At 49.2% G+C, this 71,098-nt stretch overlaps 1 protein-coding gene across 6 annotated transcripts; it reads left to right on the top strand.

Annotated features, from left to right (window-relative positions):
- The first annotated feature begins 14,222 nt into the window (after nt 1-14,222).
- On the top strand, nt 14,223-53,857 carry Wscd1 (WSC domain containing 1). 6 transcript variants are annotated; one of them, XM_050162814.1, is made up of 11 exons: nt 14,223-14,359; nt 15,901-16,025; nt 17,023-17,101; nt 24,159-24,842; nt 31,290-31,404; nt 32,280-32,464; nt 35,772-35,893; nt 47,528-47,687; nt 48,713-48,877; nt 51,277-51,477; nt 52,853-53,857. In XM_050162814.1, the coding sequence occupies exons 4-11, from the start codon at nt 24,425-24,427 to the stop codon at nt 53,203-53,205; spliced, it is 1,719 nt and encodes a 572-aa protein (XP_050018771.1). In that variant the 5' UTR covers nt 14,223-14,359; nt 15,901-16,025; nt 17,023-17,101; nt 24,159-24,424; the 3' UTR covers nt 53,206-53,857. The 6 variants fall into 6 exon arrangements, with proteins under 6 accessions (XP_050018771.1, XP_050018773.1, XP_050018767.1 ...); XM_050162810.1 differs by lacking the exon at nt 14,223-14,359 and adding an exon at nt 15,324-15,557; XM_050162813.1 differs by lacking the exon at nt 14,223-14,359 and adding an exon at nt 15,324-15,557 and having other exon boundaries at nt 17,020-17,101.
- Nucleotides 53,858-71,098: the final 17,241 nt, after the last annotated feature.

Genomic DNA, 71,098 nt, shown 5'->3' with positions numbered 1-71,098 from the left:
GAGTGTCTTAGAAAACCAGGAGAGGGTAGAGGAATTTTCCTTCTAGTCCATTCTTGATGTCATTGATAATGGGACTTAGTAAGTGTGTTTCAAATTCACATCTGAATGGATTAGTCCAAGGAGTCACATCCAGGCATGCCATTTTCTCCTCTTCGCACCTGCTCCTGTCCTGTTCAATCAGGGAAGAGCAGATTGTCCTGGAGCCACCAGTGCTATGAGCTCAGGGATCATACCAGTGGAGCGGGGTCCCTGGTGCTGGCTTTGGTCTAAGAGCACACAGTTCAGCTGCATTTCTGGCCTCCCAATGTGTTCCAGGGTGCCAATTAACTACAGATCTGCTGGGATTGCGTTTCTAGTGTTTCTGGCCCTCTGACCCCAGTGAATGTAATTCTGCTCTTTTAATAATTTCTGAGAGTATAGATTCTGTTGAGTGAGCAGGTTCCCTCCTGTGGAAATCAACTTAAATCCTCAAGCAGCACGCTGCATATTCAGGGAGACCAGGCCTAGATTTGATTTTAGTGGTGGGCAGGAAAGGTCAGCAGGATTCTCTTTGAGGGGAGCTGAGGAACCAGGCAAAATCCTCTAGCGACCCTTGGGTGACCTGCTGCCTCAGAGGCTTTTATTCTGGCACAGCCTCATCCACTGGGTTTCTATAGGGAGCACAATAGCTAGGAGCTCGCATTATTTCCAGGTTGGAAGGTAAACCCTCCTCCATAGTTCATGCCTTCATCTGTATGTGGCGTAATAACCAGGCTAGCTTAATATGAAACAGCAAATTTTAATGAAGGGATAGTTTACAACACCAGGGATCCAGCGATGGGCAGGAAATACAGAAAGGACCTGCAGGGCTCACGCCCACCAGATTTATAAGTAAACATTAGCCCGAAGCAAACACGCCCCCCATTGGGCTGGGCTTCCTCTACATTCCTCCCGTATTCAAAAACAATTTATAGTCTAAGCATGGACTGGAGACTGTAAAGGGCAAAGATGAGGCTTTGTGGCCCTGTAAACCAAGGTAGATGGGTGGAGTGAGCAGCAGGTATAAAGGAATTGGCAGGCTGGTGTACTATTGTTGATGAGACGGAAGCCAAGGGGACCCTTTAGGCCTTTGCAGGAGGCTGGATCAGGAAGTATCCATCTTTGCAGTACATAGAATAAGGAGGTGAAATCAGAAGGCCATGAGGAAGAAACCAATGAATGAGAGGGACAAGGACAAGGGGAAGAGGTCGAGGAGGGAAAGGATAGAAGAGAAGAAGAGGGAGGAGAAGACTGAGTGCAAGAACCAACGCTTAAATACTATTAGAAGTAAGAAGGATCATCCTGCTTCCAGATTTTCATTTCGGGGCTCAGATAAAATTCTTGCCCTATGTTCTAGCTGCCTCTCTCTTTGCCCAAGCCTGAGCGGGCTCTTGGCACCAGCAAAGGAAAGTGATCCTAAGCTCTCCTGACAGACAGTTGTGACACACCAGTGTAATTGCAGTACTGACAGGAAAGGAAACTGGAGAGCACAGACAGGCGCCAGCTACCTGGAAGGGAAGGAGTCCAGACAGTTAGGAAAGGCCTCATAAAGGGTCGGTATGAAATCGGTCCTGAAGGGATGGCAATGGTGCCAGACAGTGTCAACCAGTCCTCCGGCACCAGACACGTCCCCGTGCTCCCACATTGTCCCTCGGAGTTCACAACAACTTAGGAAGCAGGGACAGGATGTCTGCATTTTTCAGATGGATATTTTGGTTGCCCATATTTAAGTTAATGTTCTAGCCTTTGATGTCTGTCATTCAGGCCCTGGGCCTGTCTACTATACCCTTCCCAAAATCTCTTGTGTGAACTAGGAGTAGTAGGGCTGGGCTTTGCATATACAAATAGTAGAAGATGGGGGCAGGGTGTGTGTGTGTGTGTGTGTGTGTGTGTTTGTGTGTGTGTGTACAGCCCTGAACCTAGCCATGAGCAGATGTGTAATACACAGAACCCAGTGCAGATTGAAAATGTGGTGCAGCATTCACCAACAAGTGAAAATTTCAAGATGGAAACAACAAGTCAAAAATTAGCCGTGGGCCTCTTGGTGCCAGGTCCCATGACACCACAAAGGTCCCACACCCATGAAGACAGGCATGGGTTTGGATGGAGCATTTCAACGTCATATATTCCCTGGGACTCGAGAGGGCCTACAGTGAGGAGAGAAATCTAAGGTAAAGGGTGCTGGGACTTTCTCCAAGAGGCTCAACGACTTGGATTTAATCCTGTAGGGATGGGCAGCCTAGGGATCCTGTCTCAACTTACACTTCTAGGTATCAAATCATCACTTCTGTAAGTGCTAAGAAGAGGGGAAAGTGGCCATCACTTGATCTCCAGGGTCTTCCCTAGGCGCACTTGGCACCTCCTTATCCCTGGAGAATATCTGGCCAAGAAAGTTCAAAGGCCACAGTGGGGAAAATCCTCATTTAGGGAATGCTGAGTCCATTAACACCATATTTTTTAAAGAGTCTCAGCGGGAGGAAAATATTTAAATAGAAGTCATTAGCGGGCACATTTTGAAGCCAACGGTGCCTAATAAGTCAAAATTGCTTTTCCTAAAAATGAAACCTACTGAAGACTTTCAGCCCCCCTTTCTGAAGTGCTCAATTAGGGTGGAAGAAAAGATAATCCATAGTGCTGCCCGGATTGAAGTTGTTGAGCAGCCAGAGTGCTTTCTGGTTAGGCGCCATCCAACCACAGCGATACAAATCGGGCCTTTAAGGTAATTTATGTCAGGGGCAGGAGTTTGGAAGTGGGTCTGCTTGGAGTTAAAAGCATCGTAAATAAGCTGGGTTGGGAGACAGAGATACGCTGGCTGTGGAGGGAATTAGAGTGGTCTGTGGCTGCCTCCACGGACGCACAGAGCCTACTCCCCCCCAAGGATCTTAGGGGCTGAGAGATGACAGCATCTGTCTTTGCTTGTTCACACCCACCGAGGAGCAGAAGGCTGGACATGTCCTGTGGTACTGCAGCAGCAGAGCCAGCATTAGGTCTTGCTTCCTCCCTGATTACAGTGCCCACTAGTGTCTCAACTAGGTGTTGTGACTGCCTCCACTTGCAATGAGGAGGGTCAGGACTTGCAATGAGGAGGAAAAGGCCAAAACCAGGGGACCAAGACACTGGAACTATATATATACATACATATACACACATACATATATACACACACACAAATATATATACACACACAAATTTCTTACAATAATATCAGGATGAAAATGAGCACATAAAGGAAGGAGCATGCACATGCATGTGTGCAAGCCTGTGGGGGTACATGTGCCCTTGTACTCTTATATACGATGCCCTTTGTGTGTGTGTGTGTGTGTTTGTGTATGCATGATGCAGCATTCATGTGTACCCATGTCTCTATACGCTTAAATCTGTATATGATAGATTGGGAATCATCTCAATCCAATCTAAGGTTTCAACAAATTTAATATAGGGCTGTGAGTCATGCCTTGAGTAAAGGTGGTAAAAACATCGGGGCGGGAGGTGAGGTGGCCTGTACCGGGAAGGAAATATTGTAAATGCCTGCTTATGAGATGAAATTCTTTTTCTGCAATGTCTCCCTCTGGAACATTTCCTTCCCAGGTCTGTCATGTAACAAGCAGGGCTCTGTCTAGACGGTTTCCGAAAGCGACACGGTGCTGTTCGGGGATAGACGCTGCAGCCCGAAAACCTCTCAATCTGTCGGTGGAAATAAAAGGCAGCAAAGACATGGAACACAGATGGAGTAATTCATTATTCCCAGGAGTCTGACCCCATAATTGATGGATGTTATTATAAGCGAGCTCTGTAAAGGTTGTCTTTAAAAAACAATGAAGAGTTATTTATTCCTAGGAGACTGGTCCTCAAGATGGGTAAAGGGGTACGTGGGGTTTGCCACAGAGAAGCTAGATGTCTTTATGGACAATAAAAGATGGTTCTGATGAGGCTTAAAAGAGGAGTTCTGAAGATAGGAGGCTGTGGATATCCAGGGGGTTGGGGGTCCAGGAAACAGCTGAGCCTGGAGAGAAGAGTGTGCCAGGGACAGGAGAGCAGAGACTTGCACCAAGGGCTTGCTTGTCTCGGGCGGACCGCTCAGTGATACAGTGTCTCTGAAGTGCCCTATTCACTAGGAGCAGTTCTGTATGCCTGCAAATCGGGGTGACACCGTCTTAGTGATTCCTGGCACTTCCTGTCACGTCTTATTTCCCTGCTCCTTGCTGGGCAGATGGAACTGGGCGGAGGCTGGCCAGAGAGCCTGACCCACACCTGAGTCCTGTCGTTCCTCGGGTATGAGGGATCATTTGGAGCCCTGTGCTTTGTTCCTGGGATGTTGAAACTGCTTCTAACCCAGGGGACCCTCAAGGGGGAAAGCGGGTGCCTCAGATATTGGTCCCAAACTCAGTCTGAGACTGTGAAAATCACCCTCATATAAGAACCAGAGAATATTTCTCCAGGTGACCCACCACTGGTTGCCATAGCAACAGTCAGGCAGGCCCAGAAATGATGGTCAGGACCTACCATCCTTCCTTTCTCCAGATCATGGCTACCGAAAGTCTCACTGAGGCTCTGGACAACAGGAGAAAGGCTAATCCCCTTGCAATTTCTAGTCTGTCTTGAGACTGCCCTGTGGTCCCCTGAGAACAGGAATCTGTTCCTCTTTAGACTTCCCTCAACCATATCTTCCTCTCATCATTATATAGTGCTGTTCATGGACCAGGGCGATGGCTCAGCAGTAAGGACCCTTACCACCAAGCTTGATGAATAGACTTCAATGCCCAAGACCCATGTGGTAGATTGACTCCTACAAATTGTCTTCTGACTTAAACACTTACACACACAAACACACATATACACACAGAGATACATGCCTACATACACATCCAATAGAAATACAAAAAAAAGTAATTGTTTTCCATACAGTTTTTATTTTGAATGCTCTCAAAGTCTGTTTTTCCTTTTAAAATGTGCTTCTTTCTCTTCTGAACTGCCCAGGTCAATGAAAGCAAGGACAGTAGGCTCTTTTGAATTACAGGCACCTTCTGTGTCCCCAGGTCCTTTGCCTGCCACCAGCTCTTGCCCACTACCCCTCAGTGTTCTGTACCCAGGAGGTGCCTCACACATAACCCTGTATGGGCATGAATAGAGAGAGAGATGATCTATGCAGCACCAGCCAAGGGCAGACATGCCTTCCCTGTGTTCCACCTGTGCAGATGCAGCCCTAGTTTCTGAAGGAGCAGTGTAGTGAACCCCGGCATCTGGGAAGGCTTGCCTAAAGTCAGAACTAGACGTTAACCAGTAGATTTATAAATGAAATTAGAGCTATGGAGTATGACAAGGTGCTCACGAGAAAAAAAATAAAGAAAGTCACTTATGTATGGCAGGAGTACAGTGAGTGTTGAGGATCCACCCAACCTCCTCTCCCTTAATCATTTTGCTCCTCATCTTTCAGGTGAGGAGACAAGAGCCTCGGTTCTCAGCCTTCCTAGTGCTGCAGCCCCTTAGTACAGTTTCTCATGTTGTGGTGACTCCTCCAAACCAAAAAGAAATTGCTTTCCTTGCTACTTTGTAACTGTAATTTTGCTGCTGCTCTGAATTGGAATGTAAATCTGTGTTTTCCAATGGTCTTAGGTGATCTCCGTGAGCCCCAGAAGGGGGGCGTGACCCACAGATTGAGAACCACTGCTCTAGGAGAAGGGACTTGCAGAAGACACACAGTCATGTGGTCTTAGAGTAGCAGTCACCTTGTCTGCTGTACCGCATAGGCTGCTCTTTGAGCAGGCTCCTCTCTGTTCATTCTTAGTGCCTTTCCCCTTTGTTCTCCTGGGCACAGAGGAGACAGAGGGACAATGAAGGAGGGGTCAGGCTCTTCCCTTAGGCGAGCATCTTTAAGTTCAGCTGTGAGGTAGCTTTCCCTTGCCTGGGGTCAGACACCCAGTGGAGATGAAGAAGGAACTGTGTGCAAGTCTTCCTTCTGCAGATCCTCTCTCCTTCTCTCCAGTGGGCATCTCCTTCTGCCTCAGTGACCTCTATGTGGTCAGGAGCTCCCTGTTTCAGGTCTCCTGTGATTTGACAGTGGCATTGCTGTGTTCCTGGTTAGTAACAACTCAGAAGCCCCTTTTTCTTAAAGTTCTTTCCCACTTTAGGAAATTGGTTGTGAGGGGAGGGGTGGGTATGTTTGTGCTGCCAGGAAGTTAACTATACAGTGAGTGCACCTGAGGCTTCTCTGGAATTTCCATTACTATCCCTGTGTGCGCCCTGGAGGTGGTTGGCTTAGGAGTAAGCAGGTGGGTAAACATGGCAGCTAAGGTTGAGCACATGGGGAAGGGATCCTCTGGATCCAAAATCTCTAGTCCTAGCATTTGTACTTTCTAGGTGTGTGGCTTTGGCTTAATCACTTAACCCTCCATGAGCTACAGTTTTCTCATCTGCAAAAAGGAGTTCCAACCACATGCATTGTGTAAAGCTTTGGGAAGGGTTAAATAAAATGACATGAACACAACTTTCATAGGGCCCAGGAACCCACAGAGTCTTCCCAAGTGTGAATACATCTCCTGCCTTCTTGGCTGAGGAAAAATCAGTACTTTCTGAACAATAACTTGCACCAGCTGCAATATGTGCACACATATGCACACACACATGCACACGCATCATCGCATATACACATACGCACATACACACATACATGCACATGAAAGCACACACCACACATATGTACATACACACATGTACACACCACACACCCACACTTGAATGCATGCACACCACACGCACATGAATACACATAAAAGAACACACACACATGCATACCACACACATATACACATGCTGAATATATACAATACACAGATACACACATATACCCTGTTTCTCCTTGCTTTGATGGGTCTCCCCATCTTGGTTTTTAATCTGAACATAAAACTATGGGAACCCCAACAGAAAGGCAGAGATTTAATTGCAGGTATAGAATCTTGGTGGTATTATATATTGGATGGAGATAGAAATGTATCCCAGAATCCTGGAAGATGAAAAGTCTCAAAGATCAAGACAGAACAGAGATGAGACTCCAGGCCGAAATAACAGGGGTTAAAGTGTGAAAAATGGATAGCATGTGTCATGAGCTGACTGGAGAAAGAACGGAAACGAACGCAGGATGCCAAGTGTGGTATGGGCTTAAGATGGGCTGGGGACTGAAAGGCCTTAGATGCCCAACCCCAGAGCCTGGGTTTACTCTGTACACAATGAGAACAACACAAAAGGACATGAGAATTGTCAAGTCTCAATCCATGCTCGACAAGAAGCACTGTGGAGAAAGTCTGAGAAGTTGAGAGCCACCAAAACAAGATTTAGGCACGTGGGATGAATGACAGTTTTCAATGAGATGGGCAAAAGGGAAGGAAATATGGAAGCTCAGCTCAGTGGAGGATGCTAGAGCCATGAATCAGGAGAAGGTGTTCAGGGGACAGAAGAGGCTCAGGGACAGGAACAGGAGGATCACTGCCAGGTTAGGGATGAGGGGTGTTAGGAGCCAGTCAGCCTCTAAAAAGAGACCCTGGGTAGATAGCTGTGGCTGAGGGTAAGACAGCTGTGGCTGAGGGCAGAGGTTAAAGTGGAGGAGAGAGCAGGTCTAGTGGAGAGGAGAAAACAGAGAAGAGCACTAGGGGCAGCAGAAATGTCAGGTTCATCTTTACAAATGAGAAAGAGAAGAGAAACCTATGGATGAGACAGGGAAGAAGGTGGGAGTGGAGGATACTGGAGCCCCATGTGGCTGTAGAGTGGGGAGTCAGCCCACTGAAGAGTATGGGGAGGGATGGGGAAAACATCCCTAGGCCAGCATCAGGAAGGAGTGGTTATCCTCTGGGGGAAGAAGGGAGCAATTTCTTTTATATCTGATTAGATGGTTGAGAAGAGGAGGAAGTGGAGAGGGCTCCTCACTGGTCTGCTGGGGGGTGTCTTCCGTAGGAAGTAGGGAGGAGATTAAGGAAGGAGTATCTGGGGAGGGAGGGCTGGAGACACAGGTGTGTGAACAGAGGAAGAGCCCCAATCACTGAGGAAATGGATAGATCTGTCCATGGGGTGTGAAGGTCAGAGCTGGACATGGAAGCTGGAAAGAGCTTCTTTTTCTCTTAGAAGGCCCCATCAGCACCCTTGGGTTCTGATGACACCAGGAATGAATGAGTATCCCCTCCTGTGCCCTGGAGATGCCTGGAATGCAGGAGGCACGGGAAAGGAAGAAGTGATCCCTGTGTCGTGGGTGTATTCCTGGATATCTGCCAGTGGCATACTCAGAACTTACCTCCAAAATATTATTCCATCCTCCAGCCATCTGCCAGGCCTGCTTCTGTTAGCACCTCTTCCATGGAAGCATCTCTCCCCTGCCTTTCCTCAAGTCTCTGCCCTTCCTGGCCAGTGGGCCGCATGTCCGGGAGACAGTGTTTATAGTCATGTGGTATCAGGAGCTTCAACAGCCACTCAAGGTAGAGATGCCCGGGAATTTGAGATGAGATTGAAGGATATTGAAGTTCTGAGGGACAGTACTCTTGAGACTGTCAAGGTCACCTAAAGCTCAGGCACCATGAGAAACCATCACAGCCCAGAGGACACTGGGCAGACAAGACAACTCAATGAACTCTGCAACCCTGCATGGCACCTTGGGGCAAAGAAAGGATGTTAATGGGGAAACTGGTGAGATCCAAATTAAGTCTGGAGTTTAGCTACCAGCCATGTGCCAATGTTAGTCAAGGTCTTAATTTTGACAAAATTATTGTAGGAATATAAGATGCAGACCACGGGGAAAATGAATGGGGGCATATTGGAACCCCCATTCTCTTTGACACTTGACTTGTGAGCTTTAACTTATTCTAAAATGAAAGTGATCTTTTATGTTGATGCTATATGCATGAAGTATGCCAGTAGCTTAATTTAGATCTTTTGCAAGTTCATGACCTTTGGTGGCAGACTTACAGGGAGATTTATAAAAGTGGGGAGAAGCTGAGCAGCTGCTTCTTTAGGCATCAGTGTCTGGTGGGCACAGACCAGATAGGCAGAGAGAGTAAAGCAAGGTGGAGGAGCCTTCACTGAAGCACAATTAATAAAAACTCAGAGAGAGAAATTGGGCTTCAACCTGAAGATCTGAAAAGCAAAACAGCCAGCCACTGGCTCTTACCTCAACCTCAGTCTGAAACGGCGATCCTGCCTCCCAGAATCTCAGAATGAGACTGTGTGTTGAAAGTTGTTTTATAATCCTCCCTAGGGCTGTGATTAAAGGTGTGTACCACCATGATTAAAAACATGCATCACTAGGTTTCTATGGTAACTAATATGGCTACTGTGATTAAAGGTCTGTGTCATTGTGGCTACTGGGATTAAAAGTGTGCATTACCATAACCTGGTCTGTAAGGCTGACGGGGGGTGGTGGGACTGTTTTACTCTCAGATCTTCAGGCAGTCTTTATTTGTTAAAATACATGTGAAATGCCACTACACTCCGCCATCCTTTTGTACCATGGCTTGCTTGCTAGTCGTATACCTTCCAGCTGACAGCCAACACCATGGCCTTCATGACTACTGCAGCCCACACAGGTATGTTGAGGTTCTTCATGGTTTTCTCTTCCTCTGAATAACCCAGTTGCTGCCTTTGTACCTATGGGAGATGGAACCAGACAACTATAATCCCCCCATCCCAGGACCCTCATTCCAGGACATGCCATGCCGTTAGGCTCAGTGCCAGGACTGGGTGTCAGAGACGGATCATCAGAGATATGGCTTTTTTACTTTTGCACTCTTCTAGATGCACAATCTGAGCATCAAACGTTCTCCCATTTTGCAGGCTGAACCATGATACTGCAGTGTTTTCCCCCATGGTAGAATTCCTTCCAAATCAGCGAGTCCTCTCTAACGCCACCTCTGCTCGTCTGCCAAGGTGATGTGACTTCTAGACCCTCGGCCATTTCAGCAGTGTTCAGAGCATCTTCACCAGAGCAAATTCCATCTCCAAAACTGCTTTGTTCATCATGAGTCTGAAGCAATTCTCCCCCATCCTCCAGGTCCGTGTCAAGCTCTTGTGGCCTGGCTCTGGCTTTTCCCACCACAGTGATAGCTACTGATGTCTTGAATCAGCTCCTTCCAAACACCAGCTCATGTTACTATTCTGACCTCTTCTGCGGATCATTAACATTGTCAATGGGGTCTAGAGTGGCTAATCCTTTCCAGAAGGTTCCCAGCTGACTTTTCCCAGATCCATCAGAGGCAAGAGTAGCTAGAGAGGTCATAGCCTCCTAAAAAGTATCCTTAAATAGTCAGACAAAGTTGAAATTTCTCCTAGATCTATGAGCGGCAGATATTGTGTTAGTAAGTGTGAAATTAAAATTAAACTGAACTAAGTCATTACCTCTGAGGGAAGTACTATGCCTTCCTCAGTTAGACACGGGGATTCGGAGGCATAGATTTGTATCAGGCAGCACAGCCTTCTCAGGTCTTGCCACTGAAACAAGTCTTTTGCACTGTGCCCTTTTGCTATCTCTGAATTCTAGCAACTTTCTGGGTGTTTCTGGCCCATGTCTGGGGAGTGCAGATTCTCCTATCCAGACCAACACTCAGGGAGGCTACCCAGTCTCAGGCAGTCCCAAGCTTGCTGCCCTGTTCCACACCCCCACAGTCTTGTGCTCTGCAGACCTGGAACAGCAGGGGGTGCAATTACCATCTGTGTACCTGGCATTTCACAGAGGCACATTTAAGTCACTGCAGCACTGACAGGAAAAAGCGAATAAATATGTCCAGCACAACTAAGGGCCTAACCCAGCCTCGGGTCTCACTGTGCACACAGACATGAAGTATCCATAGCATCAGGTGAAAGAGAAAGGAAACTGTGTGTTCTCTTTGGAGATGCTGTTGAAGGTTCTCTCTCTCCTTAAAGGTCACTAGGGAAAGGGACAGGAGTGGAAGGCAGCCTTCACAGGCTACTTGGGGACTGTCAAGTCCCTGTGACCCTGAAGTCCAGGACAGTGGAGCAACGGCTGCGTGGGTAAAGAAGGAACTTTCAAACACAGTCAGTCAAAATGTTATTGGCTTCCTCATTTTGGCACAGCCTCCTCCCCGACCATAGATACCAAAGAGTGAGCCATTCTCTTTCATCCAGGATCTTCCTGATGGCTGGTTGACTTTGGTAGCCAGTCATGAGATGACTGGGAACCAACAGGGATGTCTGCAACCAGAACATTAGTAAGCAGTGTCTTGCGTTTCTCAGAGGGAGCACAGCATCCGTTAGGGACTGACACTGACCTACCTGAGTTCATGGGAAATGTCATGTTAGACACATTGCACCTTAGAAATTGATTATGCTTAAGCCAGTTGTGGTGGCTTATCTTGCTGCTAAGACAAAATATCGAACTAAAGCAACTCAAGGAAGAAGGGGTTTGTTTTGGCTCACAGTATGAGGGCACAATTCTTCATGATGGAGAAGCCCTGGCAGCAGGAACCAAGGCAGGTGGATCCATTGTATCTAATTTAGGTAGCAGAGAACACTGAACACCGTGCTTAGATCACTACTCCTTTCTGCATGCCTGTTCTAACTGGTAGATGATATTACCCGTATTCAGTATGTGTCTTCTTATCCCAGTCTTAATAATTCTTCATAGCCAGCTCCAAAGACTAAGCTAATCTAGATAATTCCTCACAGATATTCCCAGACACTTCTCTTCTAGGTGACTTTGAAACTCATCAAATTTACAGTGTTAACCATCAAACTGGCTCACACCTATAACCTTGGCACAGTGGTTCTTGATCTTTCTAATGCTGCAACCCTTTAACACACTTCCTTATCTTTTGGTGACCCTCAACACTAAAATTATGTTCGTAACTGTAATTTTGTTACTGTTGTGACTGTTATGAACGGCACTGTAAATAACTGATATGCAGGATAACAGATGTGTAACTCCTGTAAAAGGGTTGTTTGACCCCCACAAGTGGAGAACCACCACCTTAGCACCTGGGAATCTGAGCGAAGAGGATTGCTAATGAGTTCAAGTCTCCCTTGGATTATAGAGTGAGTTCCTATCTAGCCTGGCATATGAAGTAAAGCTGTTTCAAAAGCCAAATGAATGAATGAGTGAATGAATAAATAAAAATTAATGAATATTGAGTGAGCATGTGTATATACCAAGGATTATGCACTGAATGGCTCTTTAGGAACAAAATCCCCCTAGTTATCCAGGGCCCAAATTCTTGCTGTGTAGCCCGTGAAGGTTAAAAAAAGGACGAAGAACCAGCGGAGATGCAAGGTGGAGGTTGTGATCAATCTTATGAGGAAGTGGACAGTGGGCAGGTGCTCTAGCTGGACTCCCATGCAGGACAGGCCTCCTGGGCAACAGGCCAGTTGGAGAAGGAGCAAACACTAAAAACCTGGTGGGCCTGGAGAACACTCAACAGTGTGTGTTTTTTTTAACCAGGAAAAAAAAACCGCATGGGATATTTACAACAATAGATTACACGCTGTGTCCGGTGCTGTTTTATTTACAGACATAATGGCCCAGGTTTGAGGTTTGTTTTCTTGTCCAGCTGTCCATGCCGGATTCTTCTTTAGGGAGCTGGCTCAACAGTCTCCAGTAACCAACAGGAATCTAACACAGGATGGGCGTCTTTCCCCGTGAGGAAAAGAAAGCAGAACATGAAAGGAAGAAGGAAAAGGAAGGGGGAGGGACAGAAGGAGAGAGGAGAGGGATGAGGAGGAGGGAGGAGATGAGGGGGAGACAAAAAGTCCAGGAGACAGCATTAAGTTAGGAGGCAATGCATATACTTGGGATCCAGTGATTAAGTCCATAAAGTGGAGCAGATGGAGTAAAGAAGCAAACACAGAGACAGGCTAGGGTGAGCCGAGACTATCTTAATTCTTAGTCTTAGACTTACAAGAGGAGAAGGGGCAATTGCATTACTCAGGAGTAGCTGTACCCGAGGCAACACCATGGTAGGACCACCGTAGAAGTCCCTGCGACACTAGGATGCTGTTGTCACACGGGTGATATGGAGATGATTAGCAGTGAATCTAGGCACAGGGAAGGGGCTGGCATGGTTTGAAGGCGACTATGCAAGGTAGCTTCTCAAAGCCTTGTCTGCAACCAACACTAGAGAGGAGGGCTCCATCCCAGCACAGAAACACCCAACCTGCCTTTTCCCAGCCCTCTTCAACTACATGTTCGATGGGTTCCTTCTCACACCTCTTTTCTCATCACCTCTTGCTAGAGTCAGCGAGCATCTCCTTTCTCATCTCCCCTTTCTAGAGTCAGCGAGCATGCCTACACAAGTGTCTCTACACACAGAGACCGGGAAGCCCTTCCTGGAGTGCTGAGCATCGCAGGTGCAGTCAGGCACGGAACTCTTCCCTTAATTTCCACCCCATCCTTCACATAGACAACTCAGCTCCGTTGTTTCAGGTTGCTGCTGCTTGAGCTGGCATCTTCTCCCAAGTAGCAACTGCAGGGGAGTGTCTGGAATCCTGAGCAGCTGGTTTGGATATCCCCTGGGCTGTCCTTGCCTCAACCCCTGAATAATCAACTCCCTTTGTGTCCCCAAAAACACCATTTGAAGTGGATGCATATGAAGTTAGTCTGTCATAAGTATTAAGTGGGACAAGGCTATAAGAAGGTCATGGGCTTGAGGCCTGTGAAAGACGCAAGACTCTGTGCTTCCCAGTGGCCCCTGAATTGTATTTTTAAATCATACCTGCATGTCTTGAAATTCTAATAAGTTTTTAGCACAGAGCCCACATTTTCCTTATGTGCTGGACTCTATAAATTATGTAGCCAGTCCTGGAGAGGGTTTAAACACAAAACAGCATTGTGAAAGGGCACGGCAAGTTACTGCTGACAACGATTATTAAAGGCTGTGAAGAGGTGACTTCCCCCCCCCCCACCTGGACTGCTGAGATAGCACAGAATTCCTCCCTCCCTGTGTTCTCATTCAAGACTCCCTGGGGCTCCAGAGAGCTCAGTCGTCATCTCCAGACAGCAAGATTCCTCTGCGCAAACTTCAGCGAGTCCTTCTGCTCTTCATCAGGGTGCCTTGACCTTCCAGAAGCATTCTACTGGTCCCCTTCGAAGCCCCATTTCTGCCCCGCACCTGTTGAAATCGCACTTCTCTGAGTGGCCGAGCAGCTCTGCCCCTAGCGGAATTTGGAAGCATAAAACTTCCATTCAGGAAGTCGGTGAAAGCCACTTCCACCTGCTCCTGCTGCCTTCTCTCATCCTGTCCTCTGCCTCCAGCAGTCAGTCCTGGGTGAGACCTGGGCCCACGGCTGTTCCTGGCAGAGCAGTGTGGATACTGTGACTTGGGGGCTTGGAGAGGAGGAGTGGGACTTCTCAGTGGGGGTAAGCCTTTGAGACTGGGTCCAGCCTTCATTTAAAGAAGAGGTGGTGTATAAACCTGTGTGTCCATTCTCTCTCTCTCTCTCTCTCTCTCTCTCTCTCTCTCTCTCTCTCTCTCTCTCTCTCTCTCTCNNNNCTCTCTCTCTCTCTCTCTCTCTCTCTCTCTCTCTCTCTCTGTGCCTGTGAGGCAATGTCCCTCTGAAGGTCTGTCACTGTGGGGTGGGCAGAGTGATAAGCTGCTGGAAGAACCCCAGGTGTGTATGGGAATAGTGTGAGCACTTTTGTCATTGGGTGTGAGATTCAAATTTGTGTATCAAATATGTGTGTGTGTGTGCGCGCGCGCGTGTTTCTAAGTAGATGTGTGACACAGTGGATGAGGTAAATGTGCCTACCTCTGCGTGGGACAGTGATCCAGTGTGTGTCTGTGTGTTTGTATTAGAGTGGTACAAACCGCGTGCTTTTATGTGTGTGTGCACCTGCCGGTGTTCTACCCTGTTTCTGAGTGAGTGGAGCAGAACCCACAGAGTGTGTGAGTGTGGGTGTCTGGTGATTCAGTGTGTATTTGTATCAGCCACTGTGCGTCTGCCACCACGTCTGCATGTGAGTGTGGTGGCGTACTGCTGTGAGTGGCAATGCCCAGTGTGTTCATGTGTGCGTCTGGTGTGAGCACCATGGTGCGTTCCAGAGCCAGTAAGGCTGCAGTGCTAGGCTGGGCGGGTGCATCAGACTGCTGTCAGTGTCTTGGCTTGGCAGTAGCGAGTAACGCGTGTGACCCGCGGTGTGAACGTTGTCTAGCAGGCCAGGACAGATCACACCCCCCGCCCCTGACCCCGGCTTCATAGCCTAGACCCTTCTTGGAAGCCTAACAGCGGGCTTACGCCGGAGCCTTTAGGACCCGGCGGAGGCCGGCCGCTGTCCCCGGGCCGCGCGAGTGAGCATGTGCAGACTGGGCGCCCGTTCGCCCGCTCCGCGCCCGCCGCTCGCTCCACTCCGCGCCCGCGGCTCAGCTCGGAGCCCGCCGGCTCCGCCACTGCTCAGCGCGGAAGTCCGCAACCTGGGGGAACTGTGCGGCGTGGGCCTGGGCGCTTTGGTGTGCTCGCTACGGGCGCCGGGGGCGTGCGGGCGTCTGGGCTCCGGGCACTGCGGGGCTGCGGGCTTGGCGCCCCGGAAGGCGGGCGCCCCAGCCGGCCACGATCGTGGGGTGAGTCCAGTATCCGGGGTCCCCCACCCAGGACCCTGGCGCAGGCTGCGAGCTGGATCTACCCAGTCTCAGGCAAACAAGTTTGTGTAGACACGACTGGGAGCGCGCGGGGCTGCACCTGCTGGGGCGCGGGGCGCACTGGCGGGGCTCCTTCCCCGGGCCGGCGCTCGGCGCGCCAGGACTGTGGCGGATGCGTGGGGAGCGCCTTGCCACGTCTGGTCCTGGCTGGGGGTGCACAGGCAGTTGCACCAGCCGCGTCTCCGCCAGGAGCCGGTGTACACCGGGTCTGAGTCCCCGGCGGGGCTGAGAACAGGATTTGAGGTGCGCACTGCTTCCCTCGTAGGTGGAGATATTCGCCAGAATCTGCTCCCCCTCTCTCGTTCCGTTCCCAAGCCAGGCTTCCGGTCAGCGCAGGGTTTTCTCCAGTCTCTCGGTGAACTTGAACACAGGCAGAGACAAAACCGAAACGTATGTATTTTGTTGGGAAAATACCCAGTCTCGCTCTTTACATCTTCCTAAGGTATGGATGGGGACTCATAGCTTGATGCTGTGTGTGGCATTTTTCGTTGCTAGTCAAAAGCGGCCCTGGCTGGGTCAGCTGCTTCAGGGTAGCCCGTCTAACAGCTTTCCTGGTGCCTGTGCTCCGCGGGTGGCACTTAGTCCTGCCAGCTAGCCGATGGGAGGTCAGAGTGGGAAGAGGCCCTATGCCTCATCTCCTTACTGGCAAATGGGCAGCTTTCAGCCCTATAGTCCTACCCTGGGATGCGGCCCTCACTCTCCATCGCAGGCTACTTTCCAGACAGAATGGACACACTCGGGACACTACTGTACTTTTGTCACCTCATCTCTCCTGTTAACCGGTACAGCATACTTCTGTTTAGGGAGACCCTCGTCAGCCTGTGTGGGGACACATAGTTGGGATCAGGATCCCATCAGGCACAGGAAGTGAGGGCGGTAGGGGGTGAAAGTAGAGGAGTCTTGAGCTGGGTGACCCTGTTCTGTCTACAGTCTCTTGATCGCTAGCCCACTTATTGGATACAAGGGCTGGGGAGAGCTCCCTGGTGTAGGAGCAGCTTTCGATTCTCCCAAGCATGCTCTCCCTCCACACACATAGTCTTAGCTGAAATCCCGTAAAATCTCTGTAAGGAGAGGCTGCCAAGTACACAGGTTAAGTTACTAGTGGTTGAAGGCGACCTGGTCAGTTGATGAACTGGGAGAAGTAGGGTGACTGTCCCTTTATCTCCTTGTCTCCCTGACTTCGTGTTCCCCTCCATCCCGAAACCGTTGTTCCCATAGAGCTTTGGAAGAAACTTATCTTGGGGTGAAGGAATCCCTCTTTTCAGTGGGCACTGAAGTCCTGGTATAGACAGTTCTGCACTGTGTCCTGACCAGAAGTGGAGAACAACTTGGATTTAGACCTAAGAGAGGACCCCTGTCCCTTTCTCCTTTGTGCCTCCCCCAGCAGAGGGCACCTTCTGGACCAGTGGCCTGTTGCTAAATGTGGGTCTCAGTTCAACCAGTTCAGCCTGGAAATTGCAGCATAAGTAAGTATCATGGGTAGTTCTTGTAAAGTCACTGACTAGAACCTCGGAACCCACAGCCTCCAGGCCCAGATTGAGACATATGTGTGCAGGGCCTAGTGGGACAGATCCACTTCTCTTTGCAGACATTCCCAGCTTGTACTCCCATCTGCCTCCATCCTGGCCAGTCTTCCTGAGACCCTCTCTCTGGGAAGTCAAGACCAAGGACTTGGAAGCAGCTCAGCATTTAAACCTTGGGTTTACACGGCATGAATGGTAGCCATACTCACAGAATGGGGTCCCGCTATCTGATCCCAAGTTGATCTGGAGGTCAGCCCTGCTTATTTGGGGAACATGACCTAATCTGCCTCTGGACTTACTTATCTTGCTGTCTCCCTCTCATCCCTAATTTCTGCGCATCTTAACTTTAATAACCGCTATGTTGAGCTGTATCTGAAACACTATTTGTGTATCTCTGTATCTGTGTGCCTCTTTGTGGGCATTAAGACCCCTCCTCTCTGCTTGGATGTGAGCTCCCTCCCAAAAGATCATCATCACCTTGGTATGAAGGAACCATGCGTAAGGACAGGAATGCAGAAGGTGTCTTGGGCCATCTCCCATAGCTTGAGTCCCTGTCCTTTGGCAGAAATGGGAGTCAGAGAAAGACAGGGCTGACTGACTCTCCTGGCCAGATTTATCCAAGTCCCTCAAAGGTGTTGTAACACCCATCTAATCTGTCACAGTCTATGTGAGGCCCAAGACCACCCCCAGGGACTCACCATCAGGGGAGACACAGGAACATATGAACGAATTAGGGTGAGGGTGCTAACTTAGGAGGGGTTGTGATTGGCTGTGCCATGTGGGCATGGGTCCTGGGTCAACCAAATAGAAAGGGGAACCCCCAGCCGCATGTGGCACTCCAGCACAGTGCATAGAAGGGTCCCCATCTGATACTAGGTAGATGAAGGCTATGGGACAGGGCAAGGGATGCCACACTCTTGGAATCAGAAAGCTGAGGTTCTGCCTAGTGTTAGCTGTTTATCTCTCTTTGAATTAATTGGCCCCCAATTTTTCACATTCTGCCTCTATGTTAACAGGGATAATGACTTGTAAAATAATGTCATGAGCCTGTGAGACGATCACTCATTCATTTTTTTATCTGTGTATTCATGTCACACACTTGTAACTCTAATGTGACATCTAAAACTTTACTGTTCGTATGAACTCCAGTCCTACGTTCACTGAAGGTAATACACCTCATTTGCATGGAGTGGAGTTTGACCTTAGTAAGACTAGTTTTAACTATTTGTGACTGACAAATTGTAATTGTCTATTTTAACGGGATACCATGCGACATTGGACCTATGTGTATACTATGAACTAATTAAGCTAATTAGCTATTATATTTTATACTTGTAAAGAAACCGTGTATGTGGGTGTAGAGTCTGTGTGTGTGCACATCTGTGTGTGCAAGCACTTGCAGAGGCTAGAATGTCCAGTGGTTTTCTCTGCTTTATTCTCTGAATTATTGTTTGGGTTTTGTTTTGTTTGGTCGTTTTTGTTTGAGACAGGGTCTTGCTATCTAACTCCAGCTAGCTGGAACTCATTTTGCAGACCAGGCTAACCTCTGCCTCTCAAACGCTGAGATTAAAGGCGTGTACCACCACGTCTGCCCTCCACATTATTTTACAAGCCAAAGTGTCTCACTGAACCTAGAGCTTGCTGCTTCCGCCCTTCTGTCTGGTCAGCAAGTCCCTGGAATCTGCATATCTCCACCTCACCAACACTAGGGTTAAGAAGCACAGCCATGCCTAGCTTCTGGCTTCTGCCTGGATATTGGGGATCTCACTGAGCTATCTCCCCAAGCCCCTAGAAACATTCTTATTTGAATTCTTTCTCTGGAGTGCTGAAGTTCAAAGAGTTTTGCCTCTTCAAAGATGCAGTCTTTACCCCATTCCTGCAAGGGCCCAGCAGGTTTGTGTTTTGTGGGTACCTTACCTCTCTTTGCAGCCTCAGACCAGGAGTTCAGGACCCTGGAATGAGGGAGGTATTCCCAGAAGTGAGCAGACTGTACCTGGGAGTGACTTGCAGGCTGGGAGGGGATGTAGGGATATTGACAAGTGGCCGCACTCCATGTAGACCCAGATTGCAGCCACAGCTCACTGTATGTCCAGCCTCTCTGTCGGTGCTGCAGAGCCCCTCTGCTCCGGGGGTGAGGAGGTTTTATGGAGAAAGTGTTATTGGGCTGAGCTTAAGGGCAGGAAAGTATTTCAGGCCTGTGAGTTGGGCAGAGCATCCCTGGCTGTCTGAAGAACGTGCACCATAAGGAGGCTTGAAACAGCTGATGCTGGCCAGGAACACTGTTTGGGACACTGGGTTCTGTAAGGAATAGTCGGAGGGAGGGGGTTGGGAGTGAACCAAGACAGGACACTGAGTGGCAGTGGAGGAGTTTGGATCAGTTCCTCCAAGCTCCTTCTGAAAGCTCTAGTATCACGGATGCTGTACACCGGTATAACTGCTTTCTTAGGATGCTGGGAGGACAGAATCTCTGGGAGAAGGATGGAGTTCGGTTGACAGGCATTGAATAGGGCAGCGGAGGATGGAGAACGGAAAATTAGAGGTTGGGAGGACACTGGAACCCAGCTCCATTTACAGCTTCACTGAGGCTCCCAAAGCACAGCACCACTAGCTTCTGGCTGATAAGTGACCCGAGGCTCTGAGCAGCTGGGGTCCTCATCTTGACTTGGAACGGCCTGTCGAACCCTGTGCTTTGTCTTTACGATGGTGCCCCTATGTGCAAACATCTCAGAATCGCCCTTTCTTGGTGGCCACAGTGGCTAAGAGCCATGTGGGGGCATTTGTTCTCCACTAATGCTTCTCCTCTCTAGCCAGAAGATAGACGGGAGGTGGAGTCACATGACTGAATCCCAGGGGCCAGCACTGGCTAGCCTTGGTGATTTTCTCCTCTCTGGTTTATTGCCTTCCTGTTTCTGCTGCCACTCCTAGGACTCCAACCCCAACTTGGCCCACAAGTAGGTGCCATCTTCCCTCTTCCAGGAGCCCAGTTTTCTGAGTACCCCTTGCTCTAGGAGTATGTTTTTCTTCCCTAAGACTCCTTTAAGCCTCTGGGTTCAATTATTCTCCTCTCATTTCTGGGGAACCTCAGCTGCTCCTTCACTAAGCCCTAAAATAATTCCATAATTCCAAGGATTATAGAGCACTGCTCAAGGTGGTGGATGAGTATTTGTCTGGTCTGAATGAGCCTCAAGTGGGGGTCCCTCACCCCAAGTACTCTGTGGTCTCTAAATAAGGAAAAGCAGCAGTAAAGTCAGCCTCAGGGGAGATGTAGGAGACTTCCAGAAAAGGGGGAAAGGTTCAAAGGCAGCCTTCCAGCTTGCTCATGGCAGTGACTGTTAGGTTTAGCTCTAGAAAGTCCAGAGCAGAAGGAGTTTCTGCCTGGCATAGTTTTAGCCCTGTGAAGGAGACACACTCCATATTAAAGAATATATCTTGCCACATGAACCAGAACTGAAGTGAGGAAAGGGGCAGGGAGCTTATTGGCCACATGATCCAGAAGCAGATGTCTGCATGTGAATACTGACTCAGATCTAGGCAGGTACGGGGACAGTTCTCAACTGACGGGAAGCAGGCCTTCTGCCTCCCATGAGGATCTCGGGGCCCATGAGATACATAGGTCATCTAATCTATTTATTCACACTGCAGGAGCTTAATAAATGGTGTCACTGAAAATTAAGCAGTTGCCAACAGCAGTTAGATCAACTTCAAGCACGAGGAAGTTGTTGGGCCCTTCCTGGGAGGAGGAGGCCAGGACAGAAGGAGCCAGTTTCCCAGGAGCATTTGCTGTGGGCTTGTCATCCAGCAGCTCCGTGTACCTCTTTGGTATTCAGAGCCAGTGTGTGTGCCACAGTCTAGGCTACTAGAGTGTGGATCGACAACCACCCACTTTCCCATTCACAGACAAGGAGCCTGAGGCTCTGCCCTGGGATTGGGTTGGCTCTGATAAAGGTCAGCAGGCCTTGGGGTCCAACAGGTCAAGTGGCCTACTAGGTCCAGTACAGATGAAAAGTGGCCAGATTCCTGCCAGGTCTCAGCTGGCTCTGCTGTCTTACACCTCTGAGCTTGTCTGTGAACTCTATGCATGCTGCAGGTCTCCCAGTCCCAGCTCGGCCACTCTTGAGTTAACAGGTTCTTGCTGTTGCTACACAACCAGCTGTTTGCTGGCATCTGGGGCTATGGAGACAGGCCAGGTCGATCTGTGACCTGGAGGGGCCTCATCAGCCGGACAGATGAGCAGGGCTGCACGCTAGCAATTGCCGCGGTAGAGTATGGTGGAGGGATCAGGACAGGGCAGGTTCCGGGTGCTTCGACTGTGTAGCACCCTGCCCACCCTCATTCAAAATTCTGGCCTGGGAATCAGCTTTGCCATTTTAAGACTTGAGAGTGAATGCCTGTTTCTGGGATCCTGGGCTGTGGAACTCTGGCCTGCATGTGACTGTCGACACTACCCTCATTAGAGAGACCGCTCCAGGGACTGGTCCAGGGGACTCTAGGAGGACTTGCCGGGTCTTGGAGAGCGGGAGTGAGTTTGAAGCCTGGTGGGTTCATGCTGAAATCTCTCCCCTACCCCATTCCCTACTTGTCTTGTATAGCACAACCTATCTGTAGCAAAAGATGGAATTCCCAGCACACCTGGGGGTGCAGGGGTGGGGGCATCACCCACCTGTCTGTTCCATCACACCAGAAACTTTCTTCCCACGGTAGATGTGCCACCTTACGCCTGTTATTGTGGTTTTCAGGAGTTCACGCCAGTGGAACCCTAACTTTCTGCATCCAGAACCCTTCTGTAAACATTACCTGGGAACCTTCTTTTAGCACACTATATAGTCCAACGTTTAGGTGTTTGGGTGTTCTTGGTAATCCATGTGCATCTTACACCTCAACTCTGGGGTGCTGAGACCTCTGCCTGCCCACGTGTTGGTTAGTATCTCTCCAGTTCAGGCTTCCTCCCAGCTATGGGTGAATGGAGTTTGAAGTTTGGCTGCTGTCAAACCCCTCAGGAGCAGACTTTTCCTGTCCACTTAGCCATCCTTTTATTCATAAGTTTAAAAAAAAAAAAGAACAGTCTTCACTGGCAAAGACTACTGAGGTGTCACTTTGTGTCAGGCTTCATGCTGGGGGACAGTGACAAAATGAATAGGGGATGGCGTCCACTAGGGTTGATCAGAGTCCTTTGGGGTGGTTGAAAAGTGGGGAGACAATGCCAATTGCATCAAAGTGATGTGTGCTGGGAGGGCTTGGCACAGGCTGTTGGGGACCTGGGGTTTGGTCTGTCTGTCTGTCTGTCTGTCTGTCTGTCTGTCTGTCTATCTCTGTGGGTGGATGTGATCAGGTAAATCTTGGAGGAAGTGACCTTTATGCTAAGCCTGGGGGTCATACACACTATGATTGCAGGAAACCCTGCTGCAATCATACTGTATGTATGTGCCTGTATGGTGGAGACCCTGAGACACGGAGATTGGGTCTCGAAGGGCTGGATCACCAGGAGACCTTGTGTGCCATGCTAAGGAGCTTGCAGTTGATCCCCAAGCTCTGGAGCTATTGAAAAGAGGTTTTTAAGCAGGGGAACACCAGCCATGATCAGATTCGCTTGTTAAGGAGGCTCACCCAGGCAGCCTGTGCACTGGGGATTGGAGAAGCCCAGGCTGGGGGCAGACAGACCAGTCCGGATTTCATGGGATTTTCTCTGTAGTTTTACAAATCTGAAGCTGGCAGGGGTGGGTCTGGCGACACACCAGCTTAGACAGAAAGGAAAGACCAGGAGACCATCTGCAAAGGTTTGCCCTGCTCAGCTGGATTCCGCTGTCATTTGCTGATGAGGACCTGTGTTCCCATACCTCTGTCATCTTGGAGGCTCTCAGAACTTAACCTGGAAGGCTCAGGCTGGTCCGGGCCCCTTTGGATGGTCTCCTGGGTCCCCAGCCTCCTTGCAGCCTGGAATGCTAGGCCCCAGAGCCAAAACATTGTCTTTCTTCCCACACCCAGCAGGCTGTGTCTGTGCACAGAACAGCCATTCAAGCACTGCCCTCACCATGTTAGTTACGGCCAGCGGCTTAGTCATGCTTCCAGGGTCCTTTCTTCTGGGACAGGCCTGTCCTTGTGCTCCGGGCCCTTCTCACACAGCAGCCCAGCTCGTGGCAGCTGCAGGGCCCCCCACCAACCCTAATAGCCACTTTAGAGATGCCGCCAGTGAGAACCACAGCTTAACATGAACACTCTAGCCTGGGCAGGCTTACCCGGTGGACTTTCCCTCCTCCACACCAGCTTCCCCAGCAAGGAGTCCACCAAAAATCCTCTCCCTCCCTCGGGCCTCTGTCTTAGTGAGGGTTAATGGCCAACCTTTGTAGAAACTGCTCCCAGTATACAGATGGCAGTATCACTGCATCCCAGGGAGCCAGGTCCCTGTGTGTATTTGTTGAGTACCTGCAGTATACCCCTGCCTGCGTGGGGCACACCTGTGTTTTAGCAAAGCTGTGTTTCTGGCCGAGCTGGGTAGCAGTTTAGAAAACAGGTCCGGAGAGACTTTGGAGCGCTGATTCCCGTGCTCCCCAGCTGTGCAGCTTCAGGAAATTGCAGTGCCTTTGTTTTTCTCATCTGTATAGTGGGGACGTTATCTAGCTCACTAGATTGGAGAGAATCAAATGAGATGAAAGCATAACTCATTGAGCTGAGGGCCTGGGGCTACTGAGGAGTCAATGGAAGCCGTGGTTGCATGCCTTCCTCCTACTGTCTGCTGTCGTCATTACTGGCTCTTCATGGCCACTATCCAGAACAATATTAACCTCATGTCACACATGAGGAAGCTGAAGCCCAGAGAGGTTCCACAACTTCCCCAGTGTCACACAGCTGGCCAGCAGAAGAGCTGGGATCAGAACATTCTGTCATGTGTTCCTGACACAAAGCTTACCCCTTTGTTAAGTCAGCCATAGGGCTGGGGAGTACCCTGGTCCAAGAAGGGGGCAGTGGACCCTATCATCTTAATATTATTTCTTCACTTTCCTAGGTTCCTGAGACTGACGAGGGCCAGGAGAACTGAGGGATGGGGGAGACGGTGACTCTTGGGCAGAAACTACCAACACAGGGCTTGTGGCTGCTGGAGAAAAGCGATGGTGACATTTGAGACGCACAGGGACAGCAGCACAGGAGTGTACTGACAAGTGTCCAGTGCCAGGATGCTGGGATGACACCTCTGGAGGCCCTGGCGTCCCTCCTGCCCAGGTGCTAGGAGCCGTCCCCAGGCTCCAGCTGGGAGCCCTGCTGCCCAAGGGCATGGCCAAACCTTTCTTCAGACTCCAGAAGTTTCTCCGCAGAACACAGTTCCTGCTGCTCTTCCTCACAGCCGCCTACCTGATGACCGGTAGTCTGCTGCTCTTGCAGAGGGCCAGAGTGGCCCTCCCACAGGCCCTCCGGGCTCCTGGCAGCCTGCAGGCCTTGCCGGTGGCCACTGTGGCACTGGGTATGGGCCTTCTGGATGGCAGAGGCCTCCATGACCCCCACAGTAGCCCTGACCTAATACTTGATGTGGACACACTGAGGAGTCCTCTGGCCCGACTGCCACCTGGAATCCGCTGGCCCCGCAGGAACCGCAGCTCACTGAGGCGGCGCTGGCTCCATCACCTCAACAATGACCCCCAGGGACCACCCACCCTGGGCCCTGAGGCCCCTGGACCAGTGAGCCGCAGCCAAGGTAGGTACTCTGCTGCTGCCAAGAACCCTACCCAGGCTTCCATGCATTGCCCCTCTTCTTGGCCCTGTGGCAACTAATGTGATACTGTCACCCAGAGTGCAGGCTTTGATCTTGACTCAGTCACACCCTGCTGGGTGACCTTGATTATATCATTTGTTTCTGGGTCCTCTCAGGTGGAGGTAGAGTCGTTGACTCTACTGTTATGTATTGGGGTGGCCTGGAGCAGTATGTCATGGGGTATATGTCATGGGCTTCAGAGCCGGAGCAACTGCTGTCCTTCAGAACTGGCGACCAGCACAGTCTCAGGTTGTCATACATCAAACAAAGCAGAATCTCCTGCTTTGGTTGCCACCAGAAATCCCCTTATCTACTCTCTAGACCAGTGGTTCTCAACCTTCCTAATCTGTAACCCTTTAGAACAGTTCCTCATGTTGTGGTGACCCCCAACCATAAAATTATTTTCGTGGCTACTTCGTTCCTGCAGTTTTGCCACTATTTTGAACTGTGATGTAAATACCTGATATTAGGATATCTGACATACAACCCCTGGGAGGGGGTCGTGACCCACAAGTTGAGAACTGCTGTTCTAGGCCATCCTGGTGCACCCCTAAGCTGAGAGCCACTTCTCAGGGGTACCTCATGAATTACTTGGCCTGCTAACTAGAAACTGTTACCACTTTAGTAAAAGTGGCTCATCTCTACAGTGTTGCTCTTCTGTGAAGCCACTGTATCCGGCACTATTATTTCCCCAGTTCAGAGTGAAGACATTGAGGCATGGGGATGTTTAGTGAATGGTCAAGGTTATTCTCCTAGTTTGGGGTTTTTAGTCCCAAAGTCAGAACTCAGATATAAGTAGATCTGGGCAGGAAACCCTGTCTGGGGAGTGGCAGGGAGATCAGGAAAGAAGGCAGCCAGGAAAAGTGTACAATGGAGCAGGTGCAAGCTGATGGAGGCTGCTTGAGGTAGGAGGGGGCGGGAAACAAAGCAGAACACATCTCAGGGCAGCCTGGAGTGGCAGGCCTAGGAGTGGGCCACGATGGGATCACCTTCACACTGCTCTAAGTCCCACGATGGTCCACTGTGGCCTGGTACTCTGTGCACAGAGTTCTGTAGATTCTCTGTACAGGGCCCAGGGAACATGCTGGGTGCCTGGGGAACATACAGTAAGTGCTGAAGTTGTGCCTGAATGAAACTGAACTTGGTTACTCTGATCATCCTGTTGTCACCTTATTCAGTCCTGTGCCCCAAGTCACCAGGTTCTCTTGTCCCGAAAATAACGTTCATGGATTGCTAAACATAGATTTTTAAGCATAGTCCGTAGAGTGCCTAGCATACGTAATAAGCATAGTGCATAGAGTACTTAGCATAGAATATTAAGCACGGCACATAGAATATTAAACATAGTGTACAGATTTCTTAGCCTAGCGTTTTAAGTGGAAGACTGTAGGAGGATATAAGGCAAGTAGGGTGTCAAGCTTAAGAATAAGAGAAAGTGTCAGGCTTAACTAACATTTGAGATGAAGGATGGATGGATGGATGGATGGATGGATGAAGGATGAATAGATTGATTCATCCCTTTTATGTTGCTGAAACTCAGATCCCAGGCCATGGGATACTAGGCACACACTCCACTGTTGAGTCACACCCCAGCCCTAATTTATTCTGAGAATGAGAAGATTCCAAGGCATAAAAAGAGCCCAGTTTTTCTTCCTTGGAGAGAAGACTCAGTGAGCCCGACTAAGTGAAGACTAGAAGGCTGTGGGCTCTTGTCTCTTGGGAAGGGTGTTTTTCAGACATCATTCAGCTGATGTTCATCTCAGTGGGTTCTCTAGCATGGCCTGCAAGTAAGAGGAGACAGAGGAGCTAGTGGTGCCACCATTTTATACATGTGTGCCTTCTGTAATCTCTCCAACACACCAAGAAGCTGGGTCTCTAAGCAGGCATTACCAGGGCAATTAATTTAGACTAAAGTGCAGGTGACCAGGAGAAGGCCCCATGGGTTTTTTTTTGAGAGGAAGTTTTGTGAAGTTCATGCTTGCAGAAGACAGAGCTGAGTTCCTCTCTTGCTATTGCCACTTCATGGCTCTGTGACCTTCAACAAATTGACCTGAAGTCTTCTCCTCATTTCTTTCCATCCTCTTTTACTGAAGACCTAGTACATTAGTTCCCATATGTATTTTGCCTTGGGCTCTTGAGTGCTCTGGAGTGGAGTCAGCTATATAACCAAATAATCACTGCAAAAACTTACTGAAGGATGATGAAGGCATGGCTTGGAGCTTGAGGCAGAGCAGACATTTTATATCTGCTCTGCATATGAGGGAACTAAAGGGCCTGGTCATCTGGTTCTGGTCATAGATATATCTAAGAGAACCATTTAGTTACCCCTAGAGACTAAATGAAATGCAAGTCCTTGTAATGAAAGCAAGAGAGATCACAGTAAGATTTAAGCAAGACATTCATCAACTGCTGTCCAACAATATGGTTTTGGGTGTGGAAAAAGATGGTATACCTCCTTATCTGTTGATGGTCCCTGTCCCTGATCTCCAGAGTGCCCCCATTACCAAACAGAGAAAGGGTTAACTCTGACCACACCAGGGTACAATGGGGCATCCAAGGTCCAGTCCCAGGGCTTGACAGTGAGAACTCAGAATGATCAATGAGCACCACCCCTCCATGGGTGATTAAATATTCTGAATCTTCTGCAGGACTTTAAAGATAAAATTAGTCTCCCTTCAGACTCTTAAAAAGCAGTGTCTGAGGGAGGTATGGTGACATGCTGGGAGTCTTCAGAGATTGCAGAGGAAGGCAGACCGCTGGCCTGGGAGTCCCTGTCCCTTCCTCTGGTAGGACACTCTGGCCCTGCATGGCCAAGCAGGTCTCCTTGGTCTAGAGAGTGGCCCACAGTGTAACCCTCGCCCAGCTGCTGGGGCGGCAGACAAAGCAAGCATCTCTTTGCAGCCTGGGCATCCCGCCATCCCCTGAAAGGGATCCTGCAAGCCACGGAAGCTGCAGGAGTCTCCATCAATCACTGAGCATTTCATTATACCTTGGACAACATCCATAATGGGATAAAATGTCAGTAAGTTTACTAGGGGAAAAATAGTAACTTCTCCATAGCCAGTTTGTTTTTTATTGATAGTAATTTTCAAAGACATTCCAATATCTCCAAAGCCATCGTTAATAGCCTCACGACTTGTCCATTCTGATGTGCAAATGAACAGATGCCGAGTCACAGGCGGTAATGCATCGTCTTCGTTTCAGCCCAGAGTAATAAATACGCCTCAGGATTGTCCCAGCGCATCCCTGCGTCCCTCGAAAGTTCTTGCTTTTCTGCACATTCTTGCCTCTGTCAGGGATTTAGAAAAGCCATTTGTTATGTTAAGTGACAAAGGGCTCCTTTGCTCCCCCACAACCCAAAGGGGCCATCTGTGTCTCCAACCCTGGCTTCACCCCAAGATGGGGCTGCTGGGCGGAGAGGCAGTGGGTGGGGGGCTTCCTCTTCATGTGGTCACGGAGTCCAGCTGCTCAGTACCCAGCCACTTCCAGTTTTCCGCAGTCTGGCTGTGGAAACCATTGCCTTCCTCTCGTCTACTAATGTGCTAATTATTCCACTAGTGTTTACTGATCCATTGTCCCGCTAGGTCCCAGGTTAGACTATAGGATCAGAATAATAATAGACAGTATTTATTTGAGCATCTGCTATGTATGGAGCATCGCTTTGTGTAGATGTCCATCTGTCATCTCGTTTAATGTAATCTTCAAAGAGCCTACTGATGCAAGCGGCGCTCTTGCCACTTTAGCAGCGAAGAGTGTGAGTTCCAGGGAAGTCATTGAGAATTCTTCATTCTTCAGAATGAACTATTAAAAATAAAATAGTCACTCCTGGGTCCCTGCTGGCACTCTGAGGCTTGTGTTAGACATTGGACACGTGTTATCTTGTGGAATTCTCACAACCAGCTTCTGGATTGGTACCATGTTCCAGTTTTGTAGATAGGGAACCTACACCTTAGAGAGGGGGTCACATCCCAGGTCACACAGCCCCGTCCTGGCAGAGCAGGAATTCAAGACTCCACTGTCCCATTCTCAGAAACAGGGATGCGCCGTTCCAGCACCGGCAAGTCTTGACCGGGTGCCTCTCGAGCTTCGTGCTTCGTTTTCAGCGGCAGAACTTGTGTTTGGAATGTTTAATCGAAAGCTGAGATGGACTTCTTTGCTGTGCCAACCAACACATTGGAAATCTCTCAGACACTGCTTTTCTTTTACTAAGTAGACAAGCAGAGAATAATTCATGCCCGCTGCTCTGGCTGGGTATTTTCTGCAGCCTATATGATGGATTCGGGAGTCCTGCGGCTCTTGAGAGAGAGAGAGAAGTTTATAGGGATTCGTACCAGGGAAATAGCCCCCACAGGGAGTAGGTGCCTGTGGTTGGCATGCTGAGTGTGGCCACATGTGTTGATGCCCAGCCCTCTGTGGAGGTGGCCTCAGGAGGCATGGAATTTACAAGAGGCCATACTGAAGAAGGTGGCTTTGGCTTCCTCTTCCTGGCATCTTCTGACCTGAGATTCCCTGGAGCCCTGGACAGTGAAAGTGCAGCTTCATGCTGCCATGACTGTCTTCTGCTCTGGGAGTTTAGGCCCCTGGAACTCAGAACCAGGTGTGGTCAGCTGGGCCACCTTTCTGTCCTGGGACTCCTCTGCTTTACCCTGAGGCTTTGGGACTACCAGTGTGGTTTGTGGAGCTGCGACCCACTGTTTCCAGTTAGGTGATAGCAGTGGCATTGTCTGCGACCCTGGTGAGTCACTTGGGGTAAAGATGCTGTCCCTACCCTCCAAGAGGCTTCCGGTTTAGATTTTTTTTAACAACAAGTTAATGGCTGGGATTTGGCTGACTTTGCCTGTATCTTTAAGGCAACATCTTTGAGTGCCGAGATCCTGGGGCGAGCTGGAGTGACAGGGGAAGGACCCTGACCTTAGGATAGGTGTGAGGCTCTGGCTAGAAGAGAGGAGGGAACTGGTCCAGAGCAAAAGTGCATCCACCTGACAGCTGGGGAGACTAAGACATGGACAGTCGAGATGACCCAGCAGAGTCTGAAGTCTTCTTTACCTTGGCAGCACTCGCAAACTGAAGATCCCCCCCCCCCCGCTCCGTTTCAGCAAGGAATGGACATGGAACCCTTCCCCACAGTGCTCAGCAGAAGCCTCCATTCCTTGTGAGGGCCCATGACCTCCCTCTTCTCTGGCCAGCTCTATGAAGCCGTGAGGCTGTTAGGAAGCCTGACCCGTGTTTCTGGTGCACGCTCCAGGCGACCTTTAAGAGGTCCTGAGCTGCAGAGCTTGCCACTCTCAGAGTGTGTGCAGCATCAGCACAGGTGTCCTATCCAGTTCCCAACATAGCACTTGTGGATGTGCCTCTCCAGTTTGGGGACCATGTGAGAGAGTGTTTGCAAATTCCCAAATGCCATTTCTTCAAAATACTGTGATGCATGTGACATTTACAAGCCTGGAGCTGCGCTTGCATTCTCCAAGTTTCTCTGCAAGTCTGGGAGATAGCTCCTTCCTGTCAGTGACAGGGCAGGGCTGTCAGCAGCTCCCACCTGTGTGTGCACGCTTGGGTCTATTGTGCTACTACCCTTTGGAGTCATCCCCAAGTGTCGCTGGCTGGGGAGGTGCTGAGGGTGTGGCAGAGGGCTCCACAATCACTTGGTTACATCAGTTCTACAGGGGCACCTGTCTCAAACTTACAGACTGTTTACATATGCTAGCAACACTCTGCGGAAAGGTGGTTTTAAAGAGACCCCTGCTTATGATACGTCTTAGGTTAGCTAATTCCAGACTTTCCCTGGATCCTGTTCTCCCTCTGGGCGCATGTGAATGTGGCAGGACGGTGTCTTGGGACCACAGTAGAGGCAAAGGGCCTCTCTGAGGCTAGGAATGGAAGAGAGGGTGAGACCATTAAACCATCAATGTTTACAAGGACTCAGCTGTATAAAAATGCCAACTGCGTTGATTTGACCATTGCACACATATGTTGGATCATTGTACTGTACCCCATCAGTATATACAATTAATAGTGTGTGTGTGTGTGTGTGTGTGTGTGTGTGTGTAAAACTCATATCCAAGCACGGGAAGAGGAGTGGTGGAGAAAGCTACAGTCTGGCTCCAGTTTCCTGGCACTACCTTTAGGTGCACAGTAGGCCATTAACTGGGTGCATATCAGGCCATTAACTAAGCAAAGATGCAGAAAGCTTCCCGGCTACCCACTTGGCTCTTGTGCTGGGAGAAGTTGAAGAACAGTTCTCATCCCCTCTACTTTCTACAGAAGCTTGTGGGTCAGGCAGGGCTGGCCATCCCCCCTTTTCCTCACTGGTTGCAGGCGGGCATACTTTCCCATGGCTGGAGGTGCTCCCTGACTCCTAGGCCTGATCTCTATTGTGCTCCCTCTTTGCAGGCACTTACCTGGGATGCTTCAGTGAGGAAGGCCAGGAAAGAACTCTGAAGGGGGCAGTGTTTTATGACTTGAGAAAGATGACCGTGTCGCACTGCCAGGATGCCTGTGCTGAGCGGTGAGTGTTGAGCTGGGCTGTTGACCACACCAGAATAAGGTCAGAAGACAGGCTCGGAACCAAGGGCATCATGGTTGCTGGTTGACTGCCCTGATTTCATTACACCAGCGGGTAAGGAGGAGGAGAAGGGGCTGGGCAGCAGGGCCCTGGAGTATCACCTATTGCATGGGTTTCAGGCCAGTGCTGTGCTGACACTGGGCACGCCTTAATCTCCACCTGTGACCTGTGATTAGGCAGCTCTGGATCATCTTTTGCGTGTTTACACCACAGCAATTGGCAAACACTGCACACCAGAGCTCTGCACATCTCCTGAGAACCCCATCCCCATGCATCCATCACTGATGGAATCCTTGTAACTTGAGACTGTAGATGAAACTGAAGTTCAGTCTCAAAGCTGACAAGAAAGATCCATGGGGCTTAATAGTTTATTCCAAAGAAAACATTATTCCCTGTACTTAGATGGCATTTAATTATGGGTGGAACCTGATTCCCTAGGCCAGTGGTTCCCAACCTTCCTAATGCTGTGACCCTTTAATACAGTTCCTCATGTTGTGGTGACCCCCAGCCATAAAATTATTTCATTTGTACTTCATAACTGAAATTTTGCTAATGCTGTGAATTGCAATGTAAGTATCTGCTATGCTTATATATATATTTGACCCCTGTGAAAGGGTAATTTGCCCTCACAAAGGAGTCGGGACCCACGGGTTGAAAACCATTGGCCATGCCCCTGCCTGCTCACCTAAACCTCATTGGAGATTCAAGTCCATCCCTAAGACTCAACTGTCATCACCTGACTCTGACCTTAACCATAGTTTGGATTCCAGCCTTAGCTCTAGACCCAGCTTGGACTGACTCACACTGTGTCCCTGCAGGTCCTATGTCTATGCCGGCTTGGAGGCTGGTGCAGAGTGCTACTGTGGGAACCGGCTGCCAGTCACACGCGTCAGCCTGAAGGAGTGTAACCAGGAGTGCAAGGGGGAGAAGGGCGCCTTTTGTGGGGCTGTTCGTCGGCTCTCCGTGTACAGTGTGGGGCTGCAGCAGTCGGGCTCCAGGAAGCGTGAGTGTGCCAGCCTCATCCCGAGATTTTATATGTCACCCATGTCCCGCTAACCCTACCCACAGCCCATAGGCCAGAATTGGAGCCCCCTTCTTTGTCATCCGCACCAGACTGGTTCCTGGCATGCTGCAGAGAGAGAGAGGGAGAGGGAGAGAGAGAGAGAGAGAGAGAGGACCATCAAAAACTATAACTACCTAGGTTTACAACTGGGCACACCTTCCCTTGTCCCCGGCAGAAGAAGCTAAGTAGGAAGCCTGGGTTGATGGTGTGGTTACAAATAGCTCAGTTCTCTTTGTGCGGTTCCGGTCTGTTCTCTAACTTTGTTGGATAGAGCTAGGTCTCTAGCCCTACGGTGGTGAATTTGAGGGGCAAAAACTGGTTTGAGGAGATAAAATAAGACTTGAGAATGTGCATCTACAGCCCACATTTGTGTGTGTGTGTGTGTGTGTGTGTGTGTGTGTGTGTGTGTGTGTGTGTGTGTTTGGGGAGTTTAACTTACACCATCTACCAGGGCCTGCAAGCTCTAACATAAAAGTTGGTTCTGGAGCTTTTTGGAGGAGCAAGAACAAAATCTCTCTCTGGAGAGCTATGCAAACAAACAGGCATCAAGGGTTCTCAGATAAATTCTAGCCAAAGATGAGCATACAATTCAGAATTACATAGCTTGCAAAGAAATAGCTCAGCCCTGAGGACGATAGTTGGCCACAGCCACTGCACATAGGGCCAAAGTACAGGGATATTGACTGCTAGAGATGCTCAGGTGCTTCTTGCATCGGACAGGTGTGCCTGGGAGCCGAGAGGCCTAGATGGGGCAGTGTCTTGGAATGAAGACACTGACAATACAGACGAGCTCAAGGATTTGCTAGTGAGTCCATTAACTCAGCAGAAACCCACTGACACCTAGTGTGTCCCAGATTTACCTTGTCTTCCCTTGGACATATCCATAGACTTTCTGAGGACTGGACTGGCCATGTTCACTTCTTGGATCTTTTATTTCTTTGGCCTTTGATCCCTTATCCTGATCCCTGGTCCCTTACTCCTGAGATCTAGCAGGATCAGGCCTGAGGTAGACTCTGGGCCACCCTACCAACTTCCAGCAGACTTAGAGACAGCCAGGTTTTTTTGTTTATTTGCTTGCTTGTGAGACAGCCAGGTTTTTTTGTTTATTTGCTTGCTTGTTTGGTTTGGTTTGATTTGGTTTTGAGTTTTTTGTTGTTGTTGTTGTTGTTGTTTGGTTTGGGGTTTTGTTGTTGTTGTTTGGTTTTGGGTTTTGTTGTTGTTTTGCCTCTGCTTTCGATCGGCTGAGGGACAGATGGTCGGTCATTCAGGACAACCTCTGATCTTGAGTGGGCCAGAACTGCTATCATGGTTCATATTGGCCGTGGTGTCAGTGTCATCTCTGCAGCCAGCTGTGTTTCTGACCTTTGCATTCCGCTCCACTCTCTAGGAGCTATGCTAACAGGCTGTCAGGGGTGATCAGGTGACCACCCTTTGTAAAGTGCAGCTTGCGGCTGCTGGGACACATGCACAAGTATGCCCTTGCCTTCGAGTTGGGATGAGGGTCAGTCCTGACACTTCATCAGTGTCTTCCCTCGACAATGTTTCTCTGCCCTGCGTGGCCCCAGGGCTCTCATCTGGGGAATCCACAGTGAGGGCTATAGAACAGTCTACACTTAATGGCATCAGCCACAAACTGTCACATCAGGGATGTGCACAGACCATTTCTGTGACCACCCAAGCCACATGGGTCACTTCCCTGTTGTGGGTCATGCTGAGCTCCACCCCCCCTCCAGTCCCCCACCAGAATACTGTGCCTCATTCTGTTCATTCATTCACTCAGCGCCGCTTAGCATCTCTTGTTTTAGTGTTGAGGCTGGTTGCAGGGAACCACACACAGCCTCCTTCTGGGAGCTCCATTCTGGAGTCTCATGACTCTCCCCATTGCCCCGCAACCCTGCCATGGCTTGGACTTCCTGAGACACTAGTTCCTTCTCCTGTGTTTTCCCTGCCTTAGTGGCCCTCCCTTCCCTTGTGCTCCTCAATCCGTACCCTCGGCATCTGTCCCATGCCAGTGATTGAGCTCTGAGGCCTGAGCTAAGTCTTTGTTCTTTGTGGCCTGGCCTTGCCACGGGATGGCACAGAGTCTTGTGTGTGGTATATGTCACTAGTTTGTGGGCTATTGTGCCACAATCCTGTGCAGGTGGGGGGTGGGGGATGGGTAGGATACAGCTGTCAGGAGCTGGCACTGGGACATGCAATGCGTCCATTACAGTCCTTAGAGCTTGGAAGATGTCTGTCAGTGAGGAAGAGCCCTCGAGTCTATGACACAGGGCTAGTCATAGGCTGGACAGCTCAGGTCCTGAGGACTGGAAGTCAGCCATTTTCTTTGTAGCAGGTAGCCCTTCTTGGCTCTGTACACTGATTCCCAGACCCCTGGTTCTGTGGTCAATCAAGATGGGCTTCCAGGTCCAGAACTTGGCATGACTTAACAGTTTATACTGAAAAATTCCTTCCCTGATGGAGCCTGGCGAGAGTTTGTGCTGCTGGCCAGATGTGGCGGGGAGAGCAAGCTTAAGTGAAGATGTCAAACCTCAGGAAACCTGATAGGAAGAGGAGTGTGGGATGTGAATCAGATGTCAGCTCAACAAACTTATCCCCAAGCAGCTGGTGCTGGAACATTCCAGAAGGTTTGCTCAGTACCAAGAGAACCAAATAGTGAGCTGAGCTTATCCACCAGAAGGTTGAAGAACAACTTGGCAAGAAAACTTCTTTGTGACTCAGGAATGAGGAGTATCCCTAGAACCCGGGCAGGAGTTCCTTGTCTGCCACAACACAGCAAGAGGCAACAGGAAGTCCAGATGCCCAAGTCCACTTATTTCTCCATATGTATTCTCGGGAGCCATAGAACTTTCTAGACTACCAGCCTGCCAGATCACTCTGAAAGCTAGCATAAAGTAAAATACAAAATGAAGGAAAAAAAAGAGATACCTAGACCCCTCACCTCTACCCCCACCCCCAAAAATTTGGCAGGAAAGGCAACCCCTTAACTCTGATCTTTGTCAGAGACCCTGGGTGACCATGGTTTCCATGGTGGATGTTTCTCAGGTGCTTGGCTCAAGCCCGTCTGGACCCTTTCTCTCTCTCTCTCTCTCTCTCTCTCTCTCTCTCTCTCTCTCTCTCTCTCTCTCTCTCTCTCTCTCTTGATATCTGCCCCTCCTGAGTTCCTGAGTCTATTCGCATAGGCCTTAGGACCCAGAGCCAACCACAGATACCACTTGTCACCCAAAGCCCATTTCTTTCCCTGCAGGACGGACTGCCACCTACCGAGGGTGCTTCCCGCTGCCAGAGAACGTCACCCACACCTTCTCCTCCTCCCTGACACAGGCCAACATGACTGTGGAGACATGCTCTGGATTTTGTTCCCAGAAAGTAAGAACTGTTACCTTTGTGTTGTGCATCAGTCATACAGTGTGCATGGTGGGCTTCAGAGCAGGGGCAGGGCCCATGCTGGGTCACACACATCCACTCTGACAGCCCAGTGGCAGGGTGAGGCCTTATAGCCAGTGTCTCACAGGGTGTGTTGGGTAGTTCACAGGCAACATGATTTGAGTCTACATAGGGAAGGCTGTAAGCTAGAAAGAATGTGCCTGCCTGCCTTTCTGCATGGAAGCTCTTAGCACAAATGTCACATGTTAAATTGACCTTGTTTGGACTCAGAGATGCTGGCTCAATCCTTAGGGACAGCTGATGGATTTTCCATTTTCTGTGCTAAGGGCTGTGACTGGCTGCAGGGGCCATGTCACAACCATTCCTGTGGTTCAATGCAGGCTTTGGAAGGGAGTGGAACTCTGCTGGGGCTAAGCTGGGCAAGGCACCAAAGCCTCTGTCCCCACACTGTGTCCCTTTCTCAATGACAGGAAGAGCTGTGGGCAAAGGCTGGTGGAAGTTGCAAAATTAAAGTCAGAAGTGTATGAGGTGTGGTGGGGGAGCTCCGTGTCCACAGAGCACAGAGGCATTAGGCTGAGTCTCAGCCACCTCACACTGTGGTGGATGCTGCCTCTCTGTAAGTGACCCTAGGTGACAATGGTCTGGGGGGTCTGGGACTGGTACAGTAGCTTCGAGGCTCTGTGGTATTGGATAGCGTAACAGAGCAGAGCTAAGGGGAGGAGAGGGCATTGCCTTTGATGATGGTGACAATGACCGTGAGCAGAAACTAATACTGATCACACATACGTGCTAAGTACTAATCATTTCAAGCACTCGTTAACGAAGTCAACCTTCCTGAGGCCTAACGGGATGGCTGGGATGATGACTTGCATTTTGGCAGGTGAGGAAACTGAGGCAGCTAAGGCAGAACAATCGCGCTGTCTGCCTGTGCTCACTTAGTACTGGTGGAGCTGGGGGTTGAATGGAGCAGGGGCAGCGTGGGGGAAGTGGTTGTGACATCCCTCCTCCTGTTTCACCCAGACCCTACAGCCCCAGTAGGTGCTGCCCTCTTCCTGTTTCCTCAGCTCTCTGGAAATGCTTCTCTGGCAAGTTGGAGGAAAACAAAGCTTTTATAGGCGTTTTCCTCTCGCCTGGGTGTAGTCCTGACATACTTCCCCAGCTTTGCGTCACCAGCCTTTGCAAAGCCGCTGCCATCGGGGTGACAGAGCAGTCACCCCTTTTGGTGACTCGCAGACATCTGGCCTGGGAAATCACGCCTTTTCTCATTTTCATGGTGGGAACTGAATTCAGTGGGGGAGGTAATAAGGACTCCCAAACAACTGCCAGACCTGCCTTAAGTTTTGAGCCATTTCCCCCATAGGGTCCCTTAAACCCCAACTTCCTTCAGAATGTAGAATGCCACTGGTCTGGGGGATAAAGGCAGACTTCTCAGCAGCTTTGGAGGGGCCAGGCCTTTGCAAAGAAAGGCTGCTTTAATCTCAGCAGGGGACCCCTCATATCCCTGGTGGCTATAGGATTCAGCTCAGGTTTGCAGAGGGATAAGCCTGGACACAGGCACAGCCAGGGCTCCTGACTCCACCATCTGTGCTTTCAGGCACTGCAACCTCTTGTGACAGAAGGTAAGGGAGAGATGAGGAAAAAAAAAATGGGCTGAGGAGAAAGTGCAGTCACCACAACTGCAGGCCTGGACCCACTGCTTAGCTTTGAGTAAGTGATGTGTTTATGTAGAACACAGTAAAGAGATACCAAGGCGATGCTCCTGCCTCCCTCCCATCTAGCCTCCTCCCTGGGAGTCAGCTTATTGCCCTGGCTTCCTGTGACCACATTCAGAAACTGAATATTCAGTCGGTTGCATCCTAGACAGGTCCATTACAAATCCCACATCTACGGGGAACACAGGGCCTGTCCTGCCAGACCATCCACCTTAGAGATCACTCCGTATGGGTTGAGAAAGTGAACTCCAGTCTTTCCCAGCCTCACAGATGTCCTATAATTTATTTAACCGATCCCCTGCCATTCAGCTTTTAGATTGTGTCTACTCATTTGCTTTTACAAACAGTGCCGCAGTGACTATGTTTAGGTCATTTTGTATGAGTGAGTCTGTAAGGAAAAGAAGAGAGAATAAAAAATACACTCTGGGTTCAGGAGATATCTTTGTTGTTCAGTCTCTGCTGCCAGAGTGCCCTTGGCAAAGGTTGTACTAACTTTGCACCTCTTTGCAGAGATGAGGGAGTGAATATAGCCACTCCTGAAGGGTTCTCTTTCTTCTGGGAGGGGAGCTCCTAGGAAAATGTCCCAGTATTCTGGATGTGTCTCCCCCGGGCAGTCTTCTAGAGCCCAGAGAGCTCTGCCTGGTGGTTGCAGACAATAATTTAAAGATGAGAAACTCCTTGCTATTTTCAGCTCTCCTTCATATTTACTGGCACAAATCCACATCGCTCCAGTTTTACAGTGACGTGTGCCAGAAGATCCCCGCAGGCTCTCGGTATCATAAGCCTTTTGGCACCTTAGCACCTTGTCTGACTCCCCTGCAGATGCACCTCAGGGGTGAGTTGCTGGCTTAGTTCTAGCATTTGCAGCAGCACAGCTCATCAGAGCCACATGGAAAAACCCCCTCACCCTCCCCCGCCCCCCCCCAATACCCTCAGAGCATCAAGTGTGGGAATCATTTCACTCCTCTCTTGTCCCAGCCCTGTCAGGAGGGGACATTTCCTTGAGTCCTATTGTTGAGAGCTGCAGGGGTTTGCAGCTGTGGAAAGAGTCACCCTTTACAGTGATCAAATTGAAAGTGACTTTTAGCAAAGTGCATTTAGCAGGATTTGGCTGAATTGCCTAGGCTAATGTTTACCGTGCTAAAATCGTGTGTTGGGTACCTGCAGAGCCCAGCGATGGGTGAGGCTCTGCAAGGTAGGGTTTAATGGCTGGGGAGGAGCCAAGATGCTTGGCTGAGTAAGGCTAGTGGCTGGAAGAGAGGTAGGTAAGTTAGAGGGGAGGAGGAGCTGGAGCACGTAGGGCAGTGTGAGCAGATGGATAAGGAGAATGGACATTGATGGTCATTGTGTGGTAACCACTATGTGAAGACAGCAACATTGCAAGAAGAGGCACTGGGAGTCGGGGTGAAAGGCAGGGTGGGAGAAAGTTACAAAGAGCCTTGGGAGTCTGCCTTAGTGTTGAGTGGGCCGTAGTTTTCTTTTTTGTTTTGTTTTACTTGTCCCCAACAGGAAACAGGAAGCGACTGATGATGTAGTTGGGGGAGAGGGGTGTTGCTGTGAATAGCGTGACACTCTCCATCTGTAGGCGGGATGCTCTGGACCACAGGGAGCAGTGGAGCTCATCGGGGAAGGGCTTGAGCTGAGAGCTGCTACAGGAGCCAAATCCTCTTGAGAGGATGGGGGACCCACCTGGGAGGAAGGTGACAAATTCTGTGTGGGTGGAGAGTGGCTCTGGCTGGTAGAGTTCTCCATAAATCCTTCTAGGAGGCAACATTCTGCAGGGTCAGCCTCAGAGATGCTTGGCAAAGCTGCCACGGAAGTCTACCTATGATCTGGCTCTGGAGTACGGGATTACAGCTGTGGCCAGAGCAGAGCCAGTAGAATATCCTCGATGCATCAGAGTGTGCCTCTGGTCCCCAGGCTGCCAGCCTGTCTCCCTTGTCTTCCCCTTACTCACTGGTATAATGGGACTCAAGGCCTCAGCTTGCAGATTTCTGGGTTTGGCTTCGCCCCTCAACAAGGTCTCGGCCTTGGACTGGACCTTGAAGGTTGGAGAATTCATTGTTTCAGGAAAATTGTAGGATATTTTAGCAAGGACCCCAGATTCTGCCCATGGGATGCCAACAGGAACTCTCCCCTCAGGGGTCACAACTCAAACTTCAGACATTGGCCAAGATCTGTGGAGGTGAGACCTACAGCCCTGGAAAGCCAACTTGAATAACATTGCCCTGCCCTGCCTTTCCCGTGGCACTGAATTCCACTTCCTGCATGAAGGCCTGGGGTGGGGAATGCACTGGAAGTTGACCAGCCGTGGCCTCTGCAGGGAGTGGATTCCTTCCTGACTTCCTTCCTGTCCAGAGTGAGTGCGTGGTGGGACAACAGCGAAGGAATGCTTGGCTGTACTCTCCTGTTCCCAGTCCAAGTACTCCCTCCCCTAGAAAGACCAGTGGCACGGCAGGACTGACCAGCACCCAGCCTCATCACATCTGCACTGGGCCAGAAAATCAGTTCAGAGGCCACATGCAGTGGGAATGGCCAGATCCATACTGCAGTACAGACATTGAAAATGTGTCCAGACATGGGGGGGGGGGCCTGGGTGGTGCTCCCAGCAGGGTGTTCAGTGGGGCAGAGCTAAGCCTGAGGGTGTGAGCCTAGGGCAGCAGACGTGAGAAGTGGTGCTTAGAAGCAGGAAATAGAGCACCCCCTCCCTGCAGCACTTCTGAGCTACCTGCTGAAGGATCTCTCGTTGGGACTAGGTAGATAGCACAGATTTAAGAAGCTCCGAGAAGGTAACTGAGCAATAAAGAACATCTGGGAGCAAAAACCAGCCTCTAATGATCTTTTTTCACTAGCAATGTTAATTATATATAATAATGGATTCCACTCTGGCATTTTCACAGTACACATAGTGTATTTTTATTGTGGGCACCCATCCCATCACCTTCTCCTGTTTCCCTCCTCTTTCTGTTGACCCCTTTTCTCTTCCCACCCAGTGTCTTGTGTGTTTTCACATCTTTATTAATGTTGATGGGAATTTCATTAGGGTTGTTTACAGGATCCTGGCTGAAGGGTTGTTTACAATAGCATACTGGTGGCTATGCCACAGGAGGAAAAAAATGTATTTTTCAAGATGGGTTTTTGATCCTACTGCACCTATTGGTTTTGTGGGAGCCTAGGCAGTTTGGATGCTCACCTTACTAGACCTGGATGGAGGTGGGTGGTCCTTGGACTTCCCACAGGGCAGGGAACCCTGATTGCTCTTTAGGCTGACGAGGGAGGGGGAGGGAAAGGGGAAGCGGTGGTGGGGAAGAGACAGAAATCTTTAATAAATAAATAAATAAATAAATAAATAAATAAATAAATAAATAAATAAAAAGGGGAAAAAAGATTATGTGAGTCAGATATGTACAGTGAGTGCAGTGCCTGAAGCAGCCAGAAGAGGGCATCAGATCCCCTGCTGGACAGTTGTGAGCCACCCAACATGGAAGCTGGGAACTGAACTTGGGGCCTCCAGAACAGCCACAAGGGCTCTAAACCAATCAAACATCTCTCCAGCTGCCCCTCCCACCAAAAAGAAAAATACATTTTAAAAGCCCTCTAAAATGGTCTTGTCTAATTTCTGATTTTTTGGGGAGATAAAAGGAAGCTTGCTCCTTTCAGTCACCCTCGAGATCCTGATGCCTTCTTTTTTCCATGCAAGGTAGGAAGTAGCCGGGGTGGCGGGTTAGATACTTCCATTGGACTGGTTCCATCTAGGGTGATGAATTTAAAGACTGATATTTGTGTGCAAGAGCAGAGACTGTTGTGGGAGTGAGGACTCTAAAATGGGAAACTGTGAAGTCTGACACTGTCTGCAAGCAGGTTAATAAGGTGTGACTGCCCCCTCCCAGTCGTATTGCCTCTGGAACTGGAAGGGGTAGCATGACCCTGAGCTTGTGTTTTCCCCCAGTTTACCTGCTCTGACTAAATCCCCCTGATCCCCAGTAGATGGGAGAGTCCCACCCCAGGGAGACCCCCAGCAACCGTCTTTGCCTACGGTGGAGTCTGTGGGAGTCTGAGATCAGTGATCCTTGACATAGCAGGGTTTTCTTTCATTGGGCCGTGTATGTGCCTTCCAGGAGCAGCTCAGGACCGGTGTTTAGACCAGACACGGTGGCACACACCTGCCGTCCTAGCACTCAGGAGGCACAGGGACTGGATGACCGTGAGTTTGAGGCTAGCCTGGGTTGCACAGTAAGACTTGATCTCAAAAGAGCAAGGTCCGTGGATGGGGATCCCTGAGCTCTTGTTTTGCTTTGTAAGACCTTGGTTGCATCCCTAGGACAGCACATACCAGAGTCGTTTAAAAGCCCACACAGAACCTGCGATATTGAACTGTGCGTGTACTCATTGTTTTAGGGGGTTGCAAAGGTAGAAAGGTATCTGTTACAGAAAATTTGAAGGTGCAAAAGTAGAAATAAAACTTACCTATAAGTTTACTATGCCAGAATAAAAAAGAGGTAAAAATATAGCAGCCTTTTGACCTTATCCTAGGTACATGTGCAAGAGCTTTGTTTTCTAATGTAAACATTGGTCTGTGGTGCCTTACATTCATCCTCTTCTTTAATATGACCTGGACATTTCTGTTGCCTTGCTGTGATTTTTGTAGATGTATGACTTTCCACCCTCCCCTCTTCTCCTCTTCCCTCTGCTTCCTCCCCTCTCTTTCCCTTCCTTTCCTTTCCCTCCCCTCTGTCTGCTTCCCTTCTTTCTCTTTCTCATTTCTCCCCCTCTCTCGCTCCATTCTCTCCTTCTTTCTTTTATGCATATGTATGTGTGTATATGCACACAAGTGTGGAGGTGTGTGTGTTCACACACACGGGCAAGCACACATGTGCAAGAGCTCACAGGTACATATGCATGTGGTAGCCAGAGGACAACCTTGGGTATCGTTCCTCAAAAGCCATCCACTTTTGGTTTTATTTAGGCAGGGGTCTCTCACTAGCCTGGAGCTCACTAAGTAGGCTGGGTTGCTGGCCTGCAAGCCCCAGAGATCAACATGACTCTACCTCCCCAGTTCTGGAATCCCAAATGTGCACCACGACATCTGCCCTTTTTAATGTGGGTTCTGGAACTCAGGCCCCCATGCTTGTAGGGCAAGCACTTCACTAATGGACCTAGCTCAGGCCTACTTCCTTATTTCTTTTGTACTCTTTGCTTTCTTTTCTAGCCTGCGAGCACATTCATAATTATTTCCTTGAGCTGCATTAACAAGGGAGCTAAGGATCTGTGGTTTCATATGTACACATGGAAGTACATAACAAACTTTGGATAAGTTTTTCTGACTGTGTCTTGTCTTTCTCAAGTTGGTCCTGAGAAGGGCTTGAACTTGTGATTGTTGGAGTCCTAGTCCCTGCCTGCTATTTTTCATTTGTGATGCTGGCTGGTCCTGCCACTTCCATTCTCCACCATTTGTGCTGCATGGAGGGAGAACGCCTTGTAGGCACAGATCCAGTGATGTCACGACTTACGTTTTGTGCTTCCCGAGTAGCTCATTGTCCAGGCGATGATTGTTTCTCTGAGTCCTCTGAGTCTTTCACTCGTTGGACATGTTTGAGAAGCTGCCTCAGGAGGATCTGGCTCTTGCCCTGATGGTTGGATGCCAGGTCCCTGGGCTGTTGGTGGTTGGGTGTGCCTTTGCCAGTTCTTCTCTCTTACAGTGTTTGGCTTTCATGGAAGATATTCTCTGGAAAGTTGGTCTAGTTTGCCTATTACCCATGGACTTGGGTCTTCTCAAAGCCATGACAAGCCTACTGATACCTATAGGTTTCCCCAAGCCATCATGTTTGGACTTTTCTTCTACCCGTGGGATGGATGTTTAGCATGAGCTCTGGCATCTTGAGGCTGGATGTCTGGAAAAGGCCTGCACGGAGAGCTTTACACTGAGTGGGTGCTGGTAGTCTTGTAGGTGGAGCCTCTCGCACCATTCTTTGAGCCACTCCCGCATCCCCACCATCCTAGCTGATGGGTACTTCCTGGAAGGCACTTGGAGCTTGTTTCACCCCTAGATCCCACCCCATGGATGGAGATATCCACAGCCACAGCCCAGGCCTTTGCTCATGGCTCCCGGCGAGACATAGAGCCTTACCTTCTATCTCAAGACCTGGCCGTTGCCTGATGCCTTCTCCTGGGTCAGGCTCAGTCCCATCCTGCCCAAGTCTCCATCCCAGGCAGGTGCAGGATCAAGACTACTATGCTGTGCATCCATCCTGCCCCAGGACACCGACCTACCTGCCTCTCCTCCGTCTCTGCTGGATCCCAACAACCCCACGCCATGTTCAGGCTCTCTGCCTGCTTTTTCTGCCTGGCTTTTTTCAGCTTGNCCCCCCCCCCCCCCGCCTCTTTCCTTCTGTCTTTTTTTTTTTTCCTCGCTGAAGGTTAGAGTGGAGGCAAGGGCGTGGGAGAACTGAAAGTTGGAAGAGAGATAAGATTCATCAATATTTAACTTTTATGGAAATCTTGTCCTCGAAATCCCATGGGACTGAAAATTGTTCTGTGTTTTCAGGATCCAGAGATGTCGCTGAGGCAGTTATGTTTGTAAATAAAACTGTATGACTATGTGCAGCTCTCCCGTCGCTCTGCAAACACCCGGAAACTTGACAGTTTAATCCACTCAGGGAGGGAAAAGGGTTTGGGTCACTGGTGGGGGCAGTGACATGCTCATGAAGTGGGCAGCCCTGGGATATGAGAATGGAAGGCTCGACCTCAGCAGCATCAGTGCCACTGGGGAGAGCTAGGAGCCCTCCAGCCTCAGCAGAGCACAGGCTGGGGACACCGTTGGCCTCAGCCGGGATCCCAAGATAGCAGGGTCCTAGGTGTGGGATGGCTGACTCAGAGATAGTCGCTTTCCCCTCCCTTACAGTCTTTGATGCTCTTGACCTTAGCTAGCAGGAATATGGCAGGTTCATTGTCAACAGGTTTTGATGGTGGTGGAATCTAAAAAGGATGTTCATTCATTCATTCGTTTGTTCTTTCATCAAACACTTACTAAAAATCTGTCACACATTAGAAGACTGTTTTAGACCCTGAGGGTGTGGCGACACACAGGACACAGAAATCCCTTCCCTGTTTACATCCTTGTGAGCAGGGCAAGACAACAAACCAGGAGAAGAAATAAAACCTAGGGTATGCTGCGCGGTGGTGAGTGCAGCTGTGAAGAGAAAGGTGGGGAAGTCCTTGGGAGTTTACCCAGGAGACATTCATCCTTAGATGTCTCAAAGCCGCTCTGTTCACAGTGGCTGGAAACAGCTCAGACGGCCGTCAAAAAGTGAGTTGGTCAGCGCACGGTCCAGCCACACGTGGAATTCTATGTGAAAGTAAGAAGGAACAAGCTGCCGACGTGTGAAGCGGCGGGGACGGATTAAACAAATGGTTTTCTGAATGAAAGAAGCCACGCTCACAAAAACACACACTCTGCGATTCTATTTATGTGACACTCTAGAATGGATACTGCTGATTCGCAGTGATGGAAAGCGGGATGGTGGTGGCTTAGGTTGAGGCATGGAGAGATGTAGGAGAAAGGGCAGCGGGACCTCTCGGTGGATGGAAGTGCTGCCTGCCTCGATGTGTGTTCGTCAGAGCTGACCAAGCGCTAGATGTGGGGTCGGAGCACTCCATCAGGAACTTAACAGGCAGTATGCACACACAGCGAAGGAGGAGGGGGGAGAGCTCTCAGTTTGGAAAGGGGTAAACAGAGGAGGACTCACTGAGCTGGGGGCTAGAAGAAAGCGAGAGTGGTGTGTGGGGAGGAACATTCCAGGCCATTGAAATAACAGGTGCAAAGGCCCTGGGGTGGGAGCCTGGCTCAGTAGCCAAGGAATGAAAGAGCCCGGTGTCTTAGCTGACTCAGGCTGCTACCTCAGCACCACGGACTGGGCAGATTAAACAGCAGGTATTAATCTTCACATAACTCTGGAGGCTAAAGCTAGAATCATAACTTGGAGGAACCAGCAGCCTTGGTTTCTCCTAAAGCCTCTCTCCTTGACCTGTATCTCCCAGGGTTGTTGGATGCTTACATTGGCCTGCTCTTCCTGTGAGGACACCAGTCACAATGAAGGGCCATCCCAACCTGATGGCTTCATTTTGATTAACTCTATGGAGACTTTGTTCCTAAATAAGGTCCACTCTGAAACTCTGCCGTCACAGGCTGTGCGGGAATGAGCAAGGCACCGCCAAGTTACTGTGTGCTCCCTAAGGGTAACACGGGCCTGGAAGCCCCCATTGGGGTGAAGGTTCTACTGAAGGACAAGGAAGGACGCTGGTATGGTGAAGGAAAGGGGTGAAATTGCAGGGGCCGTACACCACTTTTCACCAGTTCACATCCACGGGGAGTGACTTCCAGGAATGTCCCTAGTCAGGCTACCAAAGGGGCTTATTTGTAAAGCAGTGTGGGGCCCCTGTATGGAATCTACTTAAATACACAGTGGGACCTGTCAGTCCCTTGTGTCAGTGAGCACAGCGCCATCCTAATATGAAGAAGGATGGGGAGGTGGGGGACCGGGATTTCTGGGCTCAGAGGAGAGGCTCCACAGTGCCGTGGGAGTCAGTGATTAGCATTTCTTCCTGGCTGTGTCCCCCAGGCTCCGCTTCGCCTCCCCTGGCTGCGACACTATCTCTTGTCTAACATGAGTGCATGGCTCCTCGGCTTTACCAAGCCATGCACAGAAAGCGCTATTGATTTTCCTTATTTATTTATGAGATTTCTTGCTGTGGGCAAAAAATAAAAAGGTTTGTGCAGTGGTTCCCTTCGCAACAAACACCATCCTCCACCCACTGCCTCCATCTGTCACACAGGCTCTGGGCCTAAGAGGCCTGCTGTGCCCCTTGGGAGACATGGGGGTGGGGCTGAATGTCCCACCTACTGCCCGGCATGTAGTGGGTGCTCACAGGCATGTGTTGTGGAGGTGACTGAATGCATTTCTTGAATGAACTGTGGCAGACACTCAGAAGGGTAAGGAAACCAAACATGTCCCATTCCTATGTGAAATGCCTACTGGATGTCAGGAATAACCACTGGGGCCCAGCTCATCTAGCCATCAGCCTACAGGGTATATTTTATTGTCTTTTATCAATGGTGAGAGTCTGAGTGGTTGAGCATCTTGCCCATTGTTGTACACATGAACCAGATTTCACATCCAGGCCTTCAGGATTCTCTTTCTGCTGTATGATGTGGACACTCCAAAGCAGAACAAAAGCCCACTTGAAAGCTGGCTGAGCCCTCAGAAATAGGTGTGTCCAGTCTCTGTCTGGTGGGGACTTTCCGTTCTCAGAAAGGTCCCATCCATCATCTGAGCATGTCAGGAAGGAACAGGATTTGTGTTTCTCTACTCTTCAGTCTTTGGAGAAAAGACTATAGGATCTGTCCCCATTCTGCTGTGAGACCTCTCTAGGCCAAGGGTTGGCTTTTGTCCATTTCCAGGGGGAGCGTAACCAGCCAAGGGTCTGTTGTCTAACGATGCGGCGCTCCACATCCCGAGCTGCCCGTGTCAGCAGAGCTGGCTTCCTGTCCCCACAGCTTCACTTATGTGGATGTCTTCCCTGATGTCCCCACTCTACCACTCCTGCCAGATGCCGGCCACAGCCTGGACCCTGTTCCAGGACCTGCCCAGCGTTCTGGGCTTTGTTCACCTGTGCCCAGACGCTCACTCAGTGTGGTGACAGTTGTCACCCGTTCATTCTGAGCTCCTGCAGGGCAGAAGTCACATCTCACTTCTGTGACTACCTCTGGTTTGGACACAGAGCCTGGTGGTCATCCCTGCTGAGCCTGTGTGAGTGGCAGCACCTCCACAGAGTGCAGCTAACACCTGAACCGCAGGTACAAGCCACTCCCTCCCTGGCCTCACGCTCCTCCTCTTCTTCCCTACAGGAATTTCCTCTGGCCATCCTCCGGGGCTGGGACTGCTACTGTACCTATCCTACCCCCCAATTCAGCCTGCGGGATGCTGTGGATGGAGCACTGTGCAGCCAGGCCCCTGAGGCTCAGGGGCTACCTGGCTACTGTGAGGTTTACCAGACACCTGTACAAGGTGAGCTCTGCATACCCTCCTGGACTGTGGCGTTGGTCTGGAGCAGTGGTTCTCAGCCTTCCTAATGCTGTGACCCTTTAGTACAGCTGTGGCGATCCCCAACCATGACATTATTTTCATTGCTGCTTCATAACTGTAATTTTGCAACTGTTATAAATTTTAATGTAAATATTTGATATTTCTGGCAGTCTTAGGTGACACCTATGAAAGGGTCGTTCTAACCGCAAAGGGTTGAGAACTACTGGTCTGGGCCCAAAGTGCTCCCAAGGCTAGAAAGACTAGGTATGCCTAACTATAAAGCCACAGGGTACAAGGTATGTAGAGTTCCCTGTATCTCTTCTCAGTAGATAAGTGAGAGGAAAGGTCGGGTGAGGCCAGGCTTCTTTTGAAAATATGAGCTATTGGGGATGGTAGTATAAGAGGCAGAGAGGAAGAGCAATGAAAAGGGGAATAATGCAAGACTCAGAGGCACAGGAAGGGCGCTTAGGTCTCAGAAGCCTCCATGTGCTTGCAGGCCCCTAGGGTGAGCATCATCACAGTTGGGCTCTGCTGACCCCAGGGACTGATGGGAAAGACTAGCTCATAAAGAGAAGCATCCCCGCTGTTGTCCAGTGCCTCCAGGGATTGCCCCCTAGTGACTTGTACATCTTCCAGTAGCCCTGGGGAGAGACCATAAGAAGCACAGCTGTTGGCCTGAGATCAGCCCAGCTTCAGTTCATTGCACTGCAGTGGCATGGCTGGGTCCATAGTTCTGTCCATCTCCCCTAGCAGAATCAGGAGTTCTCTGTGTTCTGCCAGGATACTTTGGCTGTCCCAAAGAGCTAGAGTGGGGTGAGTGTCCCCCACTCTACTCCCAGAACACTCAACTCCCAGCCACGAGGGATGGGAGGCTTTATCATATCACCAGCCACTCAAGGTACAGGTGACAAATTGCTTAATCACCAGTCCCTGTCCAGAGGACTTCGGCAACAGCTCTGAGATCACAGTGCAGGTGAGTGACTCCTTGGTGACTTCTGGGCTTTCAGACACCCGGTGCACAGACAGGAGGTTCCTGCCCAACAAGTCTAAAGTGTTTGTGGCTCTGTCAAGCTTCCCTGGAGCTGGGAACACATGGGCAAGACACCTGATCGAGCATGCCACTGGCTTCTACACAGGAAGCTACTACTTCGATGGAACCCTGTACAACAAGGGTAAGCCAGGGGTGCTGGGGAAGAAGAGGCAGCCCCATACGGTCCCCTCACAGACCAGCCCTCTTCAGAGCACTGGAATTTCTCCATTGCGCCCCAGACAGTAAGGGATTAAGGGTGAAAATTAATCTGCCTCTACCTCTTTTTTCCTGGCAAATGGTAACTCTTCGAAATGCCATTTAAAAAAAAAAAAGGTCCAGAAATGCTCAAGAACTTTATGATTTCTAATCTTTCCCCTGTAAAACTAAGCGGTCTCATTATGCTGAGTAAATTAACTTAACCGGCTCAAGTTTGTGAGCTGCTCAAGAACGCAGACCCTCAGACAAGTCAAGTGGCGTCTAAATTTGGCAAAATGTATTTCTCAGTTGTCACGGGGTGCAGCATTTGCTCTGGGCTTCTGTACCAGAGTTTGGATTGCAAAAAGAGCTGATACTGTCAGAAACCAAACAACCTAGTGTGCTTGGCAGCAAGTTCTTAAAGTGGTTGTGCATGTGTAGCCTAGCCCATCTTCCCTGAGAGGCTAAGGGCACCTACAGATGCGGGAGACAGTTGCCAGATAAGTACATGGCCCTGCTTTCTTTCACCCCTGTGCCCAGGCTGTAGTGACCTACAATATTTGCCTAGGAGGCCTGTACCAGCTGCCTGGATTCACATGTACAAAAGTGGCCAAAGAGTGGAATGCCAGCTTCAGGGCTGCCAAGAGGCACCTGGGCTGTGGGCTCTCAGACATGGCCTAGCATTCATTTGGCTATAGTTTGAATCTTCCTCTTAATGGCATCCTAGCCTGTTTGATAAAAATCAATCAAGGCAAATGCTTCTGGTGTTTGACCCATGACATTAGCAAGCTTTGGTGGGTAACCTCCAGTTCTGGGTTTGAGAGTTAACATTTTCCAGGTACCAGGAAAGCGCTGGTGCCACCGTAGCTATGGATGCTTTGCAACCACTACCAGAGGGAGGCTTCTGTGTTTTCAAAACCCCAAAACAAGTTTATGGAGATTTAAGGAGCCTGTTCTCTGAGATGGGTATCCTGACCTATGGTCCAGGGACTCTGGGCATCATCCAGAAAGCCTCCAGAGCATCCCACTTTGTGGGTTCTCCTGCTCTGCTCCCTTAAGCCCCTGTGCTCCACACTTGGACCATATCACCTTCTGGTCCACAGCCTTAAAGTTGGGGTCTGCTCTTGTTCCTTGATTGCTGTCATATTTGTTCTTCCTGTTGCTGTGACAAAATAACGCAGACAGAAGCAACTCAAGGAAGGGTGGGTTTATTTGGATCACAGTTTGAGATGGAGTCCATTGGGGAAGTCAAGGGAGCAGAAGACTGAGTGGCTGTGTTTACAGTCAGGAAAAAGAAAAGCAATGGATGCTTATACTCAGCCAGCTTCCTCCTCTTCTGTGGTACAGGACCTGGTTCAGGGCAAGGGTGTCACTTTCCTTTTGGGTAGGTCTGGCTCCTTCAATTAACCCAATCAAGATTGTCCCCCATGGACATGGCCAGTGCCATATCCTTCACGCGTGTGCCCAGAGGCTTGTCTCCTAGCTGAGTCCAATCTTATCAAGCTACAGCACTAGCCACCAACTGATCCAAAGTCCAACGCAAGGAGCCACGAGAACTTTGTGGAATCTTGTGACTCTGGGGACCAATGAGTCCAGTCTGACCTTTCCTCTCAGTCAGCTGTCACTGAGATTCTAAGTGCACAGTGCTTCACCAAGGATCCAAGGGAGGGTGTGGGTAGCAGAGATATTGGTCTGGGGGACAACCCTCCATTCATGGGAGTAGAGTTATGAGTCCTCAAATGTCGTGGGTGAGGCCTTTGCCAGACTTGCCCTGGATCCTGTAGTAGAGAACCTTTACTCGTGTGATAATCCAGGGACCCGTGATAGGCTATGGCATAAGGTCATAGGGAGGCTCCTGTTGTTTTCAGTCACTGGCCCATGATGGCTGCCTTGTCTCTCCTGGAGAGGTGGCTAGAAGATAGGGGTTTCACAGGAACACTCAAGGGCTCAGAGACAGGGCTCTAGCACAGTTGTCAGGATGCTATGTGACATTGTAGGTCACATACCCACTCTGAGCCTCTGTCTTCGTCTGGGCCAAAATTCTTTGCAATGCTCCTCTGGAATTATCTCCCTGGAAAGTCCAACATTTGTATCTATAATCAGACCCTGGGGACTGCAGAAGGTAATTTGCCTCATGCCGATGTGAGCATCCTCTTCCCTACTGGTAGACACCTCCTGTTCACACTTTCCCTGAGACAACAGTCACTCCTGTGAAGGCCTCTCCTGCCCCCATTCATAGAACCCCCAGTACCTCATCAGTCCTTGTGTTATTGTGGAAGTGGGATCGCCCCAAGTGAGGGTGAGGATTCCTTCCTCCACAGAGGTCCTCTGATTCCTCCTGAGCAGGGTTCAAGGGTGAGAAAGACCATTGGCGGAGCCGGCGCACCATCTGTGTGAAGACACATGAGAGTGGCAGGAGGGAGATCGAGATGTTTGACTCCGCCATTCTCCTGATCCGGAACCCCTACAGATCTCTAGTTGCTGAATTTAATAGGAAATGCGCTGGACACCTGGGCTATGCCCCTGACCGCAACTGGAAGAGCAAAGGTGAGGGACGGATGGCCTGGGCAGGGGACTGACAGGTGTACCAGGGTGGTGCAAGGTCAGAATACATGTTCCTGGCTGTGGGAAGGCCTGGTCGCACTCATTTCTCCCCATCTTCCCCAAGCTTGCTCTGTCCACACTGCCATGCCGATGGCAAGTTAAAATCCTCCTCTTTCCACCCCCAGTGGTGGGTGGTGAGGTCACATAGACCTAGGAGTTGCTTAGAGCTGAGACAGCCCTAGGCACACATGTCCCTGTCTGCCCCTCATCCTGAATCAGGAAGCCATGTTCACCTGCCATTCAGAACTGGGAAGGGAGTGTGCACACCTGGTCTGTGTCCAGGGTTTAGTATGGTCGTCCTTCCTAAGCTGCCCCCACTGACTTTTCTATGGTTTGTCCAAGTAACTCTCCAGATGAGCCCAGAGGGTACCAGGGTGATGGTGGGCAGGGCTGGGTCTTAATCCTGCTTCCGAGTCAGCTTGGACAACCATAGCAAGACAGTGGTGATGGGGACTTAAATAACAGTTCTTTATTCTTCATGTCCAGTGAGGCCCTTCTCCCAGGTTTCAGACAGTACTCCACGGCCATATGGCAGAGACCCTCTTCTTGTAGGGACACGAATCCCATCTCAAGGGCCACACTCTTATGACCTCATCTAACCTAGATTGTCTTCCAAAAGCCTCTTTTATACACACTATCATATTCAGGTCCAGAAATGCAGACATTCAGTCATAACACCCTTGTTTCCTGATATGGCATGGACACTCTCTTTATGAAGTGATCCTCTTGACCTCAGCTCCTGAAATTCTACCGTTTGCCAGGCCCTGCCTGAAGATCCTGCCCTTGAAGAACTGTGGTCTGGTCTTTGATCCCTCCAATCACAGATTGAACCCTAGTCCCCATTATGATGATATTTGATGGAGGTGCACATCTGGAGGTGACGATGTCAGTTAAGTCATGAGCAAAACTCTACCCAGGGCAGCATGGGTGAAGATGCTACAGGGCCAGCACCAGCTGAACCTGTGCTCGCCAGGGCAGCATTGGGTGGAGATGCTACGGGGCCAGCACCACTCCTCCTTGTCCAGGATAGTCCCAAAGGTCAAAGAACTCACAGCACACAGGAGAGGGCCAGCTTTCGCTTGATACATGGCAGGCTAGATCTGTCTTAAATTGGTACCCAAGATCACTGTCTTTCAGGCAGACCCAGGCCTCTGCCAAGTTGAACTTGACAGGAACCCTTCATTCACACTGGATACCCAAGTGGATCAGCCTCAGGTCGAGAGGTCAAAAACAGGCAGCTCCTTCTCCTCGACAGGCCCTTCAGAGCCAGCAGCCCCAGGAGGCAACCCTGACTTCATTACTTCTCTCCCTGTTTCAGAGTGGCCGGAATTTGTGAATAGCTATGCCTCCTGGTGGTCCTCGCACGTCCTAGATTGGCTCAAGTACGGGAAGCGGCTGCTGGTCGTGCACTACGAAGAGCTGAGGCGCAGTCTGGTGCCCACGCTGCGGGAGATGGTGGCCTTCCTCAATGTCTCTGTGAGCGAGGAACGACTTCTCTGTGTGGAGAACAACAAAGAGGGCAGCTTCAGGCGGCGTGGCCGGCGCCCTCATGACCCGGAGCCCTTCACCCCAGAGATGAAAGACCTGATCAATGGCTATATCCGGACAGTGGACCAGGCTTTGCGTGACCACAACTGGGCTGGCCTGCCCAGGGAGTATGTGCCCAGATGATAGGCCCACCCTGGCTACCTGGTCCTGCTGAGATGCAGCTGGACTAACGGGCTGAACACTGCTCTAGTGCGCTGATCTGTGGACCCCTGGGCTGCATGGCTGCTGGCACACTGTCAGCAAGGTGTTCTCGCGGGTGCAACTTCATGAGCAGGGGATCCACCAAGCCTGCCCAGACAGATGTGCATTGCAGGACACTCCTTGCCAGACACTTGCACATCCTCAGACACACTTAGACATCATCCACCACCCACAGTGCCCATCTTAATGTGCCTAAGCCATTTGAGTAGGGTGGACCAGACACTCCCAGCTTTGCACACACAGCCAGATTTGGACACATACGTACAGGTGCCAGGGTGTATGCTTCCAGAGACTGACTGTCTGCCTCATATAGACACACTTGCACACACTCAAGGCTTCGGGAGGCCTTTGGCTTCCTGGGTCCAGCTGGGCACAAACTGGACTTTTGGGGCCCTTGGCTCTGGAATACCATTCTGGGCTGGCGGTATTGCTCCGGGCAGTACAGTGGGGACTGGGGGGATGGAGGTACACAGACAGAGTGTTGCTGATGGGTACTGTGTGACCCTGGCTGCGTGTCTGACATCCCATAAATGTGTGTGCTGTGACATCCTGGCACTGCAAACCACTGTGTCTCTGCCTCTCTCTTCTCTATGGATGGGGACTGGCAACACTGGCAGCATGGGGCCCGCTGCTGCCCCCACCCCACCCCACTGCTGCCCCCACCCCCACCCCACTGCTGCCCCCACCCCCACCCCTGCAAGCATACACATGCTGACCTTAGAACAGCCACTACTAGTCAACACATCGCTGTTACCCTCTTTTAGCTAACAACACCAGGGCATCCAAGTCCACTTGCTTCTCCACCCAACTGTTTTGGGAAGCTGAAGCATCAAACCCTGTCCATAAGGAGTGAGGGCCAGAAGCTGAGATGGCGGCTTGGCCTACAGGGGACCTCCAGACTCAAGGGTGACCACATACCAGCAGGAGGGGGTTGTGGTGAGAAAAAGAGGCCCTAGGTGATATGTCACCTCAGGGACCACTAGGAGCAGTTGCCCCTCATATTAGCAAGCCCGTGCCCTATGGACGTCACACAGAAAATTCTGTACAAGCCAAGTATAGAAACATCCACCTTCCTTCTCAGCACTTTGGAGGTGAAAGCAGTAGACTCAGGCCCTCAGGCTCATCATCAGCTTCGTATCGTGAATCTGAAGCTAGCCTGGGCTACACAAAAGAGCACAGAGTGCCAGGTGATCCTTGAAGAAGCTTGACAAAGCCTCTGCCCGCCCCCTATGGCAGAAACCTCCCTGATACCACATTGACTCTGACTTTGCCTGTCACTGCTACCATGACACTGCCTCCACCACACTTCTGGCTTTGTTTCTGTGGCTAACCTTGTTCCCCGTCCTTGGTCCATGTCTTCATCAAAAGACAGTAAGATAGGGATATAGTTTTCCTTAGTCATCCCCACTCTGCCCTCTGTGCTACTCACAGGGCGATGATGAGTGTGACCCCCTTCCTGCCAGTCTCACCAGTGTGGGATTGTCCCAGTGGGTGTGGGAAGCCAGTCACAGAGGAAAGTGTGTGTTATGTGATCTCAGAAGGGCTAAGTGAGCTACATCCCCAGGATCTTCAGGGAATGCTTCACAGCAGTCTAGAGGTGGTTTTAATTGAGAATGGCCCCTGCTAGGAAAGGAGGGACAGCATGTGTGCATGTGCGGAGGTTTGGAGGTCCCTCTACCTCTGCAGTAAGAGGAGGGAGTGGGTAGGTGAGGACAGAGGAGGGACGTAGAAATGGACTTGGCTCTCATAGCCTTTTAGCGTTCAGCCTAGCCTGCCAGCCTGAGACCAGAATAACTGCTTATGCTCACAAGCCTTGTTAGGTCACCTTTGCTGCGTGTCTTGTGCTCAGAAATTGATGTAGTTTGGGAGCAAGGAACAAGAGAGGGAGTAAGAGGTGGGGATTGATGGGCCCTGGCAGGGGTGAAGAACAGGTTGGGCCTAAACTCCATAGGGCTTCTCCATGAGAGGTAACCCTGGCAAGGCATAGGGTCTTGCCCTTGGAATGCCCTCGGGGAGACATCCCTCAACCCAAGCAAAGCTTATAGAAGGAGAAGCAGTGTGGACATTTGAGAAGATGGTCATGGATAGGTCCCAACCTGCTCCCTGGCTAGGTAGGTGTTCTTATCTGGGAATATAGGGTGGTAGTTTGTACCACAGAACACCTCCCCTAGCTGCATATCTGCTCCTAAGTTTACAAGTCCTTCCTGTAGAGTTTATCCTTTTTTAATCACACCCTGCCTCCTGCCTACAAGTCCTCTTCCCACACCCATATCATTTTATTTTGTTTTGTAACCCACTAAGTTTAATCGGGGCCATCTGTGAAACCACAGGTTTGAAACTATTTGTTGGGTCATGGAGAGCTCATCAGTGAGGACAGAGCATCATCAGTGAGGACACAACATCAGTAAAAACACAACATCAATGAGGACACAACATCAGTGAGGACACAACATCAGTGAGGACACAACATCAGTGAGGACACAGCATCATCAGTGAGGACACAGCATCAGTGAGGACACAGCATCAGTGAGGACACAGCATCAGTGAGGACACAGCATCAGTGAGGAAAACAGTTATCTGCCCCATGCCCAGAATCCATCAGTATCCCGTTGTTCAGCAGTGAGGAGTAGAGCCATTTACTCACTTGCTTTCCTGGACTTGCTCAGTTAACTCCCTTTATAGCCCAGGACCACCTGCCTATGGGCAGCACCACCCACCATGACCTGAGCGCTCTTACATCAATTACCAATCAAGAAAATGCCCATAAATGTGGCTATCTATAAGCTAATCTTATGGGGAAAACTCAGTTAAAGTTCCCTCTTCCCAGGAGGTTCAAGTTGACAATGAGAGCTAACTTTGACAAAGTCTTTCTCCCAGCACCCCGGCCAGTAGTTTGCCTTGCTCCTTTCAGTACTGTGAAAGCTGGCCATCAGGGAAGAGGATGCCAGCTCAGCTACATCTTTATTTTTCTGTGTATTGCATACAAAATGTGTGATCTCTTTAGCAATCGTGTCTTATCAACTAGTTCTGGTGGCCATTCAAGAAGAATGACACACGTTGTTTTGGTTTCCCGTGACTCTGGGGCCTCCATGGCTGCCCTGCTTAGTTTTTTTTTTTTTTTGTCAACTTGACACAAACTCAAGTCACTTTAGAAAAGAGGGTCAAAATTGAGAAAATGCCCAATCATATCTTTCTGCAGGCAACTCTGTGGTGCATTATCTTGATGAATAGTTGTCTTTAGTGGACTCAGGCCATCGGGAGTTGTGCCATCCCTGGGTAGAGGGTCCTAAATAGTTTAATAAGGCAGGCCGAGGAGGCCATGAGGATCAAGACAATAAAGAACACTTCTCTGCAGCTTCTGCTTCAGTTCCTACTTCCTGGTTATTGCTCTGGGTTCCTGTCCTCACTTCCCTAAGTGATGGACTTAATAAGCTGTAAGGTGAAATAACACTTTCCTCCCTAAGTTGCTTTTGGTCATGGTGTTTTGTTACATCAATAGAAACACCAAGAAGACAATGGCCAACAACTCAGGGAAGTGTCCCATACCTGGCACTAGAATTTTTGTTTAAGAATCCCTGAATATTGGGCTCAGCATTATTCAGTCATGCAGGCAATCACCCTTCAAACTAACTTCAAACGCCCATGTCTCGCTGGAGTAACATAAGCAATACAAGAACACAGCCTGTCCCCAATAAGAATTGCCATTCCCATCGTAAGCACCCCTCATGAGAACAATTTAGGGAAAAAAAGGCAAGACAAAGAGTTCAAAAGAACTATGATAAACATGTTCAAAAACTTCAAATAGGACACAGACAGACACCAGAATGAAGTCAGAGAGAATGGGAATAAAGCCTCTGAAGTGTGGAAAGAGAACAAACAGCTGAATGAAATTTAGGATATGAAAGTAGAATTCAATGAATAGGTAGAAATTCTAAAGAAAGCCCAAACTGAAATTAAACTGGAAATGAAAAAAAGTCAATAAATCAAATAAGAAACTCAATGGAAAGCCTTGCCAGCAAAATTGATCACATGGAAGGCAGAGTTAGGGGGGTTGAAGACAGGGTAGAGGAATGAATTACTCAAAGGAAATAATAGCTTTTTGAAATCACATAAATGGAACATGCAGGATATTTAAGGCACTATGCAAAGACCAAATCTAAGGAACCTATTCTTGGCCTTCTCTTAGGATCACTCAGTTCAGCATAAACCTGGTAAGGCTAGAGTCTCCAGCAATCTACTCAGGCTTGATATATCCACCACTCAATCTGAAAGAACAATCGAGGCAGTTACCTAGGAGAATCCATGATATCTTGAAGGGAAGCCAGGAAAAACCGGCATCCCAGAGTCTCAAATATACAGCAGACATGATGTCAGACTTTGGAGAGCAAAGAGCTAGAGTCTTACTGAGATGATCCGTGGCCTCCTGCTGGTCACCCAATAGATCCCCAAAGGAAGGCTTAGAAGGGTGTGGAGGGAGACCTGGCAGGGTCTGCAGCCAAGCATGATGTCCTGGTCTTCCCCTGCCATCCCAGGAATCTGGGAGAATAGCAGTTCCAGAGAGTTTATCTGGGAAGTTGGGGTGATACGTTCACAGCTGCCAGGTACCCGAAGGCCTCGCCTCCTGTCAGCTGGAGCACTACCAATTCATATGGCTCACTTTTTGCGTGAATAAATGAGTGCAAAGGCCCTGTGGTGGCGGCTGACCTTCCACGGGTCAACCCAATCAGCTTCATTAGGAGGGGGCATCTGCCCACCCTTTTAGAGAAGTCCATTCGACTCATCCATGACTCTCAGCTGCTCACTAGAGAGGATGCTCCTATGCCCACTAGCCAAATCATAAAAGCCAGTCTGTCTGGAAAGCAGGCGTGTGATAACTGCATCGGGACCCAATTCGAAAAGAACAGCAAAGCCCTAACTGTCTACAGATTCCAACTCCAGTAGCAAGGCTGTGAAGTGGCACAAACCTGTGTTTAAAACATGCAATTTTTATGGATTTTATCTCCTGTTGTGGATCAATTTGGAAAAACCAAAATATATAATTTTAAAGAACTAAAACACATTCTGATAATCTCAGTGATGTGTAAATGAGAGAGAAGAATAGACAGGCTCCCAGGCCCTGGGAAGAAAACTGCTTAATTATGTGAGCATCTTATAATGAAGCTTCTTGCAGCTAAAATTAGATTTTGAGTGCATGAATATGCGAGCGTGTTTGCACATCAGAATGCAGTTTTTCCTCTTAAAAGTAGCAAGAGCTCTTTGGTTCTCATGGCGGCCCCAAGAGCGGGGAGGCAGGGAGGAAGAACTGAAGGTTCTTCTTGAGGCTGCAAAAATCCTTAGGGCCCAGCTTTCTTTTAGACTCAGGAAACAGGGGATGTTAGAATCCAGTGTATCCAAAGCAGCCCATGGAGAGCTGGGGAGGAGTTGGTTGCTCTGATCGCGTGTTGTTTGCCACTGGTGTGGGGTGTGTTGAGCTGAACAAGGATGAGTAGAGGGGTTTTTGAGTGATGGGGAGTGTGATGACCAGGTTGATTTGTTCTCGGTCTCTCACCCAAAAAAATGAGAGGTTTGGTGGCTGTTGGTTCCACTGCCAATGTCTGTTCCCCCAGCTTCTGTCATCAGAGCCCCTCGTTTCTTCTGGATTTTCATGTACTGTGAGTCTCACCATCTTCAGGTAGAACCCTTGGCCTCTCCTTACGTCAATGACATGGTCCACCTCTATGGCTACAGTGACTGGTCCTTGCGCAACCATGTGAGCCAAGTTCCTAGACTTTCCTGGGAACACTGGGTAACACTTGTAAGCCCCAACTAGATGTGCAAGAGGAGACAGGTAACGCCGGGTCTCCAAAGTGGCCAGATGACTTGAGAGCACCATGAACTCACACTCACTTTGGTAAGGAAGAAAGCTTCTGGGATTTGAAAGGTTACTTTCTTCCGTGTGAGACTGGATGTCAGAGACTTAGTAAGAAGCTGTGCCAAGACAAGTGTGTAAGTCAGTCCATGAAGGTGACCTGGACGTCCTTAGGAAAGAATTCCTACTGGACACTTGAGCTACACTGTCCATTATCTCAGTCCACCTTAGTCCTCTGATGTTGTTACTACTTGATTACTGTCTCTGCTTGGCAGAAAAGAAGACCAAGGTAACAACTGTAACAGCTGTAAAAGCTTGGCCCTGTTGTGTTTCTCATAATGCATTTGTGGAGAAAATCTATGGTTTTGGGAGACATTCTTGACAATGGACTCAGCCTACAGGTGAGGCCCACTTCAAGCAATAACAGATCCACTGCGTGTGCTGTAAACTGTCTCCCGAAGGAAGGCAGGTACGATGGTTAATATTGAGCGTCAAGTAGATATGATGCAGAATCACCTAGGAGACAAACTTTCCTAGGGTGTGTCTAGGAGGAAGGTTCTAGATTGGGTTCGTTGGGCGGGAAGACCCAGGCTGACCGTGAGCAGTACCGTTCCACGGGTTGGGATCTCAGATGGAGTGAAGAGGAAAAGGCACTGGTATGTTTTTGCTTCCTGGCTACTGATGTCGTGTGTCCAGCTGTCTCATCCTCTAGCTGCTGTGCCTTCAGTGATGGACTGTGTCTTCAAACTGTGAACCAAAGTACACGCTTCCTTCCTTCAAGTTCTTGTGTCAGGTATATTGTCACAGCAAACAGAAACCTAATGCACCAGGTGTGGTGAACCATCCAGCTTTAGTATTTCTCCAAATGAAATATTGGGTAGAACAGGAGTAGCGTCATTGGAGGGGAGGGGGGTAAATCCAGTAGAGTCCTCTCTTCTGCCCTGCCCCCGTAACCTCATTGTGGACTAGAAATTGGAGGGACAAAAGAAGTGATTCTGTCTCTTCCTTGTAGCTCTTCTTGGAAAGTCCTAATGGCTTAGAGTGAACGTCCTGAACGCCAGGGTGGAGGTCTTCGTGATGTGTAGAGAAAGGCAAGGATCTCAGGAGGTTAATGTGAGCATGCTTATCCATAGTTACCACTTTGTGGCTGAAACTAGATTTTCCTCCATACACAAATATAAAAAAAAATTCAATAACTCAATGGAAATTAAATGTGCTTATCAGCTCATTTGGAAGTGACACTGTTTATTTCGCTGCTAATCCTTTGCCAGGAGACTTTACAGTGGGTGCTCGAGTTCCCTCCTTAAGGCCATCGATCAAGCATCCTTAGTACTTGGAAAGCTGCTCCGAGGAAGTATGCTGGGCCACCTCCAGACACACGCTAGATGTGTGCCCTTCCTTCCAAAGTGGTAGTGAACCACTGTATCATCTGGGGATGGCAGCTCTGCCTGCTGGAGGAAGAGTAATCAAGTGAGCTAATGCCAAAGCACCAGTGACTGTTGGAATAAAGCATGTGCTTCCTTGGCCTACTACCAGATCGCTCATCTATTATTTTATATAAATACATATATATGCATATATGAGAAAGAGATACTTGCTGATCAGTCTATTGCCAGTCCTAAAATATCAGGCCTTTGAAACTGTCAGGCATCCTAAGAGCTTCACACAGATGCTGACTTGGACCAAGACGACCTGGGCTCCCATCTGGGAGGATAATTTGCTTGTTACATGGCCTTGGGAAAGTATGTCCTCTCTCTGAATCTCAATATCTTCTTTTAAAAACAATTAAAGCTTAAGAATTATCTAAAGCCTCATCTAGCTTGTGGATTCTAAAATTTGGCTTAATTCATCCACATAATCATGTGAAAAAAATGAGTCTTCTCGTATCCCACTCAAAGCACAGGGCCTCGCCAATGACGTCATAGCAGATGGACTTGCACTCGCTTGGTTTCTCAAGTTTGATCACATTCCCTCAAATGGACAGTGTCTAATAGTCGTTTTATGGTAATGATAATAGTAACGATAACTTTTCTTTATCTCTCCCATTCTTTATTTTTTATCCGCTTCTTTTAATTCAATGAAAATGTTCTCCAACACTTCTCATTCTCTTGGAAAGCTGTATTTATATATTGCCATCTTTAGAATTTTAAGCTGCTGGAGCCAAGGACAGCATGCATTTTGTACTTACCTTTGCAGCCTCTGCCACTAGCAGAGAACCTGGTTTGCACAGCAGGCCGGGAAACTGTAAGGAGAATATAAAGAGGAACTAATGGAAACCTAACATCACCTAGGTTTTAGGAGTTTCCTAAGAAGATAGTATTGTCCTGGGAAACACAGCTGTGCCTTTGCCATTTGGGAGATGCTGAGGAAGACAGGTGGTAGAGTGTTGCTACCAGTGGTTCGTTAACTAGTTCAGAGACTGGTCTGGGTTGAAACTGCCCAGAGTGGCAGGTGTGAGGAGGAGAGAAACATGGCACACACCGAATTCTGTCCGAGTGCTGTTTTGAGTCACCACATTAGTTTGTGGCCAACCATCTGCTCCTAACTCTTGGAGAGGAACAGGATACAAATTAGTAAAATTCCTGACCATGGACATTCAAAAAGACAGTCTAACAACAGGCTCCACAACTTGGTTCTACACCAGAGCTTGTGCTGGTCTTCTTTGCCTCGGAACAGGTGGAGAGTGGCAGCTTCCCCACCTCTCGTGGCTCTATAGTTCCTCACCTAAAACCAGCCACTAAGTTTACAGCAGAACTTCTTTCTTTTCATAGAAGGCTCCCTTCTGGGGTTGGGGATGTAGTTCAGTTGGTAAAAAACGTTTGCATAAATCCCTGGGTTTAATCCCTAACACCACAGAGGCAGTGAGCAAGCTACCAGCCACCGTCCTCTGTAACCAGGTCTTGGAAATAGCATCACATCACCGATCATTACTGTACCCATGAGAAGCAAGTCACCCAACGCAGTCCAGGAGTGCAGAAGAGCACAAACCTCCAAAGACAGTAAACATCAGGATCTACCCTGAAGTCGTGGCATCCTGAGACTTCTTGCACCTGGGCCTCACCTCACCCTTATACAAGCTTCAGCATCCTCACCTGAGTTTCTCCAGACAAGTAATCCTGCTGGGCTCCTGCCTTCCTTGTTATTGGAGATGAGGATTATTTTCTAGCATCTCATCGCTTCCAACCACGGTCATCACTGTTTTTAATCAGAGAGAGAGAGAGAGAGAGAGAGAGAGAGAGAGAGAGAGAGAGAGAGAGAGAGAGAGCACATATATAGGCATTACATGCCATAGCGCGTGTGTAAGATCAGAGGACAGCTTCAGGTACCGGCTTTCATCTTCTGCTCTGTTTCAGACAGAACCTCTTCACGTTTGCTGCTGTGGAGGCCAGGCTAGCCCCCCTGCCAGTCCCCATCATCTCTGCCTCCCATCTCACTGCCAAGAGTGCTGGGATTACATATGCTGCTGTATGCCTGTCCTTACAAAGTTTCTGGGGCTCTAAACGCAGGTCCCCATGCTTGCATAGCAAGGAACCATAACCCCAGCCCTGCCATCACTTCTTTCATGGTCTCCGCCTCCACCTGTCATGCAACCAGCAAGAATCACTCTGGTTAGGCACCCTAGTGGACGGCCCACGCTCCCGGCCCACCATGAAACCTATTCTTAATGGAATACATTAATCCGCTATATGCCAAGTTCCCCCCATACCATGGCCACATTAACCTCCATCAGATAATTAAGGGCTTGGCTTACCATGAGAGACCTCAGATGTCACCTTTCTGCCACCCGATACATCTTTAAATGACACAGACTCTAATGAGATGTTCAGATATAGAAAACTGAATGACTCCTTGCTTTCATGTGACATTTATTCAGCCAGAGTGATCGGACGCCACCACTACATTACTTCCAATTTCTACCTGACCTTGGGTGGTGGAGGGTAATCTTTAAGGAAAACTATCCATTTAATCTCCCTTGCCTTATTAGCATTTAATTGCTCTGACAAATTTTTTAAATGTACTAAGGATGTTAAGATTATAATTCAATTTTCCTCTCAAACAGCCCAGTAGCCAGGAGCAGTGGGGCCGTCTCTGGCACAGCTGGGTTCTCTTAAGGGTGGCATCCTAGGCCTCGTGCTGCCTTGTGCTCCTCTGAGTACCCAGAATGATGATGCCGATATTCACGCCACAGGTACCATCAGGACCTCCTCCGTGTGCCACCCCCTTCTCAGTGGCCTGAACTTGGCTCTGCAGTTCAGAGCAGTGAGCTACATAAAGATCCATGTGATTTTTGTATAGGACCAGGAAAAGGACAATCTGTGCTTGGGAAGCCAGAGAGCAAATCTTCTAACTGAACAAATATCTTGGCCCAGAGATACCATATGCAAATTTATGTGTATCTTCAATTGCTGAAGAACAATAGATGGAAATGAGCCAGTGACATCATATGTTAGCCCACCCAGCTGCGCTGGTGTGGCTAGGCTTACACATGGCTGCCTTACTGTCCTACTCCTAGCTAAGGCAGGGCCAGCATCTATGCTCGCACTGGCTCCTGCTCTTTCCTTTACACCTGGTTGAGGGTCTTTTTCTCAGGTAGCCCTGTCCTGACAGCGCAGCATAGCTTAGCAATATGGAATAAGTCCCATTCCTCATATCAATTTCTGCCCCGGTTTGCTTTCTGTGGCCCTGATGAACACCACCACCAAAAGGAACTTGGGAAAGAAAGGGTTAATTTGATTTACACACCCCAATCACAGTCCATTATTGAGGAAATTCAGGACGGGAACTTGAGCGTGAACAGAAGCTGGAACTGTAGAGGGATGCTGCTAAGTGGCTTGATTTCAAAGTCTTGTTCAGCTTACTTCTTTCAGCCCAAGAGGTGGCCCCACCCTCAGTGAGCTGAGCCTTCCTAATCAATAAAACATCCCACAGGGGTGCCCACAGGCTGATCTGATAGAGGCAGTTTCTCTACTGAGCTTTCCTCCTCCCAGATGACATTTTGTGTGAAGTTGAGAAAAACTAGCCAATACGGGCCCCATCACCTACTCTGACTCTTTAAAACAGCGCAGTTGCCCAGTGAGTTAGCCTCTCGTTTTCTCAGAGATGCCTCCTGTTGATTCCTCTTGCTTGCCCTGGCCTCCTCAATCAATGAGCCTTCTTTTGTCAAAGTCACCAGCCCTGGGAGGTAGACAATGAAACTTCAATGAATGAGAAAATTCCCCCCTTGTAGTCCGAAAGACTTGGGTTTTAGAAGCAACTTTAGCACTAATTGGCTGTGAACCTTTAGAGGACACTCTCCCCTCCCTTAGAATGGTCACTGTCGTAACCATTTATGAGCAGAAACTGGATTTGACCTTGTGATTTGTCTCCCTGGACAGAGAGAGCCCTTTGGACCATTGGAGCCCTAGCGCCTAGCTGAAGTGATTGGAATCTAGTTTTGCTGACTTGAGCTTAGACCTGAGAGACCCTGGCCTGTTTCCTGGCTGTGTGAAATGAACACATGAGAATGTGGGTCCACGGAGCCTGTCACATGGTCATTCTGAGGTCTCTGCAAGATAATTGGTATCATTGTGTTGCGAGAAGAAGGCATTGCACATAATCCTAAAATGATGATCTAAATACAAGACAAACACTGTGACCTCACCAAGTCAGTACTCTCATTTACCCACGCCACTCTCTTATCCCTTTTCATGCTGATTTAGTTCGAACCAGATGAGCTAAAATGGCCCATAGAGGCACAGATGTTTTGTTTTGTTTGTAACAAGGTCAAAGTCTGATGATCAGGCTGTTCTTGAACTTGGTAATCTTCCTGCCTCAGCCTCCCAAGTGCTGGGATTATAGGCTTGAGTCTGTCTATTCATAGCTTCCAATTCTTTTCATTTAGCATCCTTTTATTGATATTTCTCATTTTCAGTGACCTTTTAAAATCATCTCCCCAAATCTGTCTTTTTCCCACTCTCCTATGAGCCCCTCCCAGGAGAATGGGCATAATAACGTCCACTCCGTTCTCTGCATTCGTATAAACTCAGATAACACTTGCGTGGTAACAAGTGGCCCTGTCTGCATCTACCTCCACCTACAAATACTGACAGAACTTAGGGGGACATATGGTCATACAATGGATGCCCTGATTTTTTCTTTTCTGCGGAATCACATGCTCTGCTCATTCCTTTAGTATGCAACATGACCTTCTGCGGATGAGATTTCTCAGATAGGTGGCTCCACCCCACTGGCACGAGGAGAAACATATTCAACCTTTGATCCCTATTTATTTTTGTCTGAACTCTTTAAAATTTCTGGTTTATGTTTGTTCATCATGCACACAAGATAATACATACAAGTAACTATCTGTAGTTTGGAGGTGTGCACTCTCATTAAATAACATCAAAAGTGCTGGCTTGAGACCACTAATCTGCAGAATCGGGGAACAATTTGGTCGCCACCCTCTCCTCTGTCTGAGTGCATACCCAGGCTGATTCTTGATGTTAAACAAGATTCGTTACAATTGAGGCCACAGCCAGCCACACTCCACAGGGGTGTTTATATGCTGGAGTCCCCAAAGTGTAAACTGGGGATTCAAAGGGCATGTGCTATTTTCATATTAATCAATGTGTGGCCTGCTCTCTAAAAGGTCTGTAACAATTCATATTTCATATTGCTATCAGTGGAGATATGGATTCCATTGGCATTCATAGCCCGACACAGACCTCATAGTTCTTTTAAGCTTGGCCTGTCCAATGGGAGGGTGGCGAAGTGAATCCTGTTTGAATCTTTAAAAGCATCCTCACATGTGAGGGTGGGTACTGGACCACATGACTTTCAAAACTCTTCCAGCTTTCATATAGAGGATTTCACCACCTGCTCTTGGGGTCACCCGTTAGCAGTGTGTACTCAGTCTCCCCTCTACCAGCTGTTGTGAATCCCAGAGACATCTTGGGGAAAACAGAAAGGAAATAACAAACCAGAGGCTGGAATAAAAGTTGAATCTGGTCCAGGAGATGGTGTGGTCAATACTATTCAGCCTGTGAAAATCACCGAGGCTAGATCTGTGATTTCACCCAGAACAAATACTAAAAAGCAGCGCGTCATCTTTCTAGTGGCAAGTGTATTCATAGGAAATATTTTAAGATCAATGGCTGCAAAAGATGTGGTTTTCCTCAGAGATTCACTTTTCAAATGGCTCTGTTTTAAAAGTGCTATCTTAATAAATATTCATGGAGAGAGCACGGTTGATGTGTTTTTTTTTTTACCATTTATAGCTCATACTTCAAAGGTCCAAGAGAGGGTAAAGACACATGATACACTTCTTGGCCTCTTAGGGGAAGTGCAAAAGAGATGGGTGAGGGAGCTTTGCTCTCCTCTGGCTGCAAGCGCCTGGCAGGGGGCTACACTCTCCACTTCCACTCTCCTACAGCAGCACTTTCTGCACCAGCCAAGCCCTGCTCAGAGCACAGCTGGGGGAGAAAGAGGACTTGGGGGTTAGAAGGCATGTGTGAGCAGGCTTTGTAATAACTGCCATTTAGCGAGGATTTGTAGTATGCCCAGCATCCACATGGATGCTTCCTAAGCCTTCCTTCACTGAGTCCTTCCTGTAGCTCTGTGAAACTTTCTCTTTGACAGATGAGGAAATCAGGCTTCAGAAAGGTGAAGCTGTTTGTCCCCGGTGTTCACACAATGAGTCAGATGTCAGGAAAACGACTGAAACTCGGGCCCACGTGGCTGCCACTTCCACTGTGATTCACCTCAGTGCCTCGGTTTCTTAAATGTGATTTCCCCCTCAGAGCCGCTGTTCCATGCCCTGCCAGAGCTGGAGAAACAGGAGAAATCTTGAGTGATGTTAAATTCTTTCTTTCTCATGGTCCTTGGTAAGCTCAAGTTGGCTACCTGCTCTGGACATGAGGGTCCCACAGCTCCTGGAAGGTCAACCTTTTTGACCCTTGCCAGATAGCAGCCCACCTCGCTGAAGAACTGAAAAGCTGGCCTCTTAATCCCGAAAATATTTCTCAGTACTGAGTAAATGTACTTTGTTTTTTATAATAACAGCTTTCACCATTGGCAGTAGCCAGAATCCCTTGCTTAAGATGTTAGAACCATTTTCCATGGCCTGCAGAATAAGACCCAGAGGCCCCCTTGGCGTGGCACTGGAGACTTTCTGTAACATTCACACAAGCCTAATGACTCTAACTTCCCGTGTATGCTTCAGTCCACCTCGTTAGTCAGTGTAGACGGCAGTTCTCCCATCTGCTCAGAGTGTCTTTTTCCCCTCTTGGACCATTCACGTCTTAAGCATCCTTCATAGCCTGAACTGAATGGACCTGCCTCCCCCGGCAGCCTCTTCTCTCTCAGGCAGAGTTGAAGGGTCTCTCCTGTGGTATCCCCACGGTCTCATTTCCATGCCTCTCGCTCCTTATCTGCCTTGGCAACTAGACTGGGAATTCCTCATGGGCAGGACCCATGCTGTTCACCCCCATTGTCACTCAGTCACCGTGACGTCTACGGCAATAATAACAGATGGCATTTATGGAGAGTTAGGATGTGACTGTCCTTGGTCCTTAGCACATCCCAGGAGGAAGATATTATACTGACTTTGATTTAACTGGTAAGGAATGGCGTTCCCCATGGTCCCATTGAAAATGGCAGCTCTCAGAGTAACCGCTGGCTTCGTTTGGTGCTGTTAACTGTTTGATGAATCAGACATATGTTAGCAATCAAGTAAGGAATAAGACAAAAGTCACTAGCGAGAGAAGCTGTCTATCCACTCATTACAGGAAGACATTTTCTAGAATCCAAGCAATGAAAGTGAGCCTTCTCTTTGGTTAGTAACATTTCATGGAAGCACTTGCTGTCACAGCCACTCAAGTGAGTGTCTTTTTAAAAGCATGCCAAGGAATACGAATATCCTCTGGAGGATGGACTGTAGAGCTGTGTCCAGCTCCAGCAGAGGCGGATCACCTGGGCTCCTTCAGGTTGTGCTACACTATCCTCCAGCGCAAACTTCACCCAAGACTGCCACACGATGCCATAGTATAGAATAGTCAGGAAGCCAACGGGATGCAGAGGACCAGAGAAAGGGTGGATGGTGAGCAGCGGGGACCATGGGCATTGGTGAAAGCAAGGACATTGATGCAAGAACTGTGGAGATAAAACCATGGCAACAATCTGTAAAACTATAAGTCACACAGAACACTATGTCAGACACACTTAGATCAGGAAGTGGACACAGGACCTGGGGCTTGTACAGAGGCAACAAAAGACAAGAGCCAAGTATCTGATATTCAGAGGAGGACCTCAGGGGTGTCCACTATATGTCCTCTGCCCCACTTGCTCTGCACTGGGAGAATTCTGGTGACCTAGCAATAAAGAAACACTGAGACTGAAAAACAACACAAACACACACACCTTCACATACACACTTATATATGCATGCAAACACCTTTAGTCTCACACATATGCACATTCTCATATAAATGCTGACGCGTGCAGACATGCACACACATACAGAGATAGATACAATTTCTGCCTCACTTAGACATGTACTCACATACATATATTTACATATGAGACACCTCTGCACATGCACACACACACACATTCATGGGTGCCTGCACACATACCCTTACACACACAGATGCGAGGATCTTATCACATCAAAGCAAAAATATCGGGAAAATATCATTTCTAGAATGAAATCAGAATGCTCCCAAGGTCAGCGAGACCCTCTGAGAGGATGCCAATTAGCGACTCCATCCCCTTATTCTCCATAGGTTGCTGGCCTTGTAATGGTGAGAAAATGTCTCTTGAAATCAGCACTCTCTCTCTCTCTCTCTCTCTCTCTCTCTCTCTCTCTCTCTCTCTCTCTGTCTCTCTCTCTCTCTCTCTCACACACACACACACACACACATACACACACACACACAACACACACACACACACACACGGGGGGGGTTGCACACACACTTCACGCGGAGAATCTAATTTTCATTAGTAATATAGAAACCATTTCTTTTTTCATGTGTTTCTGGAAACACATGAAAGCATCCTTTTGCTGTTGCTGTTGTTCTGAACATGAGAGCCTGCTAACTAGCTCCCAGGGTATTCAACAATCCAGTTCTGTTTCCAGAAGAGCTAAGAAGCAGTGGCAGTGGGCCTGAAGTCTCTGCCACAATCTCAAGGGATAGGATTTGATAGGATTCAACCAGTCCAATTTAGCCTTTAAGCACCTTTCATTCCTTTGCTGCCAGCCTTGGTCCTTCAGTCCTATAGTTAACGCTGATCATCCCTGCCCTTGCCTTGGCCCGGGTTCTGGTCTCCTGCAAAGACTTCCAGAGCCTCAGGACTATCAATAGAGAGGAGAGTCTGTGGCTTCAGGCTGTTCGCTAATTGAAATGAAAGCCAGGGGATAAGAGCTTTCAGGTGTGCTGCTCCTCTGGCTTGAGAACAGTGTGGTTGCGCGAGCTGGACCTGGCCCAGGTACCAGGCTCTGATTCAGGATAATGGGAACCACCTGCTCCAGTGCCCTTGCTGCACCCCACACTCTCCGTCTTTGAAAGTCTTTGATGACGGGAGCGAGGTTGAGCAATTATGGAAGAGCGCTTTCCGCGATGCGTTTATGGTTGTATTCTGAAGGAAGCAAACATATGCCTATTAAGCATGGGGAGAATTATCAGCGAATGTTTTTAAATGACCAATAAAAATGAAATTATCATTGCTCATTGTTTTTATGGATCATAATGTCTTTTTTTCTTACGGAAATATCTAACAAACTCCCTTCCTAGTCGAGGCCGCTAATTATGTAGTTAGCACACAGTAATCCATGCAAGTGGGTTCTCGCCTGTCATAATTTATCTTCATAAATGTAATTGGCCCAATGAAAGAGACCACAAAATAATTCTGCAAAGAGTTGGATTCAAGAAACATGGATTCTCCCTTCTGTTTTCCGAAAAATACAAGCTTGGGATAGAAGTGTTTACCCTCCCCCCCCCGCCCCCTCACTGACCATCTACCCCAATTTGTAGGCCAAGTATTTACCAGTTCATTAAAACCCTGTTCAATTTGAATCACTGGCTGAATTCTGGGGTTAAATCAAAATTTGGAACAAATCCCAACCACATGACCTGGAAATCCATCCAGTGAGTGAGCTGGTAAGGAGCAGGCAGAGAAGACAGCTCGGGCTGACAGTAACCAGTGCTCCCGAAGAGGCAGAGATGAGCTACCAGTCCAGAGGAAGGAGCTGCTTCCTGGTGGGAAATCAGAGGCACTTTCTGTACACAGCAGCCTTGAGCTGAACCTTGTGTGGTGAGAGGGATGGGGCTAGTGGGGAGGGAGGCAGCCACTTTAAGAGCTAGGCTCACTTAGACGGGCATGGGGATAACTTCAGCGTGAGGCAGGCAGAAGAGAGATGGTGAGAAAGCACAGGACTGAAGTCCTGACCCAGAAGCAGAAAGCATAGATTGATTTTGTAACTCAGGGTCATACTGAGCTTCCTCGCTACACAGGGAAAAAAAAGAAGCGTGGAAACACGGAAGCATCAGCACAGCACACCAGCTTGCCAGACCCTGGCTGGGTCTTTGGGAGAGACCTCGAGGAATCAGGCACAAAGCCACCCTGAAACTGAAGGAAGTGAAGACGGCACCGAAGCCACTGCTGGCTTGAACTCGTGGCGGTGCTGTGATTCAGGCTGGGGGTAGTGTCGCTGTTTCCTTGTGGCAGTCGGTCCAGATGAGGTCACTCTGTCCCATCCCACAGCAGGCACAGATACGGGCCAGGAGGTAGGATCCAAGAACACGGGGGTATTGCAGAAAGAGTGACTGGTGGTATCACAGGTACAGACAGTTAGAACCAAAGGGTGATGAGTGTCCATGAAGAAAATCTTTGTTGGATGGCATGAGCTGGGGCTGGGGCAGGAGCATTAGCATGAGGGGTGAGCTGGCCTGGGGTACATGGAGTCTCAGAGCTGGGGTGGGTATCTCA

The sequence above is a fragment of the Alexandromys fortis genome, unplaced genomic scaffold, assembly GCF_014885135.2.
Source record: "Alexandromys fortis isolate MF-2015 unplaced genomic scaffold, M_Fortis_MF-2015_v1.1 scaffold_84, whole genome shotgun sequence".
NCBI classification, from domain to species: domain Eukaryota; kingdom Metazoa; phylum Chordata; class Mammalia; order Rodentia; family Cricetidae; genus Alexandromys; species Alexandromys fortis.
This window is presented reverse-complemented; position numbering and strand designations above follow the sequence as displayed.

Excerpts from the sequence above, each read along its gene's own strand:
- Wscd1 (XM_050162814.1), top strand. The coding sequence starts at position 24,425 with ATGGCCAAACCTTTCTTCAGACTCCAGAAGTTTCTCCGCAGAACACAG. Across the intron at positions 35,894-47,527 it reads CTGGATTTTGTTCCCAGAAA|GAATTTCCTCTGGCCATCCT; the intron begins GTAAGAACTGTT and ends TCTTCCCTACAG. Across the intron at positions 51,478-52,852 it reads CCGCAACTGGAAGAGCAAAG|AGTGGCCGGAATTTGTGAAT; the intron begins GTGAGGGACGGA and ends TCCCTGTTTCAG.